The sequence below is a fragment of the Rhineura floridana genome, chromosome 3 (genome assembly GCF_030035675.1).
Source record: "Rhineura floridana isolate rRhiFlo1 chromosome 3, rRhiFlo1.hap2, whole genome shotgun sequence".
Lineage (NCBI taxonomy): Eukaryota > Metazoa > Chordata > Lepidosauria > Squamata > Rhineuridae > Rhineura > Rhineura floridana.
Window position 1 is genome coordinate 133,265,047 of NC_084482.1, and position 72,089 is coordinate 133,337,135.

General features: G+C 41.7%; 1 pseudogene; it reads right to left on the reverse strand.

Annotated features, from left to right (window-relative positions):
- Nucleotides 1-11,081: 11,081 nt before the first annotated feature.
- On the reverse strand, nt 11,082-32,088 carry LOC133378795 (dystrophin-like; annotated as a pseudogene).
- Nucleotides 32,089-72,089: the final 40,001 nt, after the last annotated feature.

Genomic DNA, 72,089 nt, shown 5'->3' on the forward strand with positions numbered 1-72,089 from the left:
ATTAAATTAACTTTCACTAGAAGACAGAGGAGAAAAAGGTGATGATATATTCCCAAGTAGCTGCAGTGCTCTTTTAAAGTCTTAAATTAGGCAAGCAAAGGTAACTATAATGAAGGCATCCCTAAGGATGCAAAGGAAACTAAGCAATTTATTCATAAGTCAAGCATAAATCATGGTGAAATAACAAGAAAATCATTTCATAGCCATTCTATGAACTCCTTAGTTGTATTATTCCAAGTTTCTACATAGCTTCCCAGTTGAGTAGTCTTGAACACAACTATTGAATCTACAAGCCACTTTTCATGTATCTGCCTCGGGTCCATGTTACATACCACATGGCCCTTGCTTTTCTGTATCAAATACTGAGTTGATACCATGTTCTGACACAATTTGTATTCTACGTTCATTTTCTTAACCTCATAAAATAGAAACATAAAATAGAAACCAGCAAAGAGTTGAACTGATATTTTGGTATCAGTAGGATGCTCTGTGCGGGATGATGTATCATTCTGAAATTCCATTCAGGCCTTTGCTCTGCCCTTTGTGCTCTGTGGTGACACATTTCGTTCTTTTTTTAAAAAAAATATCTGATTTTATAGATATCAGAGAGACAGGGCTGTAAAAGCAGGCACACAGATGTGTAGAAATTCAAGAGGGGATTCCAGATGTCATTGTGTTGTTCTTATATATTTACTGTTCCCCACTGAGAAAACAGTTAAATTGATTGACAATCTGATCTGAATCACACTGATTTTAGTGACATTAACCAAGTAATTATACTGAAGATTGCTGCCTGCGAAGCACTCTCCAATTATCGTCGGATGGATATTTTGAGCATTCCATTAAATTTTGTAGATAATGATCAGATTTTGGGAACAACTTGTTCATATTTCTTCATTATCATGGACTGACATGACAGAACATTTAATACACTTAAGCATCGTTTTGTAGACAATGGCAATATGAGCAAAACCACTCAAAACTTTAGTTGATACAAATGAGTTTTTTTAAAGCCCCATTTATTCAAATATGCATTCCAGCCTTTTCCTAAGATTTAAGGGGTGGCAGCAACATTTATAAACACATGTAAGAAAAATAAAATACCTACTCTACAAAACAGTTAAACAGGTGAATATAAATTACCAATTATCAAATAGTAACTTACTATGGTGGGAAGCTGATTGATGGAAGTATCTTCCCATATGATGGTATGATTTTTTTCACAAGACCAAACGAGATCAGAAATCCACAGAAGCAGGGGAGTTAGTTTTCTGACCATTGGAACAGATGACCAGTTTCCCACTGAGTATCCTTCAACTTTGTAAGTTGCATTGTAATTTACCCATTTGGTAAACAGACTTCTGCATTGCCCATGTATCACCCTACTTAAAATGGCATGATCTCAAAAATATACAAATTAAAAAAAAAACACAGGGAAACGTTCTTCTGCGAGGAGGGCCACGGATCATATCCAGGTGGCTTTTAACTTGAGGGATTTGATGCACTAATCTCTGTCCATCCTATCCAGATGTCCAAGATGCTTCAGAAAATGCTGGTTCCTTTCCATTCCAACAGTGGATAGAAATGATACCAGTTACAAGTTAGATCGCATGGGAAACCAAGAGAAAAATTGCCTACCTATCCCTTTTTGCCATCATGCATATCGTTTGGAGGTGAGGAGGATGACATCCCCTACTTCAAGGGTGGGGGACTTCAGACTGGGCTGGAATGGAGCCCTCAAAGCCTCCTTATCTGGCCCTCAGAACTATCTCCAGGCTGCCACCCTTCCTTGGCCTTGCTTCGCACCCCAAGTATTTTTGCCTGGTTGGAATGTGTTGTTGAACTCTGATAACGCCCCTTGCTTGTGTGGATGGAGGATGGAGAGGAATGTGAGCATATACAGAAGCCAGGCTACTGTACAAAGGTAAAATTTGCATTAACTGCTCTCCTCACTTTAGCCTCTTGTCCTGCACACCACTGGTATGTGGCCCTCAAAACATTGCCCATAAAAGAATGCAGCCCTCAGACTACACAGTCAAGGATCTATTGTTATTTAACAGTGAAACGGGCCTAGGTACTAAGAAGCCATGCCAAAAGCACAAACCCCTTGCTTCAAAACAGAAAGGTGGTTTCTTGACCTGTGCTAATTATCTAATTACTATAAGAGAGTTATTTTAAATTTCATTTTTGCAATTTAATTTTGAATAAATTCAAGAATAGGCCTTCAATTAAACTTTGCCCCAATGCTCTGCTCTGTTGGAAGATGAATACCACTACGGCTTTCTGTGCTCCTAATCATACATCAGGAAAAGGAAGGGAGGAAATTTCCAGGTGCCGACAGAAGAAGTTCTATTAACTTAGTTTTGAAAAGGGACACCTTTAAGACAGTGGTGGCTTTTGTGGGTGAGGTGGAGGTTTTTGTGTCCTCCTGGCAGTGGTGGAACTTTATTTGAAAGTGTACTGCCACTACTTTTAGCACTATTACAGAAATGCCAGCCTAGATTTTTATTTTTATTTTAGCCATCATGTCTCCCTGAGGCTTCATATATATCTGGCTGCATAAGCTCTGTCATTTGCATGCAGCCATTAGACCTTATTTGGCACCATTCAGGTTAAATCACATTAAAATTTTAGTGACTCCCACCAGGGCACTGTAAGAATAATTGGATCTTCTTACCTCTTCATCATTTTTGTTTGTGAACCATTTAAGCTAGTCCCTCTGAGGTGAGGACGTCTCAATGCTTACGTTTTTCCTCTTCCTTTTTTCCTTCTTCTTTTGCCTTATGAATTCTTTATAATAGACTTCAGCATCTTGAATTCTGCTTCATTCCTGATGTAATCACAAGGAGCAATATGGGTCTTCTGCTTCTGTGTAGAGAAAAAAACACAGGTATGACAGCTAAGTAAACAAGAGTGGTTGCAGTCTCAAGGACAATAAGGGCTTGTATGTCGTTAATTTTTTTCTCAACCTGAGAAATGCTTTAGAAGATGCGTTTAAAACTGGTGATCATCCTTTATTAAAATCAGAGAGCCAAGTCATATCCGACCATAGAGAGGATGCTCCACAGAGGAGCACAACAGAACTGCTGCAGAGCTACATCTATGGAATTTGCTCCCACAAGAGGCAGTGAGGGCCAACAACTTGGATGGATTTAAAAGAGGATTAGACAAATTCATGGAGGAATACAGCATCTTATAGCACCCTTGGTATCCAAAAATTAACCTATAGTGGCTATGTATCTTACCTTTCAGAAGACAGACTTCCATTTGAAAGGGTGTCATAGGACAGTCCTCCATCTGAAAGGCTGTCCACTCAAAAGTCTACTTTGAAGATAAAGAACCATAACAAATCAGAGCAGGGGCCTTGAAGTTGCCCATCAACAGTTAGCCCTTGGAGAGCAGACTGTGGATGCACACAGGTCACCGTCTTCCCCACTATGGTAAGATGTATTGTATTTCTATTTAAATTGTAGTAACTTCTATGATTGCATTCATACTAATAAATTAGCATATGTAACTTACACAAATCTGTGTCCTTTTTTGTCTTTTTTAGTAGTGCATTTCCTCATTTTGGCAATGCTTAAGTGGCCGCTCTAGTAAGGATAGACAGCCTTTCACCTTCAAGGCCAGTGCTCTGCCTCCTCATGGCTCCTTAACTTAATCAGCTCTTCAAATAGAAGACCCTTTCAAATAGAGGGCTCTCCTCTGTAAAGTAGGGTATGTGGCAACCCTAATCCTTGCATTCAGATAGGAATGGGGGAGAAATTAGATTCAGTTAGCATTTAAAGGTGAATGTATCATATTTGCATTTTTCAATTATGCAAACCAAAACCTTCAAAATTTGCACATCTCTTAATTTTGCAATGCAGTTCTCCAGGCAAGCAATGCGTACAAAAATTCATCTACTAGGGGGAAGTATAAATAAAAATACATATATTGGTAAAAATAACATTCAAAATGCATAATGTTAGGGGAAATAGCTTGCAAAAATATGTATATTAGTAAAAATTGCATTCAAAGTATATTTAGTATATATGTTACAATATAAAATATATATGTTATATAAGCTCCTGCTGGGAGGAAGGGCAGGATATAAATCAAATAATAAACAAATAAATAAATTTATTAGGAGAAATTCACACTATTCTTTGCTTGCATAGCTCCAGGGCCGGCTCTACCACACAATAGGGTGAAGTACTGTGCATCAGGTGGCTCTGTGAGAGGGGGATAAATGCAGACAGGATTTAATGTCTGAATGGCGCAGCAATTCTTTTTAAAGAATTAGCTGGAGCGGGCATTTGGGCCACATTTAAGGCAACAAAATGCCATGGGCCAGCACTCCATAACTCTAGTATGGCGTTTTAAAAGTGAAACAAACAAACAAACAAGAAAGCTATGCTGCTATTTTTTTCCTAGTCTCATATTTAATTGGTGACGCAGTGAGAAAAGCTTGAAAAACATTGTATCGTATATTAGCGTTTTTTCTGGGAGTTTTTATGCAACCCCTTCCTAGGTACCTTTGCATATCCTGCTATCAACAAATATTCAAGAAACATGGAAGACCTGTGAACATGGCTAAACACCAGGCTGTCCAATAGAACTGTAGCAAGAGAAGCCAAGTAACAGTTTTGACATACCGCTCATGCAGTAATGATTTCCCTTGATGCAGGTTGAAGGCAGGAGACGTTAAAGCATCTCTCATTCTTGATATCTCAGCATTCAGCAGTACATTAGCACTGACAGCCTGAGAATAGGCGCTTATGTTGGCAGAGTGCTTTTTTATGAGTAAGTTATGAATCTTGTTTCAGAATTCATTCAAGAGCGTGAACAGCACAGTAGCTTCTGATGTTTATTTCCTTGCCTGTGATTTCGGCTGCAGTTGAAATCACTACACCAATGCTTTAAAATATATATATTGTGTATCTGTTTCAAGCACCCTTTGAAAGCTTGTTGTTCCTTTGATCTATTCCCTAGCCACATTCTCCCTTCCCCAAATATTGTCCCATCCCCAAACTGGAAATGTCATTAAATGTGTCACTTGCTTCTGCATGTGAGGATTTTTACTGTTAATAGCAGGCACGGGGGAGTGATCTTTATCAAGACTATAGTGTGTGTGTGTGTGTGTGTGTGTGTGTGTGTGTGTGTGTGTGTGGAAATTAACCCTTTCCTCGCCCACAGTCCTGACAGAAGTCCCTCCCCCACAACTTGCTGTTAGCTTGCGGAGGGAAGTTTCTATTGGCACCAAAGGGAGTTTTCCTCTGTGAGCTTGAAGAGGGGTTGCATTGTTACTTCAGAAGAAGTTTGTAATGGGCCAGCCCAGATATTGGTTTGAAATATGCATAAAATGTGCTGAAATCATTTACATTTGCTTATATTTGCTTATAATGGCTTAGCTTATAGCTTAGTACTCCGTTCATGGCATAGAGGAAAAATGTTCTCTTTTGAAAATGGGCTTTGCTCTCCCTTCTGAACAAAGAAGTGTTTTGCATGAGAATGTTGATGTACAGTATAACATAATATGTCTAGGCAGTCAACCAACACTCCAGCTGTTTATGAGAAAGTTCCTTATATGGTAACGTTAAGCCAGCTAGTTGTTGACACTGGTCATACTTGCCATCTCTAAGAGAAGGCAGGAAGAGATGGCAAGGAGAAGTCAGCAACTGAAAAAGCCATGGGAATACGCCTTCTCTTTGATAAGAAAATGTATACAAGGCCAGGTTTTATAGCATTCATTACCCCTCAGCTCTGCTGGAGGGGTGGGTTGAAGAAATCAGGAGAAACATCCATCTATTCCATTCATGATATCTGATGGGTGATGTATCATGGCATGTATTTCCATGTACTTTGTAACTTTGGCTCTGTAATATGTTCATTTATGGTAACTTGTTTTGATCAAGATGTGCCTTCAAAGTCCTATACTTTGATGTTAAATGGATATCCAGCAACTTCTTTCATGCTGTTATGTATTCCTATTTTTCTGTTTCTGCAATGATGGCTAAGGCCACCTAGAACACGTTTTATTAGTTGTAGTGTGCAAGATATGAATAAGTAGTATATTGTATAAAGATTACTCTGCTGTCTGAAGGCTGACTCCCAAACAGAACATTTCTGGTACCTCCCTAGACTCGAGAGAGCTTGAATGGGACCTCCTTTATCCTCCAGTTGCACTGGACAACTGCCGTTGATAACCTGTGAGCTTAGGTGAACTAATGTTTGGCACACAAGGACTCTGTGTCGATATGGAGGAAGGGAGAAAGCAAGAACCCTTGACCCTGTGCATTCACGGCATTCACTTGCTGGAGCGGGTTCTTTTCTTCTTTATTTTTTTAAACTATCCTGCCTATTTCTCCCAGGAGACTCAGGGTAGTTAAAAGGCAATAATAAAAGCAGAATAAAACAAACATGGTTCCAAACCCTCCTCCCTCCTCAAAAAACAACCACCACCAGTGTACATTCACATTAATAAGTTAACAATATTCAACCTGTTTAACAAATTTCAGCAGCGCAAAAAAACCCACAATGAACTGAGCAAATGAAAATCACATAATGAACCAAAGGTGCTTGTTTAAAAAGCCAGGTCACCAACCACCTGAAACACTATAGTGATGGGGTCTGATGGGTCTTGCTCAGCAAGACATTCCATAGAGTAAGTGCCACATCAGTTAAATTCTTCTCTACACCTGTTCTCCCATTATCAGCTCCCCCCTTGCTGATGCAATTTGTTTTTTTAAAAATAATAATTGCATGTTAGATGCAAAGGTGCACGTGTAGTTTGGCACTTAGAACTACATCCTTAAAATATTTTTGTCTGGCACCTTCCTTCATTGCCAGTTGACTTTGTTCACGTGCAGCAAGAAGCGTAGGAAGTAAACTTTCCCCCCTCTCCTGAGAGTGTTAGTCCTGTTACCACACAGCATGCAAGGTGAATGGATGAGATCAATGAACAAATTGACCTTAGCAGCCTGCTCATCATTAGCAGTCAGTAGGGCAGCAGGGCTTACCTGACCTCCACCACTGGCATCACTGCAGCTTACTGGGAAGGAAAGAGGTGAGGCAGTGGTGAGGTTGCTGGCCGTTGTGCAAACTGCTGCCCATGCAGCCCGCACATAACTTTAACTGCTGTTCAGACATGCTGTGGGAATTGATCCCTAAGAAAACAGGGCACGATTAATCGCTTTTGCAACACTGATGCTTCACAGGGTTCATTCAGAAGCCAATTATCAAGAAAACCATTACATGGTAGATGATTCAAGCTACATGAAAAATAGCCTTTTAAATCTACTCTTAATAGTTCCTTAATAGAGGTGCCAATGTCATCCAAAGTTGGCTTCCTGCATGTTAAACACAGGAATACTCTAGAATGATTCTGTAATACATGATTGAAAGCATTTGACCAATATGGAGCCTTATCTCAATGAGCTTCAGGGGGTCACTTTGGAAAAATATAGAGACTTGTACACAACCCCTCTCCGGGCTGTAGAGGGAATTGAGCACAGGCATCTCTCAACTCAGATTTGCTAGATAAGCCAGCCTCCTGGAAGCCACCTCCAGATGAGTGACACAAGTAGGGATGGGTGAGAATTCCACTTAAGTCAGACTTGAAACCAGATTTTACAATAGTTCACATGCTTACTCTGTTAGAGGAACAAGCATGCTTACTGCAGGCTCAATGGCTTTCCGACACCGGATTTGCATTAGGCAAGAATTCCATTTAAGTCCCCCTCACTGCTCCCTTGCTTTTGCTTAACTGAGCTCAACTAACAGTTTCAAGGACCAAAAAAGGACAAAAAAGGACAACCACTATGCACAGCTTGATCAGCGCTTTGCAGCACTTTTACCTTGGGAGAAAAATACATGTCCCCAGAATTCATACCTTTTTACTGTGAGTGCAATGGGGGCACTCCTGCCATGGCCCTTCCAGTCTGTGGGCCATTGTTTAGTTTTCCATATTTCTTGACAGATTTTTGTCAAAATTTGGACAGATTCAGTCTCAGTAGCTTGGAGCAATTCTATTGGTATGCCATCTATTCCTGGTGATTTGTTTCTTCCAAGTATTTTAAGAGCAGCTTTCACCTCACCTTCTAAAATTTCTGGTTCTTCATCATACGGTTCCTCTGTCAATGAATCTGTCTTCCTGGCATCTCTTTTATAGAGTTCTTCAGTGTATTGCTTCCATCTTCCTCTTATTTCATCTCGGTCAGTCAGTGTGTTCCCCTGTTGATTATTCAGCATCCCTACTCTTGGTTTAAATTTGCCTTTCATTTCTCTAATCTTTTGGAATAGGGCTCTTGTTCTACCCTTTTGTTATCCTCTTCTGTTTCTATACAGTAACCATTGTAATAGTTCTCTTTGTCCCTACATACTAGTCGCTGTATTGTTGCATTTAGGGTTCTGACCGTGTTTCTATCTTCTTTTGCTTTTGCTTTCCTTCTCTCTTTAACCATTTTAAGAGTTTCTTTAGTCATCCATTGAGGTCTTTCTCTCTTTTTAACTAGAGGTATTTTTTTTGCCTTCTTCCCTGATAATGTCTCTGACTTCATTCCATAGTTCTTCTGGTTCTCTGTCAACTAAATTTAAAGCCTCAAACCTGTTCCTTATTTGATCTTTATATGCTTCTGGGATGTTGTTTAAATTGTATTTTGGCATTATGATTGCTTTGTTGCTCTTCTTTAGCTTTACTCTGATTTTCGATACGACCAGTTCATGATCTCTACAGCAGTCTGCTCCTGGTCTTGTTTTCGCAGAACGTATGGAACTTCTCCATCTTCTGCTACCAATTATAATCAGTTTGATTTCTGTATTGACCATTTGGTGATGTCCACATGTACAGTAGTCATTTTGGTTGTTCATAATATGTGTTCGCAAGAAACAAATTATTGGCTTCACAGAATTCAGTAAGTCTTTCTCCTGCTTCAGTTCTATCTCCTAAATCCCATTTCCCACAATTCCTAGTTCTTCTCTGATCCCTGCGTTTGCATTCCAGTCCCCCATGATTATCAGCACATCTTGTTTTGGTGTGTGATCAATTTCTTCCTGTACTTCTGCATAAAATCCCTCCAATTCCTCTTCTTCTGTATTTGCCATTGGAGCATAGAATGGTTATGTTCATAGGTTTCCCATTTAATCTCATTGATATAACTTACTCAGACCTCGCGTTGTAGCTCCTAATTGCTTTTGCTACATCATTTCTCACTATTAAAGCAAACCTATTTCTTCTTAATTTCTCCTTTCCTGCATAAAATATTTTGTAGTTGCCTGACTGAAAATGTCCCATTCCTGTCCATTTTTATTCAGTCACGCCAAGTATTGTAATATTGATATGTTCCATTTCTTGCTTGACAATTTCTAACTTTCCCTGGTTCATGCTTCACGCATTCCATGTTCCTATTGTGTGCTTCATACAACTCCAGACTCTCCTTTCGCATCTGTGCGCATCAGCCTCTGGACTTCCTTGGCTTTGACCCAGCTGTGTCAATAGTCACCGCGCTACTTGTCCTTTCTTCTTCCCCAGTAGCTCGGTGAGTGCCTTCTGACCTGGGGGTCTCATCTTCCAGCACTATCTCGGGTTGCATTTTGGATACTCTGTTCATAGGGTTTTCATGGTAAGAGGTATGCAGAGGTGGTTTACCATTGCCTTCCTCTGAGTTTGGATGCATCTTAGTCTGGTGTCTCAGCTTTGACCACCCCACCTTAGGTGCCCCTGCTGGGATTCTGACCTCTTGGTCTACACTCCTGATGGCATTGCTCTCAGCTTCTTCATCACTCTCAAACCCCCTCACCACATTAAGGTGTGCATCCTAGAGGGGGAGGAGAGATTCCTACAAGACTTAATTTCTTCTTGGAAGGAGGTAGAAAAGCTACCTCAACTGGAAGTTCAGGACAATATTTTTTTTTAAGACAATGCTAGTCAGACAAAAAACAATGAGAAATGTACGTTGATAGTTTTGGTGTCACAGAAATTCTCTGGTAAGGAAAAGATCACAGAACATGAATATATGTGTACAATTACAGAGCTGATGCTAAACAAATGCACTGCCTGTTTCTTGTTTTGTTTTTTAATAGGGATGTGTATCAACTTTTTTATAAAGCACACTTTGTTTACAATCTTTCTTTATAACGGTTATACTTTTTTTAACAACCCAAAATGCATTCTGTATAAAGAAATGGCAAGTTATGTAGCTATCAAGGGTTTACATGTAGTTTTCTTATTTTCTTTCGTATAGTTGCAGAGACGTGTAAAACCTGCCATTGTTAACAAAACAAGAACAGACTTAAGAAAGTACTGAAATCTACAGTATAGTACCACTACCCTTCACAAAAAATATAGATTTGTTTTCATGTAAACTCTTACAGTCTAATCCTTTTGTCATATGAATATTATAAAAACTATCCATGTGGGTACTAAAGTTGTAAAACACATCTTGCCATTCTAACACCTTGTTGGTCATCATGGTCACTAAGGTTTCCATTGATTGTCCCAAGTCATCTGCCATATGGAAGAGGCTGCCTACATTATGGCCTCTTGTACTTGGGAAAGAATTGTTGAGTTGTTCCATGATCTCTTCTAACCCTGTTTTTGTGCCCTGGGGAAGACTGAACAGATCATCCTTATTCATGGATTCTGAAGTCTGACTGCCAACTACATGGAGAAGCATTGGCTGATTACTATCTGACCTCTGTAATGAGGTAGAAGACTGAATTGTACCATTCACCTTGACATCCACCTGAGGCTGTTCCAGCAGCTGCCTCAACTTGTGCAGCTATGATTCTATGTTTGTTGTGATCCTCCAGTGTTTGCATCCTGGTTTCTAGACAGCCTTTCTGCTGACAAAGTAGGTTGGCTTCTACAATGAGTTCAGCATCTTATGAACTCTGAGGGAAAATGGACATCATCTCAGGTGGGGATGGCAGTGGAGATTGTGATCATGTTGCTGGTTCAACTACTGATATTCTGCCTGAAGGTTTCTGTTTTCTTCCTCCAAGTCTGCTAGGATTCTCTCCAGTTCACCTCTTTCTTCACTCTCAAAAATAAATTAAAATCTGTGCAGGGCTTCAAGATTGACTGAGTGGGGATTATTGGTTCAGACTTTGTGGCAGTAGTGCTGGATTAACCATTGCTCATTGTCTATGCTCTCATTAGGAGAAATGCTATCATTCAGGTATGTCCCACTGGTGTTCTCCATTTCTGCTAGCCTGATAGCATAATGTTCAATATGTAAGTGGGTATTGTCATGTGAAAGCTGAGTGGACGAAGCAGGGGCAGAATCTACTGGCCAGAAGTTGATCAGAGTAACAGGAATTTCCATGGTGTCTCCCTCCAACACTGTTTGTACAGGCAGGTAGCACATTCTTGGGTGTTTTGCAAAGTATCTTTTTGTTTGGAATTTGGTTTTCAATACCATGGCAAAGTCACGGACATCTTCTCCTGAAGTAGTCGGTGCACAATATTCTACCATTGGGTAGTGCATCTTATGACCTTTGGGAACTCACCCAGAAAAGCAGCAGCTTTGGCAGATATCATAGTTAAAGTGCTTTAAACTTCTGTACCTGAATCCAATTATTGGACACTCCTTACAGATGGAGAGCCTCGTGTATGCCAGTTTCAGCAGCAGCCACCCTATGTTAAACTGGCAGCCATGCCATGGCCAGTGTTCAGGTCTCATACAATCCAGAAAAAGGGCTGCCTCAATTTCAGGCTTGTTATTGGCAAACTGAAAACAGCTCCTTACACTGGGTTCAATATTACTGCCACCAAAAGAAGCAACTTCACCCAGCTGTCTTGGAATCTGGATAGAGTCATGCAGTGTTGGAATGTATGAGGTTCAACTCCAACTTGTGAGTTGAGGTTGCATGGGGCTAAAAAGGGTAGCTAGAGAGGAGACCTCTTGATTGCTAGGCTATACCTGTCCTTTGAACTCCTGCTGTCTCTTCCTTCCTGCTAGACTGATATGCAGAGGATGTTGATCCCAGTTCCTTCCCTCCTTCCAGTCTTCTTCTTTCTCGAGAGGGGAGCAGACATCTTTCCTTTGTCCCTCCCTCTCCTCCAGCATGAGGGCGAGCACTGGGCGCAGTGCTCGTTGTTCCAACATAGCTAGTTAGCTAGATATAGGACTCTTTCCTATCAAACATGTACTTCCAGAATAAAGTAGTTCTTTCTTATTTTAAAGCTTAAAGTCTCTGTCTGACTAATTTGCAGGGAAGGTAAAATCTTAGCAAAGATTCAAACACACACACACAAGCTCACTCAATACTCTCCGTTCCGCAGTGCAACTCTGCAGGGTCCTACAGGACATTGAGCCCAGAGTCCTATATGCAGGAGGAGGCCCAGATGGCACTGATCACAGAATCCAGTGGGATTGGCTACCTGCTTGAACAGATTTCTGTATTTGTCTTCCAAATGTGCTTTACACAAGGAAATTACCCAAGATTTAAAAGACAGGACCCAGGTCCTTCCTGTTCAACTCACATACATGTCATAAACATTCAAAGCTGGTTGAGGCACATGTTTACGCAGAGAGGGACATTGACTAGGTTATTATGCTCTTGTTCTAGTCGATCATAAATGTTAGTTAAGCAGTTAATGATCTGAAGTATATGGCTGGTCATTCTGTTTGAGGCTGTGCTAGTCCAAGGCATCATATGCAGCAGACAGACCCACGGGATCCAAACAGAGAGCTTTCTGTAGTCTTTAGAGCTTCATGGCAGTTCTGTATGCGGAAAACCTAACATTGTTCAGGTCAGCTAAGGACTGCTAGAACTCAGTCATTTTAGGATAATCCCAGCAAGTGGTTTGCATCTCATGGCCTTTGAGTTGTTCCCTCAGAGATTACGAGGCAAACTTAGAAAATCACTCTAACGTGGCCACTGAGTCAGTGGCCTAGTTGAGGAGACACTCTGGGCTTGCCTTTTGATCTCTGTAGTATTAGCACTTTAGATTTCCTTCTACCCTCATGTGGGGAGGGGGGGAATCAAACTGGATAAATGTAGAAGGCAACAAGAGAGAAAAATAAGACAGAACAGCCTTCCAATTAATTCACTAGAATCGGATCAGCAACAACTGGACCCCATCCCTAGACACTCCCTCAATTGATGGTGACCTCCCCTTCTGCCCATTGGTGGTATTCCTACCAGCAGAACCCAGCAGAAAGCCCTGAAATGGGGCATTCTGAGGATGGGGAGAGGGTGGGGCTGAGGTGGCCCGAAGTCCTGCTCCCTCCTTCCACTGCAGCCACTATGAACGGCTGGGCTACAGATGTGGTGGTGGCTCCACCACTTTCGTTAAAGTGGTAACTTTAAAAGTCATCATTTGGTGCTGGTGGTTCCAAAGCCCTCCTGGTGGTGGGTGAGTTAGGATTGCATTTTAAGTTTCTGCTTGGTGCTTTTCAATTGAATATTTATGTCACACATTTCACGAGGGCAGTCCACTTGAACAGATTTTGTAATATCGCTAATATCAACAGACAATTCCAGTAACTGGCCTCAGAGAGATGGAAAGTGTTAACTTTGCAGCACCAGAAGAAGAGGCTTAGTCATAACACTCAGGGTTTTTTTTAAAAAAGGTATGCAATTCTTGTTTAAAGTATAATTCTAGCTCAGCTTCAAAGTGACCTGCTGAGGTAACAGTTCATCTAGTTCCTAGCAGAGAATAGTTTCCAAAAGCCTCATAATTAGGCCTCAAAACATTAAAGAAATTGCTTCATTTCCCTAGGTGCCAGTGTGACTGGAATATGTCTTTCTTCTGCTCCTTTGTTTGAACACTAAAAAGATGACAGGTTTATTAATTAAAACAGCGCTGTATGTAAGATTTTGAAGTGGAGCCAGAAATTCAGTCTTTGATATTACCTTTCTCAGTTTGGTATATTTAAGACATTGACAAATAAATCTTTTTCACTGATAAGATATCCTGTCCAGAGGTTTCTGGAAGGACTCCCCCCCCCAATTTTGCTCACATAAGATTGCCCTAATGTTGGAAGATTGTTGGGGGATCATCTTGACTGACACAGTTTTAAAGTGGAGCTTATATTTTAGGAAAGTGATTGTTCAAATAATATGTTTCAAGTTCCTCAAATTAAGCTCCCTCCCAAAATTAGCTTTTATTTATCTTCTACTTTTTCTACCTTGCCTTCCTTTTTTTTTGTAAAATTAAAAATTATTACAATTAAATGAAGTCTTAATGTCAACGTCTTGGGACCCAGGTATCTATGGATCATTTCCTCCCAAACCCTACTTTCTCAATAACCAAAACTCTACTTTCCTCATCAAAGATCTGCTTCAAAGTCCCTCAGCCGTCTGGGTGAGGCAAGTGGTGACTTGTGTGAGAGAATGTATGGTTATGGCACCCCTTAAGGACCACCTGAGCCCTTATATTGCCACCCAGGATCCTACTCTGCCTCCATTTTCTGTCTTCTGCTCCAGGTATATGAAGGGGAAGAGCTGCCTGAAGCTGGGTGTGAGAGTGTGTGTTTGGAAGGACTCTGGGTGCTGCTGCAGCTGTTGCCACTTTCCTACTCTGCCTCCATTTTTTGTCTTCTGCTCCAGGCATATGAAGGGGAAGAGCTGCCTGAGGCAACGCCTTGGCACGCACCTCAGCGTCACGCTAAGTGCGATGCGAAGTGCGCACTTAGCGTCGCACTTGGAGTCATCTTGGGGTTGTCTTGGAGAAAGAAGAGAATGGAAGAAATGCTTATAGTGCTGTTGGTCACAGAAGATGGGGTTAGGTGGGAAGAAGCAGAATGGGACATTGGATAATATCTTTAGATATTTTTATAACTGTTATGTTTGTTTTATTTATTTTGTTATGCTATGTACATTGTTGAGATTTATTGTTTAGTTATGTTTATTTAAAATGTGATGTATTTTTCCTTTTAATTGTACTGAATATAAATTGTATATTATATATTGTATTTGTTTTTATGTTGCATTTTGGATACTCTGTTCATAGGGTTTTCATGGTAAGAGATATTCAGAGGTGGTTTACCATTGCCTTCCTCTGAGTTTGGATGCATCTTAGTCTGGTGTCTCAGCTTTGACTATTCTGCCTTGGGTGACCCTGCTAGGAGTTTAGCCTCTTGGTCTAGACTCCTGACAGCATTGCTCTCAACTTCTTCAACGGTCTCAAACCCCCTCACCATGTTAAGATGTGCATCCTAAAGGGGGCCAACTCCCCTCAGTCCAGCATTAATAAGAGTTGGACTGTGCCCTTATATACAATCTTGTGCTTTTCCTTGTGAGAGGAAGGAAAGATTTCTGCTTCTGTAGTAATACTGAAAGGTACAATTAACTGCTATATGTCATTATTTAGAGTGGCATACATAATGGTATATTATTTTGTGTGTGTCACAATATTATAAAAATCTGAAACACAATATACTTTTTCTCATCTGAAACACAGTATGAATTTTATCAATGGAGCCTAGAATTCTGTGTTCATATAGGAATCATTTATCATTTGAACTATGCTAAAGGCAGGAATTGACTGAATAACCTCCAACACAAAATGTATTGCTAAACCATCTGGGCAAGGTGCAATGATCCTGAGCAATGTGTAATACTCATGTATTTTCCCCTCTCCTCCTCCCATGTAGCCAGGAAGAAGACTTTGGCAGAGGTTGGTTTCACTTTTGAAGAATGGCTGCTTGTCCTGTTGTAGAAACAAAGAATTGAGAGTTCTAACAAACTCTGGTAAGTTTCAGAACAAACCATCTCCAAATCAAAGCTAGCTTGCTTAACTAACCTAAGTCTGTTATATGCTAGGATTCTTGGTTTGCACAATACAACACTTTTTTGCCGACAATGCCTCTGAAGTGATGGAATGTCCCATGTGTCATTTCCAAGGCACTGGGAGGGATGCTAATTTGGAGCGCCACCGCTATAAGTGATGGAAGGCCAATTTGTTATAGTGAGGAATGTAACAAGGCAACCATTTCCATCCTGTCCTGTGTTCATGGCAATCAGCACTGTTTCCGTTCCATGACCTTTGCAATGGCCAAAACAAGTGTAATTAATTATGTAATTATGTAATAATTTCATGTTAATTTCATGTTTGTGGACTAAAAAATATAGCAAATACTTGCATGATTTCCGTTCCTGACCTCAGACAGTCATGCAATTTCTGCTCCCATTTCTTTTTCTAACAGAATTCTAATGACAGCACGTACATACAAGCCAGTCCGCCACTTGTTAAGATAAGCCTCCTCCAGTGGGTGAAAAATTAAGAATTTCTCTTGCCTGATGAAAAAAATTTTCCTTCTCGATTTCTCGTGGGATTTTTCCTATGCTTTTTAAAAACACAAAACGAGTTGAAAATTTTGATTCAGTGCTACCTTGGACATACTATGACAGTGCTGATGGGGAAACCCTTGCCTGTCTTCTGAAAACTGCCATGGGGAAGTCTTCAGCCCATCAAGGGACTAATAATACTGGACATGTTTAGCCTTCTTAAGACTTGGGTTTTCTAAGTATGTCTTTGCATCCCCTTGTTTAACACCAACACAGTCCTGAGGCTGTCATGGGGCACTGCACTTTCCTTGAATGCTTCTTCCATGATTCTTCTCTACTAGGGTCCGCAGAGTACTAATATAAGCATGCCTTTGAATCATTGCTTAATGGATTGTTTTCAGAATGCAGTAGAAGATGAAATGCAATCTAACCTCATCCACTTAACCCTCCTTTTCCCCAATCCCCCAAGGCTATTGAAATGGCTGCCATCAGCACTTTCTGTGACCTGTAGAGGTGAATTCCTCACCCTTAAAAGGGAAGGAGCAAACCTGAAGTGCTGTGAACCGCTGTCACAGAACAATATCCATCCACTTAATTTTCAGGTTCAGAGACACATTGTAAAGTATCTAAGTTTCTAAGACATATTAGCCACAATGCAACACAGAGTTGGGCTTTCAAGACTCATTGAGTTTAGTGGAAAATCAATGCATGTTACTGTACACTGGATGGTGGCCATAATCGGTGGGGAGGGGCAGATGACACTGGTGCAGGAAGTAAAATACAGCTCCTATGTTCTTAGTGCAAAAAGTTCATTTAGGTCAGGAAACAGTGGTGGAGACAAAAAGGATTGCTTGGAAGTGGGCCTGTAGCTCAGTGCTTTGCATGTAGAAGATTCCAGGATCAGAAAGTCCAGTTAAACGGGTGAGGAAATGAGGTGAGGAAGATCTCTATCTGAAATCCTGGAGAGCTTCTGCTAGTCGAAGAATACTAGGTTAGATGGGTAAATAGCCTGGCGTGGTATAAAGCAGCTTCCTAAGTTCCTACACTAAACAAATGTAACTGAGATACAACAATGGCTAGCTTAGATGAACATTATGCCTGGGGAGTCTGGGTGTCGTCTGAACAGGAGGCATAGCTTGGAGAGGGTCCCAAAAGCCAGACAGAGATGCCTGGTAGGGATGGGATGCATTGGCTGGTGCTGGTTCAAAATAATAATAATAATAATAAAAATTTATTTTAAGGCCGCCTATCTGGCCGAATGAACGGCCACTCTAGGCGGCGTACATAATTAAAAATACAACATATAATACAGTTTTAACATATAAAGCAATTATAATCCAGCAACCTACATCTAGGAGACTTGTATGCCCACTGAAACAACCAAGTTTTCAATCCTTGGCGGAAACCTACCAGGGAGGGGGCATGGCGAAGGTCGTATGGCAGAGAGTTCCAGCATTCTGTCAACCTAACAGGTAAACAATAAATGAAAAGAAATATTGATAATATTATAATTCTTAATATTGATACTTTAAAGGTGTTTTAAAAAGAAAAATAGCTATGCAAAATTGCTAAAAAAGCATCTGCTCTGCCATGATAGAGAATAAGCGAATTAATGGGAAATTTGGTATCAAATCTAAATTGGGTGGAATTCTAGCACATCCCTAAGCCCTAGAGGACAAGATTTAGCCCTTGTGTCTGAAGTACCCCCCTGCACAGACCATTTGAGGTTCTACTACAATTCTTGAAACCATTTTAAAAGTTTGTTTTGTTATTGCAAAGACCACATTCACACCATACATTTATTCCACTATTATTCCACTTTAAGCAGTCATGGCTTCCTCCAAAGAATCCTGGGAGGAGTAGTTTGTGAAGGGTGCTGAGAGTCGTTAGGAGGCCCCTATTCTATTATTCTACTCAACCATCAAAGTAAAGCCGAAAATGAGAAATGCAGAATTGATTACTGTATGCTTTCCCCTCTTGTTCCAGTTGTGGCTCTGTACAACTGCATACTTCATCTCTCCTTTGACAACGCACTTAAGCCCTTGTTTTGAATAATTTTAGATTACCACCTGGCATGACTAGGACTTGGGAGACCAGGGTTCAAATCTCTTCTCAGGCATGAAGCTCACTGGGTGACCCTAGGCCAGTCACTGTCTGTCAGCATAACCTTCATCACAGGGTTGTTGTGAGGATAAAATGGGGATGGGGAGAACAATGTATGCCACCCTGAACTCCTTGGAAGAAAGATGGGATATGAATGTAATCACCACCACCACCATCATCATTGCTTTGGGGGTGGGAGATCTGCATGTTTGAATGCTCACAAATAAACAAGAATCCTTCTCCCAGGTGTGACAGTATGTCATTTCTACATGTAAGACATTTCTAATGCAGCCAAGCATTTGGACATGTGACCCTTGAACCAGAAGCAATATGGTCCCAGGAAATCTGTACCACATACTTTTTCTGAGAATTTGAACTGGTTCTTAGAATGCTGACAACAATAATTTAAAGCAATTAGATGGCTGCAGTGAGGGCAGGAATTCAAAATCCTTTCATTCCACTGTATGCAAATGCACCCACTATTTGCCTTCCTTAGCTTTTCCCCACTTCCACTCATTTTTCTTGATCCAGCCCTTCCAACGTGATCCATTGTCCCATCTCCCTTTGCCTCATCCTCTACACATGGAGGTAGGATTGGAGACCATTCTGGTGGCTCCCTTTTCTTAATTGCACAGGGATCAGAGACCAGTGTGTGCATGCCTGGGAAGTGGGAGCAAGCCAGCAACTAGGAAAGGGAGTGCACGAATCAGTAATAAGTAATAACAGCAAATCCTGGAAAGTCTTGGAAAGAAGGTCATATAGCTCTGGGAATAGAGTTAGAGGCCCTGCACCAAATACTGGAATAGGATATGAAATACTGGAACATGAAGTGGCATAAGATAGATGATCCAAAAAAGACTAGAGAAGATGACTGGAATCTTATAATTATTTGTCTTTGTTAGTTTCATTTTGTTTTGAACCATACACCATCATATTTGGTGGCAGAAGCAGCTCACCAGGTGGGGAGCAGCTGCTACACTAGCTTCCTGGCAGGTGGATCTCTGTTGCCTAACAGGAAGAAGAGAGGGAGAGGAAGGTCAGAGTCAATCTGGCACTCCTGCCAGTGCATTTGCACTACAGTGCCCCCCCCATTGTCTTGACCCTCTTCCTCCCAGTAAGCCACAGCAACCCACATGCCAGGAAGCCAGCATAGCCTGCCTGATGTGGGATGTGGTGGCAGGAGTGTTGGATTGGCTTTGCTGCAGTGTACCGTGCCACACCCAACTCTTCATGCCATTATTTTAGTGGAAATTGCTTACAAAAAAAAGAATGTATTGGGGAAAAGAGCACTAAAATGTTGATGAATGTTTGTGAGGGCTTTTTTTTTAAAGAAAATCACAACTGATGTGGAAATGTGAATTGAACTTAAGACTGGAAAAATGAGAAACTGAGAAAATCAGAGCTGACAGATCCATAGGACTTGACCGATCAATGGTAGAGCATGTGCCTTCCATGCAGAAGGACCCAGGTTCAATCCCAGGCATCTCAAAGTAGGTCTGGGAGAGACTCCTGCCTAAAATCCCAAAGAAGCCGCTGCAGGCAGTGGGCATATTGAAACGGAGCGGGATAATCCACGGTTTCCATATTCGGTTTGTCATCTGATAGTCCTCACTTTGCCTTTTAGTTCGCTCTTTCCCAATTAAAAAAAATGCTTTTTTGCACCCGCATATGCAGCGGTAAGATCCCTACATTCTTTTCGCTTTTTCCAAGCTCCGCCTCTAAAACCTCCCCCTATCAACCAATTGGCCAGCAAAAAAATTACGTATGCTCCTCTCCCCCTTTGCAATGAAGCACAATATGGCTGTAAAGGAGTTCTCGCCTCAGAAGGAAAGGCTGCTGGTCGGTTTCACGCCTGCCTTGTTTGTATTTGCAATATTATGCTTAAATGAATGTATGCTTTTCTGCCTTTATTGATATTTAAGGAGATACACACGCTGGCAATTGCACTTATTTCTCCAAAAAAGCAAGAAACGTGTCACACACACCCTCCTAACCGACCAGCAAACCTTTTCTTGTTTGTATTTGCGATATTACACTTAAACGAATGTATGCTTTTCTGCCTTTATTGATATTTAAGGAGATACACACGCTGGCAATTGCACTTATTTCTCCAAAAAAGCAAGAAACCTGTCACCACCCCCTTCTTCCTTTCCTTCCCACGGAGAATGAAATTGACAGAGCTTTCTGAAGCAGGCTTGAAACCAACGAGCAGCCCTTTTCTTGTTTGTATTTGCGATATTACAGTTAAACGAATGTATGCTTTTCTGATTTGAAGCAAAACCCCCAGCAAGTAGAATAAAATTGACAAAGCTTTCCGGAGGCAGGCTGAAACCGACCACCCCCCCGTTCTCACTTGCTGTGCATTGCAGATCTCACCCAAAGTGGCTGCCCAGTTTGCAGGCTGGCAAAAAATAAAATGCATGTGCGCAGTAGTTGCAGACCCCCCACCAACACCCCACCATTGCGATGATTGGTTCAATTTTCCTGGGCTTATTCTTGCACATGCACAAAAGTGCAGATACGTGATTGGCTGGAATGAGGAGAAGGGGCAAGGGGAAACGCCCAAGAACCGCCCATCAGCTGTAAAGTCCGCAGTATTGCATCCTAACTCCTGAAGGCACAGCGGATGATTCCCGATTTTAAACAGCAAATTGCATTTTTGCCGGTATTGCAAGGAGCGGATTTAACCAGCGAAAATGTGTAACACCGTGAGACGTCATTTGGATGACCGAAAAATAATGAACACACATAGCGGGCGTGTCACACATTTTACAGTCGTCTGGATGAGCCCAGTGTACACAATACTAAGCTAGATGGATCAATGCTCTGACTTTGTATAAGTCAGCTTCCTATGTTCCTATCTATCCCTAGTCCTGAAATAGTAATACTGTGGGGGGGGTTATTCTACTACCACCACCCCATGGACCGCTCACCATTTTTATTTACCTTACAGATTCATTTCTCTCTCTCATCACCAGTTCTTGTCTTCCCTAGTCTACTTTAACCCATACAGCCAATCCCCATTCTTTTTCATGGGTTTAGAATCAGATTCTTAGGAGAGGCCTTCAGCTTCCACGCAAGGAGCCCATTCCTAATGCCTCTGTTCTCTGTTCTCCCACTTCAGGCAGGTGAACAAAGGCACAGAATTTAAAATGAACATCTCTTGTCCAATTTGCAGCCACCTACCTAGCTATCCTGCCTCCACCATGCTGCTGTGCAGGCAAACCATGCAGTGCCCAATGCTAGTCTGAAGGCAGGCAGGGAGCAAACCCTGTGAACACTTTTTGTGCTCCAGAGACCAGTTCAGACCCACAAACCTCCAAGCAAAATCTTTATATCATGCCAGCTGAGCACAGGATATGTTGATTATTAGTTGTTGTTGGGGGGGCTTCCCTTTTCCAAAATGGTTGGTGTTGGAATGCTGAGCACACACTTCTTGAGAAAGGAGCTGCTGGTGATCAAAAGACACAGGCCATGTGCAAATATAAAAAAACCTGCAGAATGTAGTTAGTCAGTGCTCTGATCACTTAAATGTATCACCTGCAAAAAAGAGAACACAATTCAATTTGATTAACACAAGGGACCTTGTGCTACAGTCTCATGCAAAACAGGTGTGCTGAGAAAGAGCAAATAAAAGACTCGATGTTTTGTGACAATTTTAGGATAAGCCACTGTACTAAAATAGTTGTCTACAGCAATTCACACAATCACAGCTGCTAGGAGAAATGGAAATGGACTGCCTTCAAGTTGATCCCGACTTATGGCAACCCTATCCCACCTTTCATCATAAAATGATCTCTGGATGGGTCACAACATGGTATACAAAACACAGAAAATCAGTCAATAAAATTGCAATTCAGTAAAACCAATCCTGTTTCTGTCCCACATATGCCTATATCTGCCTAGTTATACCCATACTATTGACTACAAAAGCCTACCAGAAGAGGGTTTTCCACTGGTGCCAAAGATCAAAGACCAGCCTAATTGATCAGTGCCATTACCACGAAAGGCCTACTACAAGTCCTAAGCCTCCCTGATAAATCTCAGGTCATAGGCAAGATAGCACAGGGAAAGGCACTTCTTAAGATAGCTGGACCCCAAGTTGTTTAGGACTTTACACATTAATACTTTATATATTAATAGTTAAAGTGTTGGACTACGACCTGGGAGACCAGGGTTCGAATCTCCACCTAGCCATGAAGCTCACTGGGTGACCTTGGGCCAGTCACTGCCTCTCAGCCTCATGAAAACCGTATTTGTGGGGTCGCCGTAAGTCGGAATTGACTGGAAGGCAATATATATGTATATATGAACTGGGCTTGTAGTAAATGCAGATCTGGCATCACATGGTGCAAAGTAGGTAAGCACTCAGCATCCTTGCAGCTGCATTTTGCACTGGCTCCAAACAGTCTTCAAGGGTAGCCCCCTGTACAGTGCACTACAAAAAGTTCAAGCCAGCACTTTAAATTAAGCCCAGAAACAGACTGGGAGCCAGTGCAGCAGACAAAGCCCAGATGTAATACAGTCAAACCACCCGGACCCAATTAATAATCTTACAGCCCTATTTTGGACCAACTGCAATTTCCAGGCCATTTTTAAAGATAGCTACATGTATAACACACTGCAATATTCTAAACTGCTGTTTTTCAACCCTGGGTACCCAGATGTAACAACTTCCATCAGCCCAAGCCATTTTAGCCAATGGCCAAGGATGATGGGAGCTATAATCCAATGACATCTGGGCACCCAAGGTTGAAGAACAGTGTTCTAAATGGCAGTTTACCAGGACATGGATAATTATTACCAGACTATCTCCATCCAAGTCCATTTGCAGCTATCGTATCAGCTGAATATCAGAATCCTGGTCTTACCTGGGATACCCTTTTGTGGCCTTGCAGGGAGATGTGTGTATGGTGCCGCCACCAAGGATGACAGAGATCACAAATTTGCATAAGTTTTACATGGGGGGATTGGCATACATTTTCATAGGATTTTTAGCATTTGTTTTACACAGATTTACATGTTTTACATACATATTAATTTGGAAAAAAATCCTGTCATTTAAATAAAATACAATGGGTTCTATACAACGAAGGCTTATTCCAAGTAGACCCATTGAAATGCATGAACCTGAGTTAGTCATCTCTATTAGCTTTAATGGGTCTACTCTGAGTAGGACTAGCATTGAATACTATCCTATACACCTCTCCATAGTGGGGGAGATTTTGACCAGATGATCTGTATACCTGCTCAGTCTGCTGTTGAGGTGCTAATTGCTGATGAGCAACTTCAAGGCTCCTGATCTCCCTTATTATCAGCCTTTATCCTTAAATCGGAGTTGGACTGAATAGCCTTCAAATAGAGACCTTAGAATCATAGAATAGTAGAGTTGGAAGGGGCCTACAAGGCCATCAAGTCCAACCCCCTGCTCAATGCAGGAATCCAAATCAAAGCATTCCTGACAGATGGCTGTCCAGCTGCCTCTTGAATGCCTCCAGTGTCGGAGAGCCCACTACCTCTCTAGGTAATTGCTTCCATTTGTCGTATGGCTCTAACAGTTAGGAAGTTTTTCCTGATGTTCAGTTGAAATCTGGCTTTCTGCAACTTGAGCCTATTATTCCGTGTCCTGCACTCGGGGATGATCAAGAAGAGATCCCAGCCCTCCTCTGTGTGACAACCTTTCATGTACTTGAAGAGTGCTATCATATCTCCCCTCAGTCTTCTCTTCTCCAGCTAAACATGCCCACTTCCTTCAGTCTCTCCTCATAGGGCTTTGTTTCCAGTCCCCAGATAATCCTTGTTGCCCTCCTCTGAACCTGTTTGTCTGCATCCTTCTTGAAGTGCGGAGACCAGAACTGGGCGCAGTATTCAAGATGAGGCCTAACTAGTGTGGAATAGAGGGGAATTAATACTTCATGTGATTTGGAAACTATACTTCTGTTAATGAAGCCTAATATAGCATTTGCCTTTTTTGCAGCCACATCACACTGTTGGCTCATATTCAGCTTGTGATCAACAGCAATTCCAAGATCCTTCTCACATGTCATATTGCTGAGCCAAGTATCCCCCATCTTATAACTCAGCATTTGGTTTCTTTTTCCTTTTTTTTTCAATTAATTTTTATTCAAATTTTCAAAACCAAAACAATACAAAAAGAAAAAAAAACAAATCAATAACTAATACAATAAAAAAAGAAAAAAATATAAAAATATTGACTTCCGATTTGTCATAGTTCAGCTATAAATCTATAATATATAACAAACCTATCTCTTAATAGATTATAAAATCACCTTCCTCCAGCGGTTATCTTAATTGGTTTCAAATCTCATTAACATCATATCATTTTAATCTTCCACAAAAAGTCAAAGAGAAGTTTCCAATCCTTGAAATATATGTCAATCAATTCTTTTTTTTCTAAATAAACATGTCAATTAATCCAACTCATCAAGTCTACTAAGTCCAGTAATTTCAAATTGCTCTTCTGCCTTTATCCGTATTAGGTCCATCTTCCATCTTCCATCTCCACGCATCCAAAAATCTTGCTGTCATAGTCATATAATAAAAGTCTGATAGGAATTTCCTCCATCACAGATATTTTCTTGCCATCAAATCCGAACGTATCACTGAAGTATTGCTGCAAAGCCGCATCTCTGTTCCTCTTTTCCACATGATACACTAGTACATCTCTTGAAGATTTTTCCATTGACACAAAACAGGGATTAATTCTGTTAACTTTCTCCATTTCAAGTTCCATCGAATCCTTCCAGTCCAGGAATTTTTTTGAACCGATAATATCTTTCTCTCCAATCTCTTCAATTCCTTCAGGGACAGCGCTGAGTTCCAAACTGTAATATTTGTCTCCAGGATCCGTCATGGCCAGGAAATCCAAATCTTTTTTCATGTCCATATTTAATCCAATCTCCAAAGTTTGAACCTTGCCTTTAATTTCTCTTTCATCTTTTTTTGGTTTTCCAGATCTATCTTTATTCTCCTTTCTCATAGAATCCTGAATGTCTTTCAGCTCCTGTCTCATTTCGTGAAATTCAATTTTCCATGCTTGTCTATTATTTCTCAGTTCTTGTTTTATTGACTTAATCTCATTCATTATTTTCTGAAACATCTCTAAAGATAAAGTCCCTTCTTGTACATCCATGATCTTCTTAATTGTCATTCTTAAAGCCAAAGGAACAAAACTCCTTCAATTTTCAATGTCCCAAGCAAAGAGCAGTTTATTTCTTTATCCAGTTACAAAGGAGTTAATCTTTCCAACCAACTGATGTCACACGCTAGACAGCCCTTATCTCTTATATGCCCAGAAGTACAAAAACAGCTTTAGTTCACAGCGTCCAAATAACTAGTAGCAGAGAGAATGAGCAGATTCATCAAAAAAAAAAGTAGATCAGGAAAAATAGTCCCATACATATATTACACAAAAACCTTATAAATCAAAAAGATTCCAATCAGAAATCCCTCATCCATTGTAATCTTTAAAATGCTATTTTCCATATCAGCTTTTTGCAATAAAAGAAAGATAGGCTATTTTTATTTTCTTCCCCCTTAGTTCCGTGAGTAAAGAAGGAAAGTCTTAACTCACCTAGGTTATCTAAATTGCTGTTACTTTGACAAATCTCTTTAGCTGTATAGATAAGAAAAAGATAAGCATAGACAGGAGGCTTGCCTGTTTGTCCGTTGTTCTTTAAAGAAAAAAAAACGGGTCACTTATTCAGCTGAGCTAGCATAGAAATCCTCTCTCCGTCTGGGCAGCTGGAAGCCTTTCTTTCGCAGACAATTCTGACGAATTCCAGACTCCAACTATCACGACAAAGCTATGTGGGAAATCTCACGTTTCTTCCTTATCCGGAAGAAATTATCCCCAGTCAGAAAAGACCCTTCTGACTGAATTAAAAGCTGAAAAAGTTTCATCTAAGACGGGAGCCCGTCTCAGAGCTGCACAGGCGGAGGGATCCTCCTGGGAAAGTCCATTTGGTTTCTTTTTCCTAAGTGTAGAACTTTGCCTTTATCCCTGTTGAATTTCATTTTGTTGTTTCAGTCCAATGCTCCAGCCTATCAAGGTCCCTTTGAATTTTGTTTATGTCTTCCACGGTATTAGCTGTGCCCCCAGTTTTGTATCATCTGCAAATTTTATAAGCGTGCTCTGTACCTCCTCATCCAAGTCGTTATTAAAATGTTGAAGAGCACTGGGCCCAGGACCAAGCCCTGTAGTACCCCACTTGTTACTTCTGCCCAGTTTGAGGAGGAACCATTGATAAGCACTCTTTGAGTACGATTCTGGAGCCAACTGTGGATCCACCTGATAGTTGTTCCATCCAGCCCACAATTAGCTACCTTGCTAATCAGAATATCATGGGGCACTTTGTCAAAAGCTTTGCTGAAGTCGAGATATATTATGTCCACAGCATTCCCATAGTCTACAAGGGAGGTTACCCGATCAAACAACGAGATAAGATTAGTTTGGCAGGATTTGTTCTTCATAAATATCCTGTTTTCAGGCTTTTCCTAGGCATGTGAGAATAGGTTGCTGGACTAGATGGGACTTTGGCATATTCCAGCAAGACTCTTCTTAGGTTCTTATGACTAAGGCAGGAGTCAGCATTGCCCTGAGATGTGTGTGAGAGAGGAGAACCCTGTGCAGGGTTAAAGCCCACAGACCCAAGCAAGGGGCCCTGATTCAACTCCTGAAGAACCACCATGGTGCTGACTTTGCCTTGACTTGCTGTCCTGCCTGTGGAACCAGGAACTCCCAACCTCCCATTGATTGGGTCATCACCTATTCTTGGTAATGGCAATCCATGTGGATCATGACATAAACAAACCAGGAGGTAGGACAGAGGAGCAAGTAAGAAGTCAGGACTGGAGAGCAAGTCAGAACTGGAGGACAAGCCAGGAGGCAGGAACACACCAGAGATCAGGAAGACCTTCTTGCTTAAGCAAGGCTCAGCTGAAAGAGGAAGTCTTTTACACTCCTTCCTGCACAGGAACTTAGCTGGGAGCTGCTTGCAAGGAAGCGTGAGCTGAAGGGTTCTTGGTCAATGGATCATCGTCACTAAGCCAAGCAATTCTCCTCTACCACAAGCAATGCCAGAACACCTGCACAATAATGCACAAAAACTGGCTCTCAGCTCAGAACTTGGCCATGCGTGGCTTTCACGTGGCCTCTCCACAACAGCATCAGTGAAAGTCACAAAAGGTCCTCGAAAAGCTGTAGCTGCCTTTGTAATAAGTTCTCACTGTAACCGGCATCTTAATGGCAAGGTGTTTAGTCAAATGGCAAGGTGTTTTATTGTATATTTTTTATAATATTTGTATTTTATCTTCTGTACACCGCTTAGAGATTTTTATATATATTAAGCGGTATAGAAATTGCTTAAATAAATAAATAAATAATCCATGTTAGCTCCTAGTAATCACTGCATTGTTTTCAAGGTGCTTACAGATTGACTGCTTTATAATCTGCTCCAGAGTTATTCCAGGGTTAGGCTGACTGGTCTGTAGTTCCCCGGTTCCTCCTTCTTGCCCTTTCTGAAGATAGGGACAACATTAGCTCTCCTCCAGTCATCCGGCACTTCACCAGTCCTCCACGATTTCACAAAGATAATAGACAGTGGTTCTGGGAGTTCTTCAGCCATTTCCTTCAATACTCTAGGATGCAGTGTATCAGGCCCTGCCGACTTGAACTCATTCAAAGTGATTAGGTATTCCTTGACCATTTGTCCATGAACCTCAAGCTCCAATCCTGCCCTTTCTACTTCATGTTTCCCGGGAGGGTTATAGACCCTTTTTTGGGAGAAGACTGAGCCAAAGTAGGAATTGAGTACTTCTGCCTTTTCTTTGTCATCTGTTATTTTGCCATCCTCATTAAGTAGCTGTGCCACCATTTCCTTTCTCTGTCTTTTACTATGGACGTACTTGAAAAAAACTTTTTTGTTGCCTTTAGTATCCCTCACTAACCTCAGCTCATTCTCAGCTTTAGCCTTCCTGACACCATCCTTGCAATTTCATGATACCTGCCTGTGCTCTTCCTTTGTGGCCTGGCCTTCTTTCCACTTCTTGTATGTGTCCTTTTTTGTTTTCAGATCATCTCTAAGCTTTTTGTGAAGCCACATTGGCTTCTTCTGCTGTATTTGTTTCTTGCCAACACATGTACTGAGCAACCGAAAAGACAACTGTACACGTGGACATCACCAAATGGTCAATATAGGAATCAAATTGATTATATAATTGGTAGCAGAAGATGGAGGGGTTCCATACTTTCTGCAAAAACAAGACCAGGAGCTGTACAGATCATGAACTGGTCATATTGAAACAGAGCTTGGAAAAGTTACTTTTTTGAACGACAATACCCACCAGCCCAATCCAGTGGCCATGCTGGCTGAAGCTGATGGGAGTTGTAGTTCAAAAAAGTAACTTTTCCAAGCTCTGTACCGAAAATCAGAGCAAAGCTAAAGAACAACAACAAAGCAATCATAAAAATACAATTTAAATAACATCCCAGAAGAATATAAAGATCAAATAAGGAACCAAATTGAGGCTTGAAACTTAGTTGACAGAGACCCAGAAGAACTATGGAGTGAAGTCAGAGACGTTATCATGGAAGAATGCAAAAAGACAATACCTCTAAAACCCTTTAAAATTGAAAATGAAAGGTGCCGGATCAGCAGAATGCCTTAAAGCGGAACACTGTAAAGCGGGGCCCTACTGTAATAGATTTGCACCGTCTGCTCAATGTTAGCTTCCAATCAGTTTTTCCCATTCACAGAAGTAGGTGTTCCTCTGGGAAGGATTAGTCTTGCTGTTTCCTTGTGGGCCCACCCTCTAATTATAATTTCCACTCCCTCTGGTTGTGTCATGGCCCCGTCAGAGGACTCCTCAGATGAGGATGACTCAGGAGTAACAGCAGCAGACCCAGGAGCAGCAGACCCAGAAGGAGACACGGAGGAGCCTCCTGAGAATCCAGCTCCTTCTCCCCCTCAGCTGCAGAGCACCCCAGATACAGCAGAGGCCCTGCAGCCAGACACAGACAGTGAACAGGATACTCCCCCCTCAGCTGCAGAACGTAGACAGCAGAAGGTCAGGCAGAAGAGAGGCAGGCCTGTCTCCTTAAGGCCCAAATGCTGAGGGCTCACACCTGCTGTCAAACCTGCTCCTTATAAGGCACCCCTTGCCTTCAGCTTGTTGCTGACTGCAATGTCAGGCGTGGCTCGTGTATACCTAGTTTCCCTGCAGCATCTCTTGGACTGACCCCTTGGCAATTGATCCCGGACCTCTACTGACCTTGCTTCTGGACTTGTGACTTGGCAAGTAAGCTTCAGGCAGGCCTGGCCCTTATCAGGTTCCCTCCTCGTTGGCCTGGCAGATTTACAACCAGTCTGCTGGCTAAGGACTTCCCTTCCCTGCTAACGACCCAGGAATTTCCAACCCCCACTGCTGACTCAGTGCAGAGCTGACAGGTTGCTAGGTGACCGAGCATTCTCAGTCTGTTCTACTAGATGCAGTAGTTCCTTTAAAAAAATCCAAAGTGCAAATATCTGTGTTTTCCTTGCCTATGGTTGGTAGGACACAGCTGAAATACAAATCTTTGTTTGAGCAGTGTTATGCTTTTGCACACAAGTTGGAGGAAAAAGAAAATAAAGGCAGTTTGCAGCAACATAGAAAAGGCTAGCAGAATGGAGGAGAGCAACTGTAATTTGCTTGTCAGCCCACAGGAGACAAAATGAAAGGGAGGAGATAGTGGTTGTGGAGAGGGGAACAATTGACACAGCCACCTAAAAGCATTGGAGCAAAGCATCTGCAAGCACTAGAGAAACGGAGTGGAGAGTTTTTTCTCTCTACTTTTCGCATTATCAGTGGAATGGGTTACTACGCATTTACAGAGGGAAAACTGCATGATAGCTACTGTTGGCCAGTAACATCATGTGAACCATGCAAATTGAAAGGAGATGTAAGTAGCACCAAACACACACTAAACCACCATGTAGATGAGCCCATTGTTTTGGAAAGTAAAAGTTGATCTATTCACCCTTAAATGCAAATTAAATCTAATTTCACTCCCAACCCTAGTCACATGTTGTGCAGGCCTACACTAGCCAGCATCATCTGTGAAGCAAATTGTCTGATGAAAGGCCTATCAAGCAAGCCTAGTCCTGCTGAAGAGCCTTTTCCCAAGAGGATCAAGGTGGATAGGGTCATTAGTGAAAGCTTATGTGGAGGAGGATATGGAAGTGAGAATTAAAGTGTTAATGGCTCTTAAAAGCTTTCTGCTTCCACAAGGGCATAGCCTCAGACAGATTTTCTTGTTAGCTCTAATGGGAAATCTTTGTAGTCACCCAAAACTGTTAAGGTAACACATTCTTATTAGCAGCGGGGATTAGGGGTGTGCATCTGTTGCTGGGTCAGCTATTAATTAGTTTATGCTTTTCCCACAGTTATTTTCAATAAACATCACATTAGGATACCAATGGTTGCTTTGTGCAGGGCTGCAAATGACAGCCAAAGGATTTGTATATTATCCAGTTAAGCAGAGGCCTGGGACACTATGTCCTTTCTGCTTTGGGGGTGGAGAGTTGCTACCTACTAATCCTTGTTTACGTAGCATCCTGCTCAGTTCTCCAGACTTCCCTAGGCTGTTAAAAGGTATAATTGGGATTTCCTGAATATGAGAGAAAATGTCATTGATGGGTAGTGGAAAGAAAAACTATGCTGTGTGACCAGAGCTGGATTAAGAACTGAATCTAAACCTTGTTCTCTAAAGGTGGTTGACCATGCAGACTTTCTGAGAGTTCTACAGAAAACAAATCCATTTAGATCTGAGGTCATGCAGGCATGTTCTAGAAAAATTGCTTGCAACTATCTTCATTAAAACTATTCTCTACACATCAAAACACACTTTAAAAAATGTTAGGTACTGTTTCATCATGTTGAAGATTCATTGTTGAGCTCTATTCTTTAAAATTAATTAGAGTTTTGCTACTGATTCAGTAGAGGATAGTTTAAACCCTGTTTATATATCACCAAAATATACAATAATGGACAAAGATCCATCTTCAATAAACATCAAATATCTGTTCTGTGCTAAGAGTGACACAGCCCAGTTCTCTGCATCTGAACATGTACTCCAATTCTCCATATTTGCCAGGGACAGGTTTTATTTTCTTGTTATTAGTACCAAGTAAATCAGGTAAATCAGTGTCCTTCTCTTGTCCCCTTGGGAGAAGTTGAAGATACCTTTTAAAAGTATGCACATATACATTCCCTTGAGTTCTTCAGGTTTCGGTCCTCAATCCCAGGTCTCTAAAAATTAAGGGTATGAAAGGAAGGGTGTACCTCAATTTTGCATGGCCATGTGTGCACATGGACAAAAAAATGCAAGTTCTGCTTAACTTCCAAACACACCCATAAAGAGTTTCTGGGTGTGTATAAAGGGCAACCATAAGAATGAATGAATGAATGAATGAATGAATTTATTCAATTTGGTCATAGACCAGCAGTGGCAACCATAAGGGATCCATAAGAAGCACAATCTGATTCATTGTGCAATTAAACAATTGGGTAAAACATGTAACATGTAGAGAAGAGCCTTTTATCATGTATATTGGCGGGGTGTTGGGTCTTAGGCAATGATTCTTCTCATGCAAATAGAGGTTCCTCTTTTCACTGTTGGTGGATGTGTTAACTCAGCATTCCGAGTTGTGCCACTTACTTAGGAGTAAGTCGTGCCGAACTCAGTGGGACTTACTTTTGAGTAGACATGTTGAGATTGTTGATGAGTTCCAAGTGACCAGCTCATATAATACCAATCCTGTTCCAATTACACTGGCTGCCTGTACATTTCCAAGCCCAATTCAAAGTGCTGGTTTTGACCTAGAAAGCTCTTTATGGCTCAGGATCCCAATATCTTCTGGAACACTTTTTGCTATTTACACTTACCTGGACCCTTATCTTCTTCTGAGGCCCTTCTCTGAGGGAGTTTCAGAGGGTGGTGATAAGGGAGACAGCCTTTTCAGTTGTGGCTCCCCATCTCTGGAATGCACGCCCCACTGAGGTCTGCTTCGCACCTTCTTTTTGATGCCTGGTAAAGACTTACCTTTTTTCCAGGTATTTGATAGACAGAGATGATGTTGTCTGTTATTATATGCTGCCAAAGCTTCCTGTGGCTGCATGGGGGTGTTGTTGCTTTATTTTGGGTTTTGTTGTTTTTCTGTTTTATTTTATAGTATTATAATTTTTGTTTTTATCAGTATTGTAAGTCTGTTGAAGACCTTCGGATAACAAGCAACTAATCAGTAGTAGTAGTAGTAGTAGTAGTAGTAGTAGTAATAATAGGAATGCATTGCAAGTGGTGTGGAATATATGTCTTTGTGTGTTCAGATCTTGGGATCTAGAGTTGAAGAACAGTTTCATGTAGCTCCTTCCTCTAGATCCCAAGATGTGAACACACAGGATAAGAGAAATGGGACCCAGAGTATGATCTGAAGGCACATGCTGAAGCTAAGCAGGTCTGGGTCTGGTTGGTGCCTGGATGGGAGACCTCTTGGAACCACATGTGTGCCGCCTTGGATTTCTTGATGAAAAAAAGGCAGGATATAAATGCAAACAAAAATTTAAATTAAAAAATATGCCAGAGAAGTCAGATCTGTTAAATCAGGGATGGAGTACCTGTGGCTCTCCAGATGTTGTTGAACTCTACCTGCTATTATACCTGATCATCGGCCATGTTAGCGGGGTCTAATGGGAGTTGGAATTCATTTTGAGGGACACAGGTTCCCCACCCCTGTGTTAAATCAACTGCAATCAGAGGGAAGTGAGCAAAATCACAAAATAAACTCAGAACTGAAGACTGAGTTTGTGTCCTGCTTCAAATTATTATTGGAGGGGAAGAGGCAGTCTGAGCCTACCAGTTGCCTAATGCTTGACAACCTAAGCAAGGCCACTGGCCAACAGCTCTAAAATATTTCTTTTAACAAGTCTGTATTGTGATTTGCTGGCAAAGCCTCTCCTCCCCTCTCCCTGCAACCAACCAAGTTTAAATATTTTGGAAGGAAATAAACTAGGGTACTAGACAAACGGGGGGGGGGGAAATCTCACAAAGCCAACCCCTTGAACATATTCTGTAAGTCATACGTGTTCATGCTAAAAAAGACTCCATGCATCATGGAGGCAACATGAAGCTCACTCTATTCTGTCTCAGTGGTAGCCTTGCCATTCCATACTCCAAATGCAACAATATATCTAATACACAAAGAATGTCTGTCCCATCAAACCAGGGATGAGGAAGCTGTGACCCTCCAGATGTTTTGGGCTACAACTCTCATCATCCCTGACTATTAGCTATGCTAGGTGAGACTGATGGGAATTGTTACCCAGCAAGAACTGGAGGGCCACAGGTTTTCCCCTTTCTGCTCCAGACGTTTATGGTGGACTAACTTCTTCTAAGGGATTTTCAATAGTGGGGAAAAATTGAAGTGAAGAGTGCATCTGATGGAGTGGACTGTGGAGTATAGTCTAGAAAGCTTATGCCATGATACATTTGTTAGTCTTTAAGGTGCCACAATACTCTGTTGTTTTTGCTGTTTAACAACATGGGTCTCTGTGAGTCTTAAAGGCTGCAAATGACCTAATAACAGGAAAGACAACTGTTGCCAGATTAGATCACCAGCCTGAGACATATTCCAAATGGCTCCCAAGAGGCTTTACCCTAGTCTACATGCACTGGCTGACTCCGTGCGGCATCAGCAGTCAAGAAGAGTTGGGCTGTCTTTGTTTTTGTTTTTAGCACCATGAAAAGCCACCACATCCCCTGAAATAACCTAGGTTGGGGCATCCCCCCCCCCGTTCTGAGAGGACCGAGGCACGAGCAGAAGCCCAGTATTTATAAACGAAGTACCATTCTGTATTAACACTGCGATTCCCCTTCTTTGCAAGGAAATGTAACATGAAGAGCAGTAAGTTGAGGCATTTGTTTGGCAGTCAACACACTGTATAGTCGGCGCTGTGATTTGCTAACAAGGCTTCCAGAGAGAAGTTGCCTAGGTCATCTGTACAGCACCATAGACAAAGTATTGAGTTTGAATGTGAGAAACTCAAGTTCATATCTCTGATCAACTTGAAGGTCAATCGGCATGGCTTTGAGCAAGTTACAGTTTCAGAGTAATCTCCCATGTCTGTCGTTTTGTGGGAAGTTGGGAGATACTATGTGTTTTGAGCTCTTTGGAAGAAGAGTGGGCATACACATTCAGCCAATGAAAATAAATAGAGGATGGTTTAGAGCTTTTGACGTTGTCCATGATCGTATTACACAGCATCCTTCATCTGAAAAAGAAACACTAGTCTGAGTCTATGGGCAAAAAAAAATAAATAGTAACAATCCTGTAAAACTCAATAGCTCTTCATTATAAGCTAATAGCAAACTCAATCCATCTACTCTGGAACTCCCTGCCAATTGACATCAGGCAGGCACCAGCCTAAAACATCTTTGTTTAGGCAAGCCTATCCAGACACATAGATGTTGATCTGTTTTATTTTTTTTTAGTTAGTAGCTGTCAATTACTAGTAGTAGTAATTGTAGAGATGTAAAATTTCCAGAAATTTTGAAGCCATGGGAAAAAAAGTGTTGTTGTTTTTTCTTTTTTTTCAGAAAAAACAAATTTTCAGAAAATTTGAAAAAATGCAATATTAGCACTTTTTACAGATTGAAAATCACTTTGTTACTTCAGGAACATCAAATGTAATTATGTACAAATTGGTTTGGCATAAAATTATCACATTTGGTATATTAAAAGTACATTTTATTCAAACAATTATGACAAATTGAATTTACTTTTTTAAATTTCTACTTTTTTTGTGTAACAAATGAATCTACAAGATCCTGAACTGTAAGGAACACCTGAACTGTAAGGAACCTCTTTTGTTTTGCCAGTTTATGAGGAGCAGGCAAAAAACAATTTTAAAAAACACAGAAGAAACCATCAACATTAATAACAAAGATAAATATTTATGTCTCCGCTAGTCCTCCACAGTGTCAAGAAGACATAAAGCATCCATTCCCATAAAAAGAACTGAGAAAAAGGGGAGGGACCAAGATTCAATGAAACATTTTATTCATAATACTAAAATAAAACATTCCATAATCTATTTTTTCTTCATTTTTTTCAATTTTTCCAATTTTTTGGAAAAAAACAAAAATGGTTTCAGAAAAAAACAAGGGGAAAAAACTTTTTTCCTGAATTTTTCCATTTTTTTCCTGGGCCTTCACATCTCTAAGTAATTGTCTTAAATATATTATAATTGCCTATTTTTAACTTTTATTGATAATTTTAATGCTTTTTGTAAACGACTTAGAGGTATCATTTTTAATGACTGTATGAATTCAGGCTTACATTCATATATTCTGCTGAGTACATGTCATCCCTAACCAACGTAACATGCCATGCAAGTGACAATAGTAATAAATATGGGAATGAGAATGGTAACTAACAATAACACTGCATTGATTTCAGAACTATCTGGTAGAATTACATTCCTATAAATGCCTACCCAAATTATACAATCCTTTTTCTTCCTACAGGTTATCATCCTTATATTGTGAACAGGAATGTGAACAAACCTTTGATTTCTTAAATGAAATGGGAATTTGCTGGCCCTTTGCTCTTTTTCACCCATTCAGCAAAACCATGGCCATTGGCAAGAACATAAACCTTACATTTTTCATCAAGTTCTAGACTGTTCAAAGAGGCCCAAGAGATTTTAATAGGTTTATTTTCCCCCTTTTTAGCCTGATGGTGGATAGACCTGAAGGTCTGATAAGCTTCTCAGTGGGCAAGCATTTGATCCTCGCTTATCATATGCAATGTTATATTCATTGTACATCAAACTGCACACAGTGCAAAATGTTGCACTCTCTTGCATAAGTAAGATGAGCTACAGATCAACAAAGAATCTCGGTTCTTATTACTGGAAATGTCTCCAGTAATAGGATGAGATCTTCATGCAAAAATTCAATATGTTTCAATTCTAAATGCTCACCGTTTTGTAGAGATTTAATAATATTGTTTTAATTGTAATTTTTTTAATGAATAACAGGAATAATCTATGATGGCTTCCCCTTCTCATCTGTATTGGCTTATTTCTCTTTGGGGGTAAAATTATGTCCCGAAGATTTATTTTTAATTTTTACCATAAAAATAATACCAGTACCCAGCATCGCTTAGATATTCTAAGAAACCAAGAAAATACTGATATTTATAAATGATTGGTTTGTTGGTTTGTTTCATTTCTTAATAAAAAATATATGTCTATATTTTCATTTTAATGCTATTGGATAAACTATAATAGAGAATCCTGCCAAATTTGGTTAAAATCAGTGCAGTTTTTGAAAGATTTAGTCTATCAGCTTGATTAAAGATAGCATTCAATTGCAGCCCAACATAGACAAAACCTTTCTCCTTGATCTTAGCAACCATCAAGCAAAATTTGGTTACTCTCCTGCTGCAGAGGAAATCAAATCCAGCAGTCCCCAGTCTGTTCATAGGGGCAACTCAAAAAGCAAGGTCTAGTCGTTCAAAGTCAAAACTGGTACAACACAAGAAGCAAGATTCAGAAACTGTCCAAGTTCAAAACGCAGAGCAGTGCAGAGGCAAGTCAGGGAGGTAGTGCAAGGATGTTGTTCCAGCACTCTCTGCCAGGAACTAGAGGCTTTTAACCATGGGCCTTCAGACCTCATGCAGAACACAGTTACAGGCCATCTGGATTGCCTGCAGAGTTTGGTCTACTTGTGAGGAGTAACTGCCTCATGAAGTAGCCCCTTACCCCTGAGGAGTCCTTTTCTTCAGGGGAACACTGCAGCATCTGGCAGCTCACTGGGCCTACGCATTTCAGTACTAGCACTCCCCAGGACTTGGTGGCAGCTCCACTTCTGCCTCTGGTTCTGTGCAGGGGCCCTCTGTGTCTTGTGGAGGAGGCTGGGGTGCCATGACCCTGAAGGTCCTGGATCCCCCTGCTCTGTCTCACTGGCCATTAACACAGCTTGCTCCTCCATAGCATTTGTTTCGAGGAGCATCAGGTCCTCCTCTGAAGAGGATTCCTACAGCCAAGGCATGACAGGGACGATGTCTCCAGAGGTGTCCAAATTAGTGCAGTCCACTATCAAAATGGCATCCATTTAAGCATAGTCCAAAACATGGTCCACCATCCCAGGAACAATCATACCAAGTTTAGTGACAATTATCTTAAGAAGTGTTAAATGCATAGAGAACAGATGGACAGACAGATCCACACACCCAACCAATGACCATGGGGTAACAGGGCCCTTGATTGGGAGTTACATTTTCCCTGCTCCAGTCTTCCATGGAGATCCATGTCTTCTTTCCTCCACCATTCCTTCCCCTCTATGATTTATTTATTTTATTTATTACATTTGTATGCCGCCCCATAGCTGAAGCTCTCTGGGTGGTTTACAGCAATTAAAACTACTATACTATATCCATGAAAAAACAGAAAAGTCTTCCCTTGTTGGAAAATTTCTGCAGCTATCATTCTGAAATATGGCAGGCTTCATACCCTCAGAAGGGGGGACCATGCCTGAAAATTGTATCCAATTCTGACAGAAAATAAAACAGACTTTTTCTTTGTTTAAAAAACAAACTTTAAAGTGCCCTGCATGAAAGCCCCTGGATGTATCTGCCTGCAGTTTGGTGGGCTTAATCCTCTTTGGAGAGGCTCCTGTGCTGGCAAATTTCATCCACTTTTGTGAAAAGGGGGAAAAAAAACATTTTTAGACCTTCCCCCCCCCCACAATTGTAATGAATGGGGAGGGGAACAGGCATTCATTTTTAGCAGGTCTAATTCAGTCCCAAAAACCAAGTCAAATTTGGAAAGACAAATTGAACCAGATTGGGCTGCCTCCCAAAGCTACAGATTCAGAGAAACAAGCTTTCCCTGGTGTAAAACAGGATGAACTGCTTCCAGATGGTCTGACAAACAATATTGCCACTGTGTTTATTTGGATTTTTATAATAAAATCCTCTCCATCTTCACATTAGGGAACTGAGATGGTCAGGTTGGGAATTAGTGATGGTCACCGACTAGCCAAAGTGGTTATGCTCTACCTCCACTCTTGGAGATAGTATGCCTCTCACTGCCAGTTGCTGGGAATTCCATATGAGGAGAGTTCTGTTCCACTATAATTCCACTTGTGGGCTTCCCCTGGGCATCTGGTTGGCCACTGCGAGAACAGGACTCTGGACTAGATGGGCCATTGGCCTGATCCAGGAAGGTTCTTATGTTCTCATGACCTGACAATCCTAATACATCAAGAACAAGTGCATGGGGTTTTGTATGATGGGTGCTGTTGAATTTAGGGCTGTGCCACCTGCCCTCATTGGTATTAGCAAGTCAAAAGTGTCATTTGAACCTGCAGGAATCCTGATCCTATAAAAATTGTTCACCTGGAAGCACCCTTAGTTATTCTTTCTCCTGATCAATCTGAAAACATGCCCCCCCAATCTCATCTGTGACCACTGCACTTAAGCCCTTCTGAATATTTCATACAAAACCTTTAGTTTATGTGGAAATTATGGTTTGGGTGGGCCTAAGGCCAAAACAACACAGGGCATGGGGTGGGGGTTCTCTCCCCCTCTGCTTTCCCCTTGACTGTTTTCGTGCACAACATTGACTGCCCCCTGCTTTTCCATCCATGGGGGGGGGCAGGAGTTGCAGGGGCCTGCATTTTCCCCTATCCAATGAGAAAAGCAACTGAGGGATCATCTGAGGGGAAAAAACCATCAGAAGGAGAAAAGACTTTTTAAAAACACATTTGTGGGAAAAGCTACATGTGAGTGCACGACACATCTTTTTTGTGTCTATCACTCTCCCACAGGTATCAGCTGGTGTGATGGGGCAGAGCCATGGAGCCATCCTTCCAACAGCAGCATCACTGGATGGCAGGGTTGTGCTGCACAAGCAAAGCCAACCTGGTGCTGACACTGGTGAATCTACACAGCACCGACCTCACCACCGCCCTGCCTTGCCATGCCCAGTCCTGTCAAGGGAGGCAACTCTGCCTCACCACGCTGGCTGCCACTGCCTCCAACCCAGTCCATCCTGCTTTAAGCCCCAAGTGTCAAAGTGTTGGTCCGGGACTCATATTTGGGTAATCACATAGGGTTAAAAATGTAGAGCTTTAGAAACATCAGCAGGTGTCAGTAATGAAGGGGACAACCATTCCCAGAGTTAGCTTTACTTTAGAGATTGCTCATATAAACAGCCAGAGTTTTAAGCAATGATTCCTATTAATAGTCACCAAGAAAGCATGGCAAATTAAAGGGGGTGGGGAGAAGCTGACAAATGGCAAGGCGGGGGTGTTTGCTGGGAGTGCACTGCCTGGCAAGCCCCATGAAAAGGCAAGCCCCGCAGGCAAGCCTGCCACAGCATCCCCAAATGACAATCATTAAATGCTTTGCTGCTTCGTGACTGGGAGAGGCTGCCTACCACCCTCTCTCTCTCTGTCTCTCTCTCTCTCTCTCTCTCTCTCTCTGACTAGGAGGAAGAACACAATGGAAACAAAGGAGGGAAACTGTGTTGGGGTCAGGACAGCATAAATAGCTGCAGAAGCTGAATAGTGTTTTGCTTTACAAATAGTATCTGCGTGGGCTGCTGAAACCAAGACCCAAGTTCCAAAAAAGCAAAAACACCGCCATGTAGGAGGGCTGGCACTGCATGAGTCATTGGGAATGGGGACTTCGGATGACACAACATCTGTGGGTCAGGACACAGGAAGCCGCCTATCTGAGCCTCATGCTCCAATGCTCTGGGTTCTCGTTCGTTCACAAAGTCAAAAAAAGCTAAGGTGACTAGCACTTATGCCTCGTTCATTAATAAGGAATGGGCAGCTGCAAGACACAGAGTGTATGGATGCTTCTCATATCTCTCTCCCTCCTTATCCCCACCCCCATGAGCCTCTAGAGCAGAGTTTGAGAACCTGTGGCCCTCCAAATATTGTTGGACTCCAATTCCCATCTGCCCCAGCCAGCAAAGTCAATGGTCTTGGATGATGGGAGCTGGAGTCCAACAATATCAGGAGAACTACAGGTTCCCCATCTCTCCTCTAGAGTAAGAGTACAAACAAAGCCATATAATTGGACCATCATGAATGAGCAATGGGGAATTTTTGCCTGAGCTTTTGTCCAAGGATTATTTCTTCACAATGGTACATTTGTGCATTCACATGCAAGTTCCAAAATGCTTGGAAAGGAAAGAAGAAAGTTTAAAAGGAGAGTGGTGAGATAGGCTACAAGTCTGTGAGGATTTTTAACCATGAATGGGCAAGCCAACTAGGCAGGGGCCATAATACATCACTATTCTATAGCAATTGCAGTCAACCTTTTCAAGCCCAGTATCCACCTTTGACCCAAAGCTCCAGTATGAGACCCGCTAAAAGAAAGTATGTAGCTGTCTCTGTTCTTTCTAGAGTGATCAGATGCAAAAGAGTTAGTTTTGAATGACAGTGAAATTCTCTTTTTAGTCAATAATTACCAGTAAAGAAGCCTGTCAGGACCGTTCCTTTGTGTGGCCCACCTCTGGTCACCACCTGTCAGGATCCTGGTCTTTTAATTCTTCTCTCACCAACTCTAGCACAGATCTCTCAAGATCCCACTGCTAGGCAGCACCACCAGACACTCCCTGTAAACAATATTGCCTTGAGACTGTGCCTTAGTCTCCTCCTGGCTTATTGATATGTTGTGTCTGTGCACTGGCAAACCACAACCCCCCTGTATCTTTGTGCCTATAAAGAATACAGCCCTGGGTTGCTCTGGATACCTGATGATGTTACACTATCTCTTCACCGCTGCCACCATTTGATACTGTTTCTCCACCTTGGTAAATACCCTGCCCACCCTTCTGGTCTGTAAAAGCCCCAGCCAAGGATCAGGCTTTTTGGTAAACCAAGAAAATATTTATTTATAAACAGAAGGAAATAACAAGATTACTTAAAGGTATGTTCAACAAGTGTGTGGTTTCATATGTTGCATACTATTTATGTTACAAGTCATCAATATCCTGCCTCACTACCCGCCTAATCCAATCCCAAACAAAACCTCCCAAAACCAGCCAACTCCCAATCCAACTAAAACCAACCCACAATCTCTCACCAACCAACAGAACTCCCACAAACAGAACTCCACTCATCACCCCCCTCTCAACTGTCATCCTGTCATTTATACCTTCAGCCACTCAAACGCTCAGCCAATCATCATACAGCATTCTCCAGCATTCTAGCCCATGTACTCCCCCCTCTCACTCAGTCCACTTACCATATATACTTTAATAAGCCTGCACTTACCATATTTACAGTAATATCTATATACAGGGACATCACAGAGCCCCATTCTCTTTTGCACCGGGACACCTTTCTTTCATAGTCTTAGCTGTCATTTAAAAAAACAAATAATGTATAAAAAGATATTAAACAGGTGTGAAACAGCTTAGGTTGAGATGCAACCATCTCGAGGGTCCCAAGCCACCCATTGCTGTATTACAAAGTAATACCTGACATTGATGAGGACGTAAGAATCAGGCTGGCAGTAAGTCAAGCTAGTAGAACTCATGAAAGGGAGAGTCAACCAGCCTTAACTTTGTGGATCTGAATAAAGACAAACTGGCTCAAGTGCAACTGTGCCAGCTTTGGTGAACTGTGGATTGCCATCCTCCCTGTGAGCACAACTCTAGCCCTGTGTGCATTCTTATGGATGACAGGGTTATAGGTAAATAGTGGCAGAATATACAATATATTCATCTACTACTTGATGTGGGACTTTAGGCAAAAGGGGTGTGTGTGTGTGCGTGCGTGCGTAACAAGCAACCAAATGTGTACTCACCCTGGCCCAATACATAGGGATTGCTTTGCTACTATACCAAAGATCCAAGGTGCCAGGAGTGCGGCTGCTAACCTGGGATCCTCAGTTACTATTACCTTGGAAAGCAGTTTACGCTATGGGAATAAGGCCAGCAAGAACCTCTGGGCAGTAGAATCTGCCAACAGATCAAACATGGAAGGGGAAAAGTTGACCTGCTTCAATGGTGTTCAGCAAGAGACCCACACCTTGCATTTGAAGTACACAGCACCCTGCAAAGAATCCTAGGAGCTGTAGTTTGTTAAGGGTGCTGGGAAGTGTAGCTCCGAGGGGGTAAACTACAGTTCCCAGGATTCTTTGGGGGAAGCCATGTGCTTTATATCATTAAATGTGCTTTAAATATATAGTGTGGATGTGAGGCCGTCTGACTCGGGAGCAATCTCTCAGACTGCCATTTCCTCCAGGATGATGAAGCCCAGTCTTTTTTGTTTTTTCTGTCTTCCTGTTTAGGCAGGGCTTCAATGGCATAGGAACATAGGAAGCGGCCTTATACCGAGACAGACCATTGGTCCATGGAGGTGAGAATTGTCTACATTGACTGGCAGCAGCTCTCCAGGATTTCAGACGTGGAGTCTTTACCAGCCCTACCTGGAGATGCCATGAATTGAACCTGGGACCTTTTGCACGTAAAACAGATGTTCTGCCATTCAGTCATGCCTCTTCCCCCAAGGCGACAATGCACTTCCATGATCTTCCCTTGATCATTGGCTGTTTGAGCTGCACAGGAGAATCTCACTCTCCATCCCTGTTCCCACAAGAATCTCTTTGTGCGCTTTTGGGGATAGGAAAAAAAGGGCCACCACACAGGGCATTCCCTACCTAACTCAGATGCATGAGAAATGTGGCAGCACCTTCAATAAGTCATCACTTACCATCTACATAAGTAAAACTGTTGCAGTTCCTAAAATTCTGGATGCTTTGCATGCAGAACCTAGGTTCAACCCCCCCAGCATCTCCAGTTAGGAGTGGGAAAGCCTGAAATCTTGGAGAACTGTTATCAGTTGAGGAAGGAGACTCCTCAGAGACCCTAACCATCAATATGTTTAAAGTTCTTTATATTAATTATATGAAATAAAAGCAGCTTGCTTTTATATATTGTACGGTTCCATATATGGTAAACTCGATGCTTGCATGTCATGCCTATATAACTGTGTGTTAGTATGCCTCAGGGAGAGAGACTTTCCCTTTTGTGTTCACTGGGCTCTCTCTCCTGATGTACATCAGCACTTTCTCTTATTGCGATAAACTTGTCCAATAAATAAATAACAATAAACTGCTTCTCCTAAATTTCATTGTGAAGAGGTTTTTCCTTCCACACAGTCAATGTAGCAAACAATACAGAGCTAGATGGAACCAATGATCTGACTCAGTAAAAGGCAGCTTCCTACATTCCTATATCTAACTAAATAATATTTTTGAAAACCATTACTCTGTCATGACATCACACAGCGTGATGTCGGGCATGGGGCAGGATGGCAGACCACAAATATGGCTGACCCAACAGCCAAGGCAAGTGGGTTGGGATGAGGACTGGGGGTGCTTGGGGACAGCGAGGGGACAGGTGTGATGTGAGCAAAGCAAGGATGGCAGGCGGGCCAGTGAAGGCATGTCAGGGGGCATGTGGACAGCAAGCAAGTGGCTGAGTGAGCATCTGAGCCAGTGTCAGAGGTGGGCAGGGAACCAAGCATCAAGAGCAGGCAAGTGAGTGAGTGGGTGTCAGAGGTGGACGAGCAGGCTGCAGCAACAACAACACAGGAGGTAGGTAAGCAGTTGAGGCAGGGTGGTGGCAGCTGCAGTCTGGCCAGGCAGGAGGCTGGTAAGCAACCTAAGTGCCTGGGGGACCTTTTGGAAGTTGCCTGTGGTGGAGGGAACATTTTGGGAGTTGCCTCCGTGTGTGTGTGCGTGCGTGCGTGCGTAAAAGTTCCTGTGTATGTGTTCGGAAGTGCCTGGTGTGTGTGTGTGTATGTATGTGAGTCCCTGGCTCTGTGTGTGTGTGTTTGGGAGTCCATGGGGGTGTTAGGTGCAAGGCCCTGGAGCCTGCTGAACTAGAACTCCCACCCCACACACCCCTTGTATTGCTGGTTATTTCTTTATTTCTTATTTCTTTATTATATTTATACCCCACCTTTCTTTTCATGATTGAAACCCAAAGCGGCTTACATATGGTTCCCAGGCGGCCTCCCATCCAGGCACTGACCAGACCTCACCCTGCTTAGCTTCAGCATGGAGCTGGCCTCATGTGCCTTCAGACCATAGCCTGCCATCCTTGCTTTGCTCACATCACACCTGTCCCCTCGCTGTCCCCAAGCACCCCCAGTCCTCATCCCGACCCACTTGCCTTGGCTGTTGGGTCAGCCATATTTGTGGTCTGCCACCCTGCCCCATGCCCAACATCATGCTGTGTGATGTCATGAGAATCTTCTTGGCTGGTTAATGGAGGAGTATGTAGAGCTATCTTGCTGCTATAGGATCCCTGACAGATTACTGCCCAGCCTCTGCTTAAATACCTTTATAGCAAAAGGGACCCCACTATCTCCTAAGACAGTCTATCAAACCGTGCTTAATATTTAGCCAACATCTGCTCCCCGGCAAATTCCTTCCATTGGTTCTAACCCTACTATCTGGATCAACAGTGAACAAATCTGGGAACATAAGCTCAATACCAAGTCAGACCTTTGGCCCACCTGGCTCAATATTATCCACACTGACTGGCCACTGTTCTGTAGGGTTTCAGGCAGGGCTCTCTCCTACCCTATCTGAAGATGCCAGGGATTGAACCCAGGGCCTTTTGCATAAAAAGCAGATGTTCTACCACTAAGCTACAACCCTTCCTGCTCCATCCACATAGCATCCCTTCAGAAATTTCAAGACCAATACTGTGTTGCCTCTTCATCTTCTCTTCTCTAGGCTAAACACCCCCAGCTCTTTCACCTGATCTTCATAAGATTTTATTTCCACCCCCACCCCCCAATCATTTTGGTTGCTCTCCTCTGGACATGCTCCAGTTTTCTAGTGTCCTCCTTAAAATATGACATCCAGACCCACCAAGCCCAGTGCTGCCTAGTATGTGCATGTGGTGGCCTACTAAGGGCTCTAAGAACCTGTTTTGCTGCCTGCCATGGGCTGCAGAAATTAGAAGAGCCAGGCTGCATTCAGCTTGATGTACAGATTGTACGGGCAGGGACCCAGAATGGGCTGAAGCTGTCTACAGGGATCAGATGCTCACAAACAACACATCGAAGCCCCTAAATTAGAAACTGTGTGGGTGTGTCTCAAAAGAAAAATATGTTTGCAGCCCATGCCCATGCTGCAGGTGGCTATGAAAGGAGCATTTCATTCCTGTTTGCCATTGTTATTTTCCACGCCCAACATCTGGAAGGACTCCCACTGAATTAAGAGGGCCTCTCTAGATCAGGCTTTCAGTCTATAAAAAGCACTTGTAGTTGGTAAGCATTTAACCTCAAGAGGCACCTCCTCTAGGGATCCACTACATGGCTCATGAATGATGAATGGATGTGACAGGTTAAGTAGCAGAGGTTAAGCAAAGTCTGGTGATGGATGAGAGATGCAGTTGCCATGGAAATTACAAGGAAACTGGCACTGCAAAAAGCCCCAATGTAATTGACATTTGATTAATGGGATATTGGTGGGGGTGCTTTGTTTTTAAACTGAGAGCCTGTTATACAAATAAAACAAAATCTTACCCTACAGAGGTGGAACAAAGGAGACAATCTTGCAGACAGTACAATACAGAAACACATTACCAGTGCATATTAGACTATCTGGAATTTCCTCTTCAGCTGCTCTACCTAGGGACTGATATGACAGCCTAAGTTGAAAAGTTCTGAATCAATGTAATTTTCATTGATTTATTCTTTCATTCATCACTTTTTCCTCCATTCATTCAACTGTCCTTTTCATTCATATTTTCTCTCTCTTTAATGAGCAGAGCTTAGTTTTCTGCTTTGCAATCATTCCTACTGAGCTCTCCCTCCATAGGCTACCTCTCTTCTGAGATGTGACAGCTGCCTTAAAGGGCCACACACTCAAGTCTGTTGCAGAATAATTGCACTCCTGTTATGCCCAGCAAAATTCTGCACACAGAATTCCACTCCATGTCCTTAGGCAAGCCACTATCTCTTAGCTTCAACTTCCTCCACCACCATCCGCAACCTGGGGATAATAATACTTACCTACATTACAAAATTGTTGTACAGTTTCTTGAAATTATGTATGCAAGTGTGTTTTGAATATTTGGAAGTGCTATATAGAGTGTTTACATTTTTAAATCTCCTTTTTGCTCTAGTGTGGTACTATGACAATATCCTATCCAAAGTCCCAGTGATGAAAAAGACTACATTAAAGATAATTTTCCCTCTAAGAATGAGTGGCTTTTGCTGTGAGTGGCTTTTGCTAAACAGTAAATTATAATTATTTTAAGAGGGAGTGTGCCTTTCCTCAAAACAGCATCTACAGTAACATTTCACTTATATGCAAATATAATCCAATGTATTCATTTAAAAGCCAGATGATTAATCAACTGAAACCTTTAATTACATTCAGGATTATCAAACAAGAAGACAAGCCAGCCTTCCTTTCCTAATGGGGACAGTTATGAATATGTACCAAGCCTTTTGTACAATATCCTCTTCCATTGTTATTGCTCTCCCAGTTATTATTTCTGAACGGCTGCTTTCACCAGCCTGCACTGATGTATTCCCTCCTCTCAGCAATTACAGGGTTAGTCATTCTAACCATAATGCTGTATTGTAGAAGTAGGTTGTGTGGTCTGTGGCCAAGGTAAATTGAGGTGAACCATGCTCATTGACTTACCCGTCAAGTTAATTAGGAGTGGGCGTCTGATGCCCCTGTAAGATCTGAGACAGGAAGAAAGGCAGTGAAGATTGAATCTGCAGACATTTAAATGCAAAGGGGGGGAGCAATAGAAAGATGAGCTGATGGCTAGATCTGAAGTTTCCTTTTCCAATTGTAGCTGGATGGTTTTCAACAACATGATCTGAGATGCATTCTCCAGTGCATCATTCCGCTGTTGGTGGTAGAGATGGAAGGAAGTGTGACCACATGAAACTACCTTATACCAAGTCAAACCAATATTGCCTAGTAGCCTAGCTTCTAACCAGAAATCTTTCTCAGCCCCTGGTGATACCAGGGACTGAACCTAAGGCAATGTACATGCTCTGCACTGAGCTATATATCCAGATCTAAAGTCATTTTTCCCTCTAACTTGAAAATGGAGAGGCTTTGGATCACACTACATTGTAAGACAATGGGGCATCAGGTATCATTAATTAGCATTTACCTAGGGGAAGCTCCCATTGAACTCAATATTTCTTAATTCAGAGTAGATATACATAGGATTGCACTGAATAGCATATGCCATTTTCCTCACTAGAGGAGTTCCAGGGCGAGGGGATGCTATTTTTCCAGATTTATGAACGATGTCATGGTTTCTGATTCAGAAGAACAGGTTGCCACCGTCTGCCAGCTTCACAGCAGATTATTCCCTCCTGCACAGGTCAAATAATCTTTTTTCCTCATCTTCTTGGTCTGCCTTCTTCACCTCCTGAGAACTTTGTAGAAAAAACAATAACTTGGAGATAGGACCAGGTTACCTGAAGGCAGCGGAGACTAATGGCTACGATGTCAGTGGAGCAGTAAATCCACTCCAGGTTTTAGTCCAAACTTTCAAGGAGCTGAAAGTACCTTGGACAGCTTCTTCAAAGTTTGGACTAAAACCTGGAGTGGACTTATTGACCCACTGACATCGGGGCCATCAGTCTCCACTGTCTGAAGGACTGTCTTGTCTTCTATAACCTGCCCAGATCACTATGATCACCCGGAGAAGCCCTCCTGCCTGTCCCACAGTTATGTATTTTTTAACTTTCCAAGCCTTTTAGCATAGTGGCACCAGTAATTTGGAACACTGTTCTCACTGAAATCAAATAAGGTCTACAATTCTGATATTTCATTGCCTGCTGAAAATATTTTTGTTTCACCAAGCATTTTTAGAGAATTAATTTGATTCACTGTTCGTCATTTGTTCTGTATTTTATGATTTTATAATCTTATGATGTTTTAATGATTTTATTGTATACCACCATGATATTTCTGTATGGGTTGCTGGTTTATAACCTCTTCCATATCCAGAAAGTCTTTGCACAAGTACAGTCCATTCATAGACTGATTTCTTTAACTCTGAGAATGAGGCACTTTGCTTTCAGGGAAAAAAAAAAAACCTCTTACTAAGAAACATACAGCAGAGAACCAACCCAGTCACTAAACAGATTCCCATATAATAGCCTGACTCTTTTGTTTTAAAACAACTTTAATTATTGCCTTCTTTCTACTACTTGAACGGAACTTCATTTTAGAGGAGGAGACAGTTAAGGGAAGAAGAAATTGGGTGCTATCTGATTCATATTTGAACTCACTAAACAGAATCTCCATACTTTTCATCACACCTCAAAACTGCAAGCCCTGCAAAGCTGGACTGGTTTGATCCAGTTTCTGTTAAGCCATTTCATCTGCAGCTGAACAACTTCACTTTCACAAAGCTAGGAGTTTGCTTGCTACTATAATGAGGTTAGGAATAGCTCCAAGAGCTTCCTTGCATGAGGGAGTCATGTGACCTCTCCCATTCATTATGCAGGAATCAATGAAATAATGAATGCAACTCAGGTCAGGCCACCCATCCCCTGCACAATCTCTCCTTTTCAAAACAACTGAATGGAGAAGGCAGTAGCTAGCGACACACACAACCAGCCAACCCCATCCTGTCAGATATTAAGATGAAAATACCTTATTACCATGTTGCAAAGGGTGACTGAAAAGATTTGGTCTGTGAATAGAGCAAAAAGATCTCTCACAACAAAGGAGCATTCCAACTTTATTTCTCTTTACAATATGTCAGATCACATCTCTGTTGCAGCTTTTTCAGTAAATATGACCTGTTCTGACGCAGCTTCCATGTCATTAATAAAATAAAACCTTATCCTATGTGTGTTTTTTGAGAAAAAGCCTAAATCCATGTACTGGAAACTGTGTGATCCCTTTAACAAGAGGGGCCAAGCTGTCCTATACTTACATTATGCTGGAACAGGAGATATCATAGGCCACTATGCCAGCAGCCACTGAATCCAACACGGGGGGGGGGGGGAGAGAAGCACCACTTGAAAATATGAAACAAATGGCAGGAAAACAACAGATGTGACTACAGTGCCCCTGGAACTCCACCACAGTTCACCAATCAGGGACTGTGTTGGAAAAGAGACTCACATGGCAGCACACAAAAGGCCACCAGTGAACTCAACAGGACAGTGATATATTTATTTATATTTATTTTATTATTACATTTATATCCCACCTTTCCTCCAAGGAGCTCAAAGTGGCATAAAAAACATGGTTCTACCCCTCCTGATGTTATCCTCACAACAACGCTGTGGCGTAGGCTAGGCTGAGACACACTGACTGGTCCAAGGTCACCCTGTAAGCTTCATGGCAGAGCAGAGATTTGAACCCTGGTTTGCCAAGGTCCCAGTCCAATGCTGTAACCATAATACCACACTGGCTCCAGTGGATACACCTCCATCATACAGCTCTGTATCACCTGCCCCCAACACCCAAAACAACACCAGAGCACCCCCACACCCTCTATCAGCTCCAGTAGCACAGCCTGCAATGACCCCAGTGCTATCTGTTCCTACACGCAGGACCTGAACTCCCTTATGCTCCTTTTGTAACCACTATTGTAAGTGTTCAAGGAAGTGGGTGGAGGAGAAGCGCCCATACAGCTGTGGTCACGGGGACTGCAGAGGTCGCACTCAAGCCTCCTGTGGAAGGGTTCAAGACCTGATCATGGCCTGGGTTCAGTGACTGGGTTGCTTTTTTGACAAACAGTGCAGCCCTGATGAACATCCTCCCCCCACTACCTGCTCTGCCACAACTGAGCTGGGGGGGGGGACTAATGGCATCACAGGAAAGGTTTTCATCAGAACTGCAGCAGGAGAGGAAAGGGTCAAACCAGTGGCGGCTGGAGGCTTCATGTCAGTGGGGCAATGGAATCTGCTCCAAGATTTAGTCCAAACTTTGAAGAAGTTAGTACTTTGAAAGTCCTTGACAGTTCAGACTACAATCCAAAGTGGATTCTACTGTCCCATTGACATGGAGCCATCAGCCGCCACTGGTTCAAACATCCCATTGCAAAGTGCTGAGGTCCCAATGAAAATTGGGAGGCCTTGCCCCTTCTATTAATTGAGAAAAACCTGATATAGTTCCTAATGTGTTTAACAGCATGTGTATTTTGGTCTTCAATCACCTGTCCTGCATTTCCAAACATGGTTGTTCGCATGCAGAAGTGTAGTGGCAAATTCAGAAGTTCAGGGTCCCTTCATGATAGTCAGAGCCACACCCCTCCTCCCTTTTTTGCTGCTGGGTTGAATGAGATCCTTGTTAATGCCTTCTCCGACAACAACAGATGTCCTTAGGAGCCAGTCAGCATGAAAGGGGAGAATGTTAGCTACTGAGAAGAGACTTCTCAGTGGCTGACTCATCTCCTTTTATTATAAAAAGATAAAGGTAATTTTAATGATAAAACATACCAGCATACACTTACACATAAAACAATGTTCCAACACAACCACACTGCTAACTCAGAGAAAATAAGAGTTTTAACTGAAAGGGAGAAATTAGCTACAAAAGACAGAAGTAGTAGTAAAATTACCCCTCTTGGTGCTTCGCTAAAAGCAGAGCTGGAAAAAATTGGAGCTCAGGCATTCGGTCCAGGGATCAGAAGAGGGCAACAAAAAGGGAAGAACAAGAGCCCCGTTCCAAAAGATTAGAGAAATGAAAGGGAAATTTAAACCACGAGTAGGGATGTTGAATAATCAACAGGGGAACACACTGACTGACTGAGATGAAATAAAAGGAAGATGGAAGCAATACACTGAAGAACTCTATAAAAGAGGTGCCAGGATGACAAGATTCATTCACGGAGGGACCGTTTGATGAAGAACCAGAACTTTTAGAATGTGAGGTGAAAGCCGCTCTTAAAATACTTGGAAGAAACAAAATCACCAGGAATAGATGGCATACCAATAGAGTTACTACAGCCACTGAGACTGAATCTGTCCAAAGTCTGACAAAAATCTGTCAAGAAATATGGAAAGCTAAACAATGGCCCACAGACTGGAAGCATTCCATATACATCCTAATTCCAAAGAAAGGGGATCCCAGGTAATGCAGTAATTATTGAACTATTGCTTTAATATCCCATGCAAGTAAAGTAATGCTCAAGATTCTACAACAAATGCTCTTACCATATATGGAGCGAGAAATGCTAGATGTCCAAGGTGGTTTTAGAAAGGGAAGAGGTACCAGAGGTCATATTGCAAAAATACATTGGATAATGGAATGGAACAAGGAATTTCAGAAGGAAATCACCCTGTGCTTTATAGATTACAGCAAAGCCTTTGACTGTGTAGATCATGAAAAGCTATGGAATGCTTTAAAGCAAATGGGGGTGCCACAGCATCTGATTGTTCTGATGCGCAACCTATACTCTGGACAAGAGGCTACTGTAAGGACAGAATATGGAGGAACTGGTTGGTTCCCAATCAGAAAGGATGTGAGACAGGGATGTATTTTCTCACCCTATTTGTTTAATCTATATGCAGAACATATACAGAAAGCAGGACTGGATGGATGAAGGAGGTGTGAAAATTGGAGGGGAAAATATCAATAATTTGAGATATGCAGATGATACCATACTACTAGCAGAAACCAGTAATGATTTGAAAAGAATGCTGTTGAAAGTTAAAGAGGAAAGAACAAAACCAGGACTACAGCTGAATATCAAGACTAAAGTAATAACAGAAGATTTATGTAACTTTGAAGTCGACAACGAGGACATTGAATTTGTCAAGGATTACCAATACCTTGGCACACTCATTAACCAAAAGGGAGACAATAGTCAAGAAATCAGAAGAAGGCTACGACTGGGGAAGGCAGCTATGACAGAACTAGAAAAGGTCCTCAAATGCAAAGATGTATCACTGAACACCAAAGTCAGGATCATTCAGATCATGGTATTCCCGAACTGTATGTATGGATGTGAAAGCTGGACAGTGAAAAATGCTGGTAAGAGAAAAATCATGTAAATATAAATGTACTGCCTTCAAGTCGATTCCGACTTATGGTGACTCTATATATAGGGTTTTCATGGTAAGTGGTATTCACAGGTGGTTTATCATTGCCTTCCTCTGAGGCTGTGACTGGCCCAAGGTCATCCAGTGAGCTTCATGGTTGTGTGGGGATTCGAACCCTGGCCTCCCAGGATGTAACTCATTTAAAATGTGGTGTTGGAGGAGAGTTTGTGCATACCATGGACTGCAAAAAAGGCAAATAACTGGATGTTAGAGGAAGTTAAACCAGAACTATCACTAGAAGCTAAAATGATAAAACTGAGGTTATCATACTTTGAACACATAATGAGAAGACATGATTCACTAGAAAAGACGATAATGCTGTGAAAAACAGAAGGAAGTAGAAGAACAGGAAGACCAAACAAGAGATGGATTGATTCCATAAAAGGAAGCCACAGACCTGAACTTAAAAGATCTGAACAGGATGGTTTATAACAGATGCTATTGGAGGTTGCTGATTCATGGGGTCACCATAAGTCATAATCGACTTGAAGGCATATTACAACAACAAATAAACCTCCCCTCCAGTGAGATTCCTGGGAACTATTTAAACTATTAATAAAATGAGGTGGTCATTCTTCTTTCATAAAATACCTAAGAAAATTTATTATTATTATTATTGTAACAAAGTTTATGATGATTAATATATGTGCAACACGTCAACTTCCTTCCCTCCCTCATTGTAATGTGTCACAAACTGATAATTACATTTGTTATCCAATTTTTAAATTGTTTTTACTCTCATTCTGTTCTCAAAAATTATTTTAAAAGAAGTAAATTTGCAAGCTCTTATAGTACATTCAAGGTAAATGCTATTGATTAAAAATGTTTATGGATCTAGGCATGCACTTAACAGAGAATACCTCAACTCTATATAAAACTTCCATTGATTTGCCTTTGCGTTAATTAGATGGATTTTAGCCAATCATGAGGAAAAGACACAAGATTTATAGATGGTTAACATTCTTCCACATCTTATTGTTCCCTTAGTAGAATTAGCATTCTGACATAGTATGGTTTCCTTCTGCCAGAACTGCCCCATGCCATTCCTCACTTGCCACTGATCCAGCCACATTTAAGTGAGATGATCCTGCTCTGAAGGGAATTATGATGAGGCATCATTTCATGAAGCTCCAGGAATGACTTTGTCTAGTTGAACATGATATCTGCCTGTTATGATGGTTTCAGAGACATGAGAAGCTGAGGTTGAGGTGTCACAAGTGGGTACAAGGTTATGTAAGTTCACTTCATTAAACTGCAAGACCCCTTGGCTCATGCAGTGTGTCAGCATGATATATAACATCTCCCAGCGAAATGAATTACAATGATTCCTTTTGGCTATTAGGATGAAATATGTTCTTATTAGTCTTATAAAGGCAGCCAACTAAAGACTTAGCAAATATGGCAGAGCTGGACACTATTACCTATAACAGCTTCTATCTATAGCTATAAGTTGCTTTATTCCTGCTTAATGTACAGGCCAGTGTGGTGTAGTGGTTAGAGTGTTGGACTACCTGGGAGACCAGGGTTCGACTCCCCACACAGCCATGAAGCTCACTGGGTGACCTTGGGCCAGTCACTGCCTCTCAGCCTCAGAGGAAGGCAATGGTAACAAACCTCTGAATACCACTTACCATGAAAACCCTATTTATAGGGTCGCCATAAGTCGGAAATGACTTAAAGGCAGTCCACTTCCACAATGTACAGGCCAGTCCTATGGTTCATGCTATGTTGCTGGCCACCGATCAGCACTTACACCAGCACAATCTAGTTTTGCTTCTATGTAGTGGTGTCAGATGAATTTTGTAATAAAGTAGTTCAGAAGATTAATTTATCCATCTCATAATGCTTGGATGCTTTTGGAGTGAGTTCTGACAACAGACTGCTAGCCTTGTTGTTGCAGGGCACCTATGCCTGTCAAGAATAGCTAACTTTGGTGAAGCTAAAATGGTTCAACCAGAGAGAATCCTGGGAGCCTTGTGGATCCCTGGGTCACCCTGCTGAGAAAGATCTGCGGCTCAGTGCCAGACAGGCAATTTGCAAAAGTCAAGAAGATGCAGCTGAATCTGTCAAGAAATATGGAAAGCTAAACAATGGCCCACAGACTGGAAGCATTCCATATACATCCTAATTCCAAAGAAAGGGGATCCCAGGGAATGCAGGGATTATTGAACTATTGCCTTAATATCCCATGCAAGTAAAGTAATGCCCAAGATTCTACAACAAAGGCTCTTACCATATATGGAGCAAGAAATGCCAGATGTCCAAGCTGGATTTAGAAAGGGAAGAGGCACCAGAGATCATATTCCAAACATATGCTGGATAATGGAATGGACCAAGGAATTTCAGAAGAAAATCACCCTGCGCTTTATAGATTACAGCAAAGCCGTTGACTGTGTAGATAATGAAAAACTATGGAATGCTTTAAAAGAAATGGGGGTGCCACAGCATCTGATTGTCCTGATGCACAACCTATACTCTGGACAAGAGGCTACTGCAAGGACAGAATATGGAGAAACCGATTGGTTCCCCATCGGAAAGGGTGTGAGACAGGGGTGTATTTTATATTTATTTAATCTATATGCAGAACATATCATATGGAAAGCAGGATTGGACCAAGATGAAGGTGGTGTGAAAATTGGAGGGAGAAATATCAATAATTTAAGATATGCAGATGATACCATACTACTAGCAGAAACCAGTAAGGATTTGAAACGAATGCTGATGAAGGTTAAAGAGGAAAGCACAAAAGCAGGACTACAGCTGAACATCAAAAAGACTAAAGTAATGACAACAGAAGATTTATGTAACTTTAAAGTTGACAATGAGGACATTGAACTTGTAAAGGATTATCAATACCTCAGTACAGTCATTAACCAAAATGGAGACAATAGTCAAGAAATCAGAAGAAGGCTAGGACTGGGGAGGGCTGCGTTGAGAGAACTAGAAAAGCTCATCAAATGCAAAGATGTATCACTGAACACCAAAGTCAGGATCATTCAGACCATGGTATTCCCAATCTCTATGTATGGATGTGAAAGTTTGACAGTGAAAAAAGCAGGTAAGAGAAAAATCCACAGCGGAGCTGTTTCATACTGTCAGAGGGCTTTTACATTCTGGCCCTAAGGATGTGATGGAATCTTCTAAAGCTCGATGTGACGAATTTTCAAAGCACTTCCAGAATAAAATCTCTTGCATTCGTCAGGACTTAGACTCCAAAGTTATAGCAGTGGAATCAACTGAGGTCTCCGGAGCACAGTCTGGTCATATTTTGTTGGATGAGTTTCAATTGGTACAGCTTGAGGACGTTGACAAGGTGCTTGGACAGGTACGTGCAACCACTTCTGTGTCAGATCCTTGCCCCTCTTGGCTGATAAAAGCTAGCAGGGATGGCACTGCCGGTTGGGCCAGGGAAGTGATCAATGCCTCACTAGGTGAGGGAGTGGTCCCGCACTGCCTTAAGGCGGCGGTGGTGAGACCACTTTTGAAGAAATCTTCCCTGGACCCAGATAATTTGAATAACTATAGGCCGGTAGCAAATGTGACATTCCTGGGCAAGGTTCTGGAGAGGGTGGTTGCATCCCAGCTCCAGGCACTCTTGGATGAGACCGATTATCTGGATCCATTTCAATCAGGTTTCAAGCCCGGTTTTGGTACGGAGACAGCCTTGGTCACCCTGTATGATGACCTGTGTCGAGAGAAAGACAGAGGGAGTGTAACTCTGTTGATTCTCCTTGATCTCTCAGCGGCTTTTGATACCATCGACCATGGTATCCTTCTGGAGAGTCTTGCGGATTTGGGAGTTGGAGGTACTGCTTGGCAGTGGTTCCGCTCCTATCTGGCAGGTCGTCTCCAGAAAGTAGGGCTTGGGGAGCACTACTCGATACCCTGGGCGCTCCAATATGGAGTCCCACAGGGATCAGTTCTGTCCCCCATACTCTTTAACATCTATATGAAGCCACTGGGTACGGTCATCAGGAGTTTTGGAGTGCGTTCTCATCAGTATGCTGATGATACGCAGCTCTACTTCTCCTTTTCATCTTCTTCAGGTGAGGCTGTCAAGGTCCTAAACCGATGCTTGGCCGCGATAATGGACTGGATGAGAGCAAACAAATTGAAGCTCAATCCAGACAAGACTGAGATGCTGTTAGTAAATGGATCCCCTGACCAGTTGGATGTTCGACTTGTTCTGGATGAGGTTACACTTCCCCTGAAGGAACAGGTGCGTAGCTTGGGAGTCCTTTTGGACCTGTCCTTGTCACTTGAGGCGCAGGTGGCCTCGGTGGCACGGAGTGCTTTTTACCAACTTAGGCTGGTGGCCCAGCTGCGTCCATATCTGGACAGGGAACATCTTGCTACAGTTGTCCATGCGCTGGTAACCTCGAGATTGGACTACTGCAATGCACTATACGTGGGGCTGCCCTTGAAGACGGTTCGGAAACTGCAGCTTGTGCAGAATGCAGCGGCCAGATTAATAACCGGGACCAAGCGGTCGGAACATGTGACACCAATTCTGGCCGGCTTGCACTGGCTGCCTATACGTTTCCGAGCCCAATTCAAGGTGCTGGTTTTGACCTATAAAGCCTTACACGGCACGGGCCCACAATACCTGGTGGAACGTCTCTCCCGATATGAACCTACCCGTATACTGTGCTCAACATCGAAGGCCCTCCTCTGGGTGCCTTCTCAGAAAGACGCCCGGAAGGCGACTACAAGAAAGAGGGCCTTCTCGGTAGCGGCCCCCGAGCTATGGAACACCCTTCCTGACGAGGTACGCCTGGTGCCTACTTTACTATCCTTTCGGCGCCAGGTGAAAACCTTCCTCTTTGCCCAGGCATTTTAATATTTTTAATATTTTTAATATTTTAGTATTTCAGTATTTGTATTTAATGTTGTATTTGTTAGTTATATGTTTTATTTGTTTGTTTAACTGTTGATTTGAGAATTAGATGGTTTTTAATATTGAAATGTAAAGACATATTTTTATTTGTTGTACACTGCCCTGAGAGCTTTGCTATGGGCGGTATAAAAATTGAATTAAATAAATAAATAAATAAATAAATGGTGTTGGAGGAGACCTTTGCGCATACCATGGACTGCGAAAAAGAGAAATAATTGGGTGTTAGAACAAATTAAACCAGAACTATCCCTAGAAGCTAAAATGATGAAACTGAGGTTATCGTACTTTGGACACATCATGAGAAGACATGATTCACTAGAAAAGACAATAATGCTGGGAAAAACAGAAGGGAGTAGAAAAAGAGGAAGGCCAAACAAGAGATGGATTGATTCCATAAAGGAGGCCACAGACCTGAACTTACAAGATCTGAACACGGTGATTCATGACAGATGCTTTTGGAGGTCACCAATTCATAGGGTCGCCATAAGTCATGATCAACTTGAAGGCACATAACAACAAAAACAACAAATCAATCAAGGATGATTCATCTGGAAGATTAACCTGGGAGAATGGTATTCCTGAATGGATTTACCTATGAAGAACAATTATTATGGCTGTCCAACTCGTCCTGTACATTCCATTGTTTTATCTAGTTTATGTCTGCAATTCTATGGGATTCCCAGCTGGTAGAAGGAACCTGTCTCTGGAGTCTAAAGCAGAGGCTTCAGGATGTCAAAATCCACACCTGGTGTCCTTTTGTTTACTAACCAATTTTCCCACTACCATTATTGCAACCTAGCTTCCTAAGGAGGTCAATGAACTTTCTGGATCCTCCTGACCTCTTCTAGTAAGTAGGTTAACAAAACAGGAGACTAGTCATAAGACTATACATAGGATCAAAGCAGGAGGGTAATTTCCTACAATCATCCACTTCAGCCACACTCATCTTTGTCTCATTTTTTGAAATTTTTATATTATATTAGGGAAAATTGATTGCAAAATTGTGTACATTAGTCAAAACTGCCTACAAAAATGTGCTTATTAGGAGAAATTTGCACTAAAATGCTGGTGAACTTTCATGTGGATTTAAAAAAAAATACCCATAAATTACTGCAGAAATGTGGAGAACTGAATTTAAGATCAGAAACGAGAAACTGACAGAACCGAAATTGATAGATTTGGCTATCCCTACTCAGATGTGGGCCTTGGTAGATGTCTAATGTCATTGAGTCCCAATACCAGCTCTGAGTTGGAACATGCTTTCTATGTGAACCAGATCTGAAATTGATTCTAGACTCTACGATGATTGTGTTCCAGAAAGAAAGAAAGAAAGAAAGAAAGAAAGAAAGAAAGAAAGAAAGAAAGAAAGAAAGAAAGAAAGAAAGAAAGAAAGAAAGAAAGAAAAGAGTAAATTGGAGGATAAAATTTGCTCTACCCCCACCTACTTCAGAAGTTAGAGGTTGAAGGGAAAGGTGCCAAACTGGTTCTGCAGGATCAAAACATTCTCTCTGGTAATAGTAATATTAGTATCACATGGAAATCCACAGCACAAGAAAAGCCCTGTAAGTAAAAAAGGCCATAATAAAAGTAGTCTGAAAAATGCTGGAATAAATGGACAGATGCCCCTAAATCAGGTGGTATTGCTAGAGCCTGGAACCTTGTCATGTGCATCACGAACAGGCAAAAAGCAGCAGAACTTGGAGGGAAAAGACTACTGTAGATCTGACCCACAATGAGAAAACTGCATTTGAAAAGGCCCATAGCTCAATGGTAGAGCATCTGCTTTGAATGCAGAAGGTCCCAGGCTCAATCAGTCTGAAAATGTAGAGAGCTGCTGCCAGTCAGTGTTGACAATATTGAGCTAGATGAATGGTCTGACTCAGTATAAGGCAGCTTCCTATGTTCCTAAGAAGGAAAGAGCATTGCCAGCCAGTATTCCAGCATTTGATTAATGGTTCTTGTTTATGTCATTATTAATCCCCCCGCCCCCTGGGGTTTGCCTCAAGAATTTTGGAAAGGCAGGCTAGAAATCCATATAATGAAATAAAACAAGAAGAGGGACAAATTTCTTCATAAATGTAACTGTACTACGTTAAAAAATATTATTGTTCTTATTTCCAAGAGGTGACACATCATGGGAAAGCAACCATGTCCCTATGTGAGAATCCTGTCAGAGGAATGCTGAGTTCACAGCAGCACTCCATCTGGTAGCAAAGCACTGGGGAACCAAATTCCTGTCAAATTCTTTTCCTGTTGCAACACAACTGGCGCAAGTGCCAAACAGCTGCAAGTCAAAAATAACAGCTACTGTTCCCTCAACCTGACTGATTTATCTTGTGGTTTTTCTCAGGCCTCTAATCTCCAGTAAATAATCTCTCACTTCCTTGTGGTCTTTCTAATTCCATGCTTTCAGATGGAACTTCCTGTAAACAGCATTTGCGGATCAGTAGCATAATGTCCCCTAACCTGAATGAGACTTTTTCCAAGTGATGTGTGAGACATATTTCAGAAGGGTTGGGTTGGAAGAAGAGCAAATAGCAGGAGTCAAACCTGTCATCCTCCTTTCACTTTTGCCTTGCAAGTCAGAAACAGCTAGCTACTAGGTAAAATACAAGTGCTTTAGACCAGCGCAACTATTATGGATTGGCCCACTGCATAATGGGATTGTAGTATTATGATGGTGCTGAGATTTATGATTAGTTGTCTCAGAGAACTACAGTTCCCAGAGATTCAGAGGGATAAGGAACCATGACAATGGCTTTGTTTGTGCAACTGTCAGTGTACAGTGAAAGAGTGGGAGTGTTGCTGTTGTTATTTTGACTAATTATTAATCACCCATTACAAAAAAGGCCTCACAGCGCCTTACAAAAATTCAGCACCAAAGGCATAGCATAAAAACAAAAAGAATACAATCCATTGAAGCCACTGCAATAACCCAGCAAAACTTCAGCTGAAGAAAAACAGCAAGCAATAAACAGCAGAACATTTAGTAGGATTGCAGCAACCATCCAGGCCCCAGCTTATGCACATTCAGTTGGTCACATGAACAGATCCCCCCAACCCTAGTGCAAACTAGTACTGTGCCAAATCTCACCCTCAGATTTTTAGATTATCTTTGTCCCAGGCAAAAGTCTGTGTTTTTTCCTGCCTCTGTCATGGGATGTGTTTTAGTAGAGTGCACTTACTGACAAAGTCGGTAACTGAGTGACCTTTTCCATTATTATTAATAATTAATAGATTAATTAATCAGCTTCCACACACATCTCAAGGTGATGAAAAAAATACAATGAAAACCGCTTTAAAACAGTTAAAAACAACAGAGAAAATAACAGCAGATAAATTTAAAAACCAATGCAATGTAGATACCAAGGGTGGAGACCTATTCATCCAGCTGGGAAAATCTGTCATAACAAAAATGTCTTCAATTGTTTCTGGAACGTGCAGGTAGTGAACTCTTGTCATATCTTGACAGGAATGCTATTCCACAGAACAGGGGCAGCCACACTGAGTTACTGAGGAGTGGGCTTCTGATATATTTTAAACTTGATGGAGGAGCTCTCTTGATTGAAGTGATCTATTAAATATATAAAAGATTAGGCAGTCACTCAAGTCCTGAGCTGTATAGGGCCTTTTGAGCAGTTTGAATTTGGCCCGGTCGCAGATTGGCAGCAAGTGCAAATCTGGCAAGCAAGGTGTTATATGATGGCAATAGCTTCCCCCCACAAGCACCAGGCCACTAGCCACCATGTTCTGCACCAGGTGCAGATTCTGCACAAACCTCAAGAGTAGCTTCACAGAGTGTATTGCAGTAATCCAACTGTGAGGTTACCAATGCTTAAAAAACTGTGGTCAAGCAACAATACAATCATTTCTTGCCATATGCAGTCTTACCAGCCCGTGCCTCTTCAAAATCCCATGACGTTCCTTCAGGCATGGGCACCCAGCAAGGCTGCACAGTGCAGACCACGAGAGAGATTATTTGAAGAATGAAAGAAAGGACACTCACATATACCCCTGGGCAACCTTGAAAGTAAGGTGTGACAAAACCTTCACATCCTACCCATGAGAACTTTACACACACACGTGTCTTGCTAATATTTGAATGCAGTTTCTTTTCTCATTCATTCATTAGTGTAGAATGGTTGAAAAGAATGCAGGAGAAGGTTTTGGCACAACATTAGTGTGAACTGTATGCACAGTCAAGAAATCTGCACATCCTATGCACTTACGGCTTCTACATGCAACCAAGTAAACATATACTGTATAGATTCCTCCTACTGTTGAAATCCTCCTACCCTCCAGTAGGTGTTTACATTTCTGATCATAGAATGAACAGGGCAAAAACGTTTTCACAACTGAAGGGGGGGGAGACCTTTGATGCAACATCAAAAGCGAAAACACAACAACATGGAGCCCTTTTGTCTCTTTCATTAGTTGTCACAAAATAAATATGATAGTGAATACTGGCTGGACAGCTATGCATTTGTTGGCACTTGTGCCTCCTTGGTTTCTTTCATTCTTGTTTACCCTAGATTAGCCAGTACAGTATCTATCCTCTTCAATGGGCCTGCAGGGGAGGTGGTAGCAATTAGCAGAACCTCTTTCAGTTAAGAGAAATCCAGGTAAATCAGGTCCAAGGCAAGGCAAGACAGATTCAGCCCTGTGGCAGCTCCCAATGCTAGCTGAGATATGGAAGAAGTTGCCTCAGCCAGGGGCTAGAGTCAGCAGAAGCCTTAAGAAGGCTGGCAGGGGCTTCCCTTCCAGTGGCACTGCCCCCTTGGGAGAGCTGCATGCAATCATTAAAGGGCCTACAACTGATTCTGCAGCTGCATGTTCCTGCATGGAGCTGGAGAAGCTACAGGAGAGTCATCCCCAGAATCTGAGGATGAGGGGGGAGCTATGTCATCAGGCTGGAGCAGTGTGGAAGGGCTCCCACCACAACCACCCAAGTGGGGTAACTGGTAAGCAAGTCATCTGAGCTCTCCTCAGTCCAACAGTGGGACCCTGAGAAAGGGAACATGGCACACAGTTAGGTCCGATAGAGGAGGTTTTTGTAGCCTTGCAAACTCTGCGGCTAAATGACAATGGATGGGAATGACATGGTTGGGTGAAATTTGGCAGGAAACAAAATAAAAAAGATTCAAGAAAGAAAATGAATGGAGTAACAACATGAAGTTACTATGTTACACATGCCTAATGTGGGAGGGTTTTTCAGCTAAGTAATAATAAGGTGGCTTATGCTAGACCCTGAGACCTGTCAGGTCCCTTTGCCTTCTGTGCAGTGCCATAGTTCCCACCTTTATCCTGCTTCTTGAGCTCTTGTTTATCTGATCAAGACCTGGGGCCACCTCACTGAAGCGTAGTCTTAAATGAACAAATGTTCTCTCATTGGTTTTGTATGATTTATTGCTGCCTTGATATGGAAATTTCCTCTTGACAAGGTTTCCAACTCTGCTACAAAGATCCAAGTGGGAAAGATCCTTCCCCAAGCTATTTTGATATGTACAGTGCAGGCAAAAAGGTTTTAATCAAAGGAGCCTGTACAAAAAAGGAACATAGATGTGAAATACTGCTTACGGCTAGGTGCTACTTTGTGAAGTCTGAAGAGGAATTCACACTGGAACAAAACTTGTTTTGATGATAGAGAACTCTGTATCACCTCTTACTTGACTACAGCATATTTCTGACACAAAAACCTGCCTCAGGTAACTGTTCAGTGCATAGAGAGTGCTAGACTCAGACTACAGAATGGTTGCTAATCTAGCTATAATATTTCATTTCTTGGTGTATTACTGAAGTGGATATATGTTCTGAGAAAAGTGAGCTTATTCATACAAGAATGAAACTTCAGGTCCTTTCATATTCAAACAGAACATGGGAAGCAACTTATAAACTGATTCAACAACACACTTATTGCATGACAGTATGTGCCACATCCTTGCTTTTCTTCCTATCTATTGAACTTTTTGAAAATTCAGAACTTTTTGGAGATTCAGAACAATTAAGAGGGTATCTTTTATTGAAACAACTTTGGCTGGAAGAGCACAGATATTTTCAAGTTACAGATACAAATAGCTATACAACCAGGTGAATTGTGCTGTTTCTTTGACAACCTTGCAGATGCAAGGATGATGAAGCTATGCCTTTTGACATCCCACTCTTGCCCTGGTCCCATCACCTCTTCTCCTTTCCTACCTACTTTGGGCCCAACCAAGACTTCTGTTTGCTCTAGGAGGGGGAAAGAGAAGGCTGGTGAAACAAGTGGGAGAAGCCACTGCTGCTGACCCTATACATTGAGCTATCTTTCTCAAATACTCACCAGACTTGGGAAGGCTGGGCTAAGAGAAAGCAACATTCTAAATGAAACCATACAAGGCTGGGCTACAACATCTAAACATTCATTCAGTGCCCTCCATATATAACCAGCCACAGTTGGTTTCAATATAAGTTGGATAACGTGTTCCCTGTGCAAGCTGGGGATTTGGGTGGCTAATGAAAAGGAGGATAACAGAAGTTAATAAACAGAAACAGTGTTTACTACTATCCTCTGCTTTATGAAAACAGAACACCTATTCCTAATATGTAATTAATTTTATTTAAAAGAGGTAAAACAGATGAGCACAACTGCCCAAAACCTTCTCTAGTGTGATGAAATGACACCAAAATACTTTAGACAAAACTTTCTGCATATTGTCAATGAGCTAAAATAGAGAGTAGCTGAGGAGCTCTAAATGCAGTTTTTAAAAATGTTAAGAGCTCTTCATAATGATACAGTGGAAACATAATTCTTGTATTTGAAGAAAGTGTCTTCAGAACCACATGTATGCCATATGTCAAAGGTTGTAGTTTAGATTCAAATCATGTGTAGTGGGTGTTGCTGACCATTTTGTAGGGAACTTTTAGAAAGGAAAGGATAACTGTTTTTCATGCACACTAAACATCCAGGTTCTTGAACCTACAATGAACAATGCAGCAACATTACAGGGCCTACAAGTTATTAGGGATGTGCTAGAATTCTGCCCGATTTGGATTTGGTACCAATTTTTTTATTAATTCACTTATTCTCTATCGTGGATTGGATTTTTATGTACCAATTTTCCATGGCTATTTTCAAAAATCTCTAAAATATCAATATTAAGAACAATAATTTTACCAGCATTTCCTTTTACTAATCGATATTTCTTTTCAAAATATTGTTATTTCCTTTAAAATTGTCAATATCTAAAAATCAGTATTAAATTTTTTGTGAGGGGAAAAAACAGACTGGTAAAAGCAGCGGCTAGTGAACAAAGAAGGAACTTTGATTCTGGCCTGTTTGGTCAACAAAATGCTTTCAAACTAGCACTGGCCAACAGATCCTATTCCTACAAGTTATATGCAAACATGTGAAAGAAAACCCTGATGGCTGTTTTTCTTAAGGAACTGGAGTAAAGCAATAGGGAAGAGTGGAAGAGGAAGGTAGCAGCTGAACAGGAAGAGAAATACTGGAAGGAAAAAAGTCGAGAAAGAGATAAGCCCATAAAAATTCCTTTGCTGATTCAAACCAACCAGGTGCTCCTGAAAATATCCAAGGCACAGTGGTGATCCTTCTTGTGCTTGTCATCAGAATTAAGTTCTCAGAGGAATACTGTCTATAACCATCTATTTTAGCAATCATGGCCAATTGCCATTAAAAACACACAGCCCCAGTTAGAAATTTGGTTTTCCTTAGCCCAGCATTCTCCAACCTGCTGTCTCCCAGATTTGTCTAGCTCAGAGGCATGGAACTAGATCCAGGGAATGGGCTGGATCCTGAACTCTCCAACACACTGTGGGCCACTTTGACAGGTGGGTGGGGCTGCCCCGTCAATCACCTGAACTCACCGATTATGTCAGCCAACAGAATTTCAATGCAAAGAATTAGGAGCACACTCTAAGTGTGCTCCCAATTCTTTCTTTTTCTTTCTTCCTTGCAGGGACAGCCTTTTTCTGTCAGCCTGCACAGTGATAGGTGCCAAATTTAAAAAGCTTTTGGCACACTTAGAATGCTCTCCAATCCTTCTTCCTTTTAGAGACAGCAGGTCAGGGAAAGGTGGGTGCGGTTTACCCAAACCGGCCTGGTGGCCAACCTCCAAGGCTCAGTTAGGCCCACAAGCCAAATAATATTCTCACCACTGGTCTAGCCCTTTTTAAAGTCATATCACTAGAGGTCATCATCATATCTTGTTATAATAAATGCTATAAGCTGATGCACTGTGCAAATAATTACTTTCCATCTAACTCAGGAGTGGGGAACTTTTGGCCCTCCAGATGTGGCTGAACTACAACTCCCAGCAGTCCCAGGCAGCATGCCCAGTGGTCAAGGCTGATGGGAGTTGTAGTCCAACAACATCTGTACAGCAAAATGTTTTCCACCTCTGATCTCACTTGAACCACCACCAGTCAGTTTCATTAGAGAATAAAGGGATGGAACTGATTGGTAGTACATTATCATAAGCAAGGGTGTGGAAAAGATCTGAAAGCCTTAGGCATCCCTATGTGTGCGTGACCACATATATTCAATAGGCAGGAGATCCTCCTCTGTGAAATCACTGAACAAATTTTGTGCCTGTACTACCAAGCTCACGCTGCCTATAGCCAGAAAAACGTGAGGCTCACAAGCACACACAGCTGTTGCTATGACAACCTTTCAGAGCAGACTCAGAAAAGGCTGTATATATATATAGCTAGATAGCTAGATAGATCATGAGATGCAGGGCAGCGTTTGCACATGATCTCTTTCTTTCCCTCCCATTCTTTTTTTTTCTCCTTCAGTCTCTGGCCCTCTCTTCATTCACCTCCCAATTTCTTTTTCTCCCCTCTGCACACACCCTTGCCTGAGGTTTATACACTAGCAAGCTCAAGGATTGCCCACTCCATGGCCACTGTCATAGGTAACCCCCCCACTCTGATAGGGAGTGACAAGCCTTCAGTTTGCAGGTCAATGTGATTACATTCATTTCTCCTTGAAACAGGGCATGCCTCAAAGAGTACACAGCTCTTCAGCTTTCCCGCCCCCTGACACAATATTCCTCACAGGTATTGGGAAGAGCGCCATGCTGGGTTGGATTCTTCATGCTTGTTCAGCCACCAGGTCTGGTGTGTGAGAGCAGTCAGAAGATATAAATATCACTAGATCACCACCAGGTGGAGCAGGAGGGAGAAAAGAGAAGAGATAGCAAGGCTTTCCAAACATCTTTCATCTCATCAAAACAGGCTTTCACCAAAGAACCTCAGTGATATTCCATTTTAGTGAAAGGTTTCCCATAATGTCTCTATGCTCTCCGTGGCCTACCAGAGGAAGTTATGGAAGGGCTACAGGCTTAGCGACAGAACATGTACTTTGCAAAAAAGTCCCAGTTTCAATCCCTGGCATGTCCTGGCTGTTCTGGGAAAGAAATCCTGGGCAGCCACTGCCAGTCAGTGTAGTCAATACTAAGCTAAATGAAACAATGACTCATTGTAAAACCTGTGAGATGTCCTTCATGTCCTTCCCCTGCATTCTGCCTCAATTTTGCCTCTGGGAGACACCAAAATGAGGCCATCCTGTCCTGCAATTAATGGATACAAAATAAGCTTTAAAAGCAGTGAAAAAGGATATGTATGTTCTGTACAGTGCCAGAGTAAGAAGAAGCATCTAAAAATGAGAATAGATTATTTAGGAATCACCATATACCTGCATTTCATTTTAACTGTGTTATAAAAGTAAACAAATGAAGGCAGATTTTTATTAATCTAAAGCCTTCAGCAAGGAGATTTCCTTTAGCTAGCTTTTATATCTGGGAGGAAGCAACCGTGCTTAATATCTCCTCTGTAAACATTTCTGAGACAGGTATGGAAGCAGGTACCTTGTTGCCATGACACTGGTGCCATGCTGATCTCCAAGGTTACATAACACAATCAAGAGGCTAATTTCTGATAGCTTCCTACATGGGGAATCTTTCTTTCTTTGCAATACCAATATGCCGCCTTTCAGGGTAAAGCTGCCCCCTCAAGGCAGCTCATGTATGTAATTAAAAACATAAAATACAGCTAAAATAATCTTACACTCACAAACCTGAAATAGCAGCTTTTCGACACTATACAGCTCAGCATAGCAAACCAGATAAACCAGGTTAAAACAGTTTTTAAAAAACCTGTAAAAATGGGACCGCCACCAAAAATGCCCATAAATCCAACTGATTTTGATGGCACCAGCAAGTCTGTGTGCAGGACACCTTTGAAGACCAGCTTAAGATCTAAACTTAAGACCTTTCTATGAGGGCAAACAAAATGGGGAATTCCGGGTGCTACAAAATATCATTTATTATGAACTGTGTATCAGGGGGTGGAATCAGCACTGTTTCTGTGAGATGGTTCTTTGAGCTCAATAGCAGATCTACATAGCTCTACCATGAACTCAAAGAACCTTCTCACAGAAACAATACTAACTTCCCAACCAGCGTAAAAGGGAAGTCGAGTATGACCTGGCATAGCCTGATTTTTTTTTGGGGGGGGGGGTTAAGCACTAAAGAAAAGAGCATCAAATGGTGACCTAATGAGAATGAGACCTTCAAGCTGGGTCCACTACTACAACAAACTGTATAGAAAAGTTTGTGCAGTCCCTCCTTGTGATGTTCTGCACACGTGAAAAGAGGTCAAACTACTCTGCTAGTTTTCTTCATCTTTTGCCCATGTTTCCCTTCCTTGTGCTCCAATGCAACCCTTGGCTTGTGTTGAAAGGCTTTGTCTTCGTGCAGCCCAGCGACTGTAAGTTTTGTACTGGTCTTTTCTTCTTCTTCTTCTTTGTGCCACTATAGCTCACCAATAACAATGAATGATAGAGCTTCCGCTGCTCGGCTGTCATCCTCTTGTCTTTCTCACCCTCTGACACACTAGGAAGTTATTGGATAACAGACTGAAACATTAATCTACTAATCTCCTTCATTGGCTAATCCCTCAGTCTGCCTGCATTCCAGTGCAAGAGGATTTGATAAAAAAGGCTGAATCACATCCCTTTATTTCCCCGGGTTTACAAAAACAGTACGGTGTTGAGTGCTTGATTTTTCTTCCACCAGAAACTTTTCAAAAGGTCATGTTCATTAAGAGATCATACCCTTGTCAAAACCACTAATGCAAGTGCATGTCTGTATACATCATAAATACTGTAAGACTGAGTGTAAATTAAGACTGTTTGTCTTGGAAGCCTGGTTAATATCCTGGCTCCAGGCTATGGGAAATTCCACAAACAGTCCTATATTAAGGACATAAATTTTTAAACATTTCACTGCCGCCATATTTTTTTTACACAGTCAGCCCACGCTGGTACAGACTTGCACGTACTTAAAATTAAAACTAAATTACCCCTTCACAGCTACACCAGATATGTATATGTTCACACAAAGAACTCAGGCCAATTCCAGACTGTCGCCAGTTTGCTGGCGGGATTCAGTCGCATACTCGCAAATTCAGTTTGCACAATTAAAATGGATTTGGTGCTCTTCCCCCAACAAAATCACTTCCAAAAATATCTGTGGTAAGGAAAGTGACATGAAAATGCACTAAAACTGTGGAACAACAATTGCTTGATATAATGGGTGGAGTTAGACTATTGGGGTGACTTGATTCTTTCCCATTCTTCTTCCTAACAAACAATTAAAAACCACAACACTGTCTCTCCTTCAAAGAGGGTACTACTAGGAAGGGGGGAACAGTGAGAAAAAAACTGTGACTTTTCCCAATTTTTTTACAATGAAGGTAAATGACCTAGCATGATAGTCTCTAGACCTATTTGTCTGATCTTTGACGGGTTTCTTACCCAGAGGCACATCCCTCATGTCCCCAGTTTTTAAACTGGTTCTCCCTCCCCCCAAAAAACTAGGGTAAATTATTTTAATTTATTTTTGAAACCTCTATTTTTGGGCGATTTTAAGATTTAGCTGTTTTTCCCTTACATTTTACCTCATCAAGAAACACGATTTCTATTTTCTCACACAAAATGCTAAAGTCTGTCCTTGCAGGAGTAGCCCTGCACTTATCTTTCTGAAATTTGGCAGGCTTCATCACCTCAGAAGGAACAACTGCATTTGCATTCAGTTCTGGCAGAAAAAAAAGAGAGGCTTTTTCTTTATAAAAAAAACTTTAAAGGTTCCCTGCACAAAATCTCCCAGATTGATCTGCCTGAAATTTGGCACGCTTAATTCATTCTGCAGGGGTTCCTTCACCTTGAAATATCATCCACTTATGTGAAAAGGAAAAAAGTTATAACCATTATGGTCCATGGGGTGAAAGCAGCAGCTGCAGATTTAACAGATCAGATTTGTAGCCAAATAATGAATTGAAATGACACAGAGAAGATCTGAATTAGATTGACCTGCTTCCAAATGATACTGATACATAGTGAATCTTGTGTTCACTGACCACCCCTATAAAATATTTCCATAATTCAGACACCGAGCATGGTCCCCTGTCATAATAAGGTCCAGTGCGCCAAATGCAATTTAGAAGGCGCAGACCAAAGCATAATTTCCTGTGTTGTGAATGTGCTCATATAATTGTCTGCTCTGTAGCACAGTAGTTAACTATACCCTATCTCTTCATAAATATTTCCAATAAAGTTGAAGTCAGACAACACAGTAAGGTAAATGGATGGGAAAGGGGGCAGAGAGTGAAAGGGAAGCTGATTAGTTAATGAACAGGGCAGGCAGTCTGCATTAATGCACTTAAAGTTCTGTTTTGTGTGTATACAGAACCCAGATCTCCCACAGAGGAAAGGAAAGACAAGCCTTTGACCAAAGATTGCTACAGCAAAGCAGTAGCAGCGTTGGGACTTGTAAGGCAGAAGGCAGGACAGACAACAGTAGATGGAGCCAGTGGCAATGACCGGCAGCGACAGAGCCAACAAATTCTACTTGTGTTCCCATCCTCCTCCCTGCTGAGTTCTACCCAAGCAACACTGAAACTACAGAGGAAGAAGCTGACAGCCAATGCCACCATCCCCTGGATTGGTTGTAAGTAAAAAGGCAGGCAGGGATTGGCGGAGCAGTACTGCATTCACTCTAATGGACAGAGTCCACTGCACAAAATAAAACTATGAAAAAAAACATGGGTGGCAGCAGATTAGAAGTATATTTTCCGGAATTTTTATTTGCCCGTCATTGCTTTGGTATATCTGTCAGGAAATATCAGCAGAGTTTTAAGAATATACAAACTGTCCTTGCTGGATCAGATCAGGTATATTTTAACATGCATGCATGCACATAGGTACATACATACACACAAACACACATACTCCATTTTAGCAGTGCGAAACAGTATGCTATTTATACTTGCCTCTCGCCAAATTCAAACCTAGGTATTTTTCCCTACTGATTTCATTACTTCCTATAGTAAGCAAGTAGTTTTGACTCTTTGGAAGGAGATGTGAACCTTACTATAAATTGTGCTACACAACAGCTCAACAATTGTGATGTCAAGGCAACAAGTACTGACACTGTATGGGCGGGGGGGGAGAGAGAAAGACTATGTAACTGAACACTGGAAGATGTCATACAACAACAAATATTCAGTGAAGTTTTAATTGATACATTTTATAAAAATGATAGAGCAAATACAATAGCAATTAAGTAATTATATATTTAAATTATACAAATTAAATTTGTAATAATACAAATTAAAAATTTGGCACACCACAGTATCACATACACACACAAAGTATTTGTTTCCATTTCCCACATTTTTTTTTAAATACAACATATAAATGATACATGCATGGCTATGCATAAAGGGGAACAGAAGAGCAGTACTTTCAAAAGGAATTCCTTCTAAGTTTCAGGTGAACATACAACCACCCGGATTAGAAAGGGGAGCCCTGCAGACCCTAAACAGAAACCATTGTTATAGCAGAGAAAGATAACAGGAAAGATTGCAGATGTGATTATGTTGTTTCTACAGTCGGAAAAATGATTCATGTAGTGACAGCATCACTTCCTTGAGGCTCACAATCCTGTGTTTTTCATATGATTTTTCCTGAAAATTCTCCAGTCTCCTTACAAGACAAATAATGATTTTTGTTCCCTAAATGTCAGACCTGCAAAAAATCAAACTATTAACTGAAAAATGAATTCACCTTCTTTCATTGCTGCCACTGGTAAATTTTATACTGGGGAAAAACAGGCTAATAATTAGTCTCTGCTGTGAGAGGAATGCAAAGCTTTGTATTCAGGCACAGGCACTGACCATGAATTGTCCCCTTAAGAATATGCCTAAACTTCTTCCCTCCTTTCATCCCTTAGGCTAGGAGGAGCTTTGCTACAGGTGCACGTTAGCAGCCCTAAAAGGAAGATGTATATAAGTCAACATGAGAGTGAAGCCTGAATTCAATAGTCAAGGTTCCACAAACAACACAGAAGGGACAGAGGTATAGCCTTGGAACCATATTGTCAAAGGTAACATATGCTCACAATATAAAGTGTTTTAAAAATAAAACACTAAAGCATAAATTTATCCCAAAACATGGTCACTGGGTTTGATAGATATTTTCTGGGATAAACTATTCGTGCCTTACAACCTCAATTTCTACACATGCTTAGAATGACTAATCATTGCATAATGCTGAGGGCTGAGGCTGCAGGGAGACACAGTGGTACAAATATATATAGGATTGAGATGCCAGGTTCCATCATTGTTTCTGGAAATGAAGTGCAGCCCTCAAATCACCTTAGACCA